Source organism: Candoia aspera, chromosome 2 (assembly GCF_035149785.1).
Source record: "Candoia aspera isolate rCanAsp1 chromosome 2, rCanAsp1.hap2, whole genome shotgun sequence".
Lineage (NCBI taxonomy): Eukaryota > Metazoa > Chordata > Lepidosauria > Squamata > Boidae > Candoia > Candoia aspera.
In genome coordinates, this window is record NC_086154.1 from 7,127,923 (window position 1) to 7,199,567 (window position 71,645).

The following is a 71,645-nucleotide window of genomic DNA, read 5'->3' on the forward strand; positions in this document are numbered from 1 at the left end:
CCCCCATCACTCCTAATGGTAGAGGGGCAGCTTGAGGTGTGCCAATGGTCCAGGAGGATCGGTCAGCTCTCTTGGCCTTTTAGGAGGGAAAGAGGCTGGAAAACCAGCCAGTGAATTGTGGGGAGGACTCAGGGTTGAAAATGGAGTGGGGGAGAATCAGACTGAATAGGCCAGGCAGAAGAAATCCAAGAGGGATCAGGCAGCCAGAACAATTGCTGCATGAGATTCTTGCAGAGTGCATTGTGTTGGGGAGGATTTTTTGATTGAGTGTAATCTGTGCTTTGGAAATGCTCCTTTCCAGCTGGCTTTCTCACAGCTAGCTCTGAGCAGCCCTGCCAGGACACCGGGAGAGTCATCCCCTTGAATTCAGTAGCTCAAGCTCTTCTTGCACGTGTGTGATACCATCTCTATGTCTGCAAGGCTGTGCCGATTTCAGATGGAGGGTGGACCTCCACTGGGACAATCAAGGAACACAAGGAAAGGTTTGACCTGGAAGTTGTGCATCTTCCATATAAAGCAGAAACAGTCCGTGTTTTCTCAGAGCAAGAAGGGGGAGCCTGTGGCCTTCCAGGGGCCGCTGAGCCACAACTCTCATCGTTCCCAGTCAGCCTGGCCAGTGGCAAGAGAACCTGGAAGTTGTAATTCAGCAGCCTCTGAAGGGTCTGGAGGCCTCACGGTACAGCCGTCACCAGACATACAAGACAAAACAAAGGCCCCTTGTCGAAACTTAATCTACCTTTTCTACAGAAGCCCACCCAAGATTTCTGGAAGCCCATAAGGACAAAGGGGCAGATTCCTAATCACAGTGATGCCAAAGTGACAAGACATGCAATGATGCCAACTCCATTCTTTTGTTCTTACCATCACATGAAAATATGGATGAGGAGTTTGTATCACACCAGTAGGGTGTGTCTTTCGTCCCTTGCTCCTTCCTTCTACCCCTGCAGATATATGGGGGAGAGGCAAGGGGGCAAAGTGACAAAATGTTTCTCATGACATCACCATGCAAACACTGGGTCTTACCTCAAGGTGCAAGTAGAATAGGCTGGGGGCTGTATGGTGACACCATGACACCCGTTTCATTTCTCCATCACTGTCCTTTGCAGTGCACACTTACAGAAACAAGGTATTTAAGACCCAGAGTGGAATGTTGCAGCTGAGACCTTCATTCTGGCAGAGGGGTGCAGAGGGACTTCTCCTCCTGTTGGATCAGTTATATAATTATTTGAACTAATTATGGACTGCTAGAGAGACATCTCTTAAGAGCCAGGAAGCATTTTTTGGGGGTAGGGCACAACCCTTGAGGTACAGGTTGTCTGGGCAGCTTCAGTTCTGGTTTTAATTCAGTGAAAGCAGAGGAGATGCAGAGATGTGGAATTAGGCAGAGACACTTAATTCGGGAACATTCCTTTTCCTTGGAGCAGAATGATGACATCATGCACAAATATTTTCAGGGAAGGAGATGTGATGTACTGGAAAGTTCTGTCCTTCCTTTTTGCCATTCAGGAGATCAACAAAGATCCCCACCTCTTACCCAACATCACCCTGGGCTACAACCTCCATGACAACTTTCGAGACAGAAGAATGACTTTGGATGCTCTGCTGGACCTGCTTTCCACTGGAGAGGGCAATGTTCCCAACTACAGCTGTGGAAGGAAGAAAAACCTGCTGGTTCTCCTGGAAGAGGCCAACTCTGACCTATCCATCCTCATTGCAGCCACACTGGGCATCTACAAAGTCCCACAGGTGTGTAGAGGGAGGGTGGCTTGGAGTTTTCCCCAGATGAGACTTTTTCTCAAAAATGTCTCACAAATGCTTTGAATTTGTGGATTAACAGTCTTGAACTCAAGATATTGATACATGGATGGATAGATAGATAGATAGATAGATAGATAGATAGATAGATAGATTGATTGATTGATTGATTGATTATGTGCCATCAAGTTGTTTTTGACTCTTAGCAAATACATAGATAGATTTTCTCCATGACAATCTATCCCTAACCTGATCTTCCAGGTCTTCCAAGGGAGGCCTCTTTGGCACTGCAACTGAGTCCCTCCACCTTGCTGCTGGTTGTCCTCTTCTTCTCTCTCCTTCCATCCAACTCTCCCAGCATTAGAGCAGTCAAGAGGCTGGTGGGAAGAGGTGTAATATTTGAGTTTTTTGTTGTTTATTCATTCAGTCGCTTCCGACTCTTCGTGCCTTCATGGACCAGCCCACGCCAGAGCTTCCTGTTGGTCGTCAACACCCCCAGCTCCCCCAGGGATGAGTCCGTCACCTCTAGAATATCATCCATCCACCTTGCCCTTGGTCGGCCCCTCTTCCTTTTGCCTTCCACTCTCCCCAGCATCAGCATCTTCTCCAGGGTGTCCTGTCTTCTCATTAGGTGGCCAAAGTATTTCAGTTTTGCCTTTAGTATCGTTCCCTCAAGTGAGCAGTCTGGCTTTACTTCCTGGAGGATGGACTGGTTTGATCTTCTGGCAGTCCAAGGCACTCGCAGAATTTTCCTCCAACACCACAGTTCCAAAGCATCGATCTTCCTTCTCTCAGCCTTCCTTCTGGTCCGGCTCTCACAGCCATATGTTACTGCAGGGAACACCATTGCTTAAACTATGCAGACCTTTGTTGTCAGTGTGATGTCTCTGCTCTTAACTATTTTATTGAGATTGGTCATTGCTATTCTCCCAAGGATTAAGCGTCTTCTGATTTCCTGACTGCAGTCAGCATCTGCAGTAATCTTCACACCTAGAAATACAAAGTCTTTCACTGCCTCTATGATCAATCAAGCTGGTTACCATAATCTTGGTTTTTTTCAGGTTTAGCTGCAAGCCAGCTTTTGCACTTTCTTCTTTCACCTTCATCATAAGGCTCCTCAGTTCCTCTTCGCTTTCAGCCATCAAAGTGGTACCATCTGCATATCTGAGACTGTTAATGTTTCTTCCAACGATTTCAACTCCAGCCTTGGATTCCTCAAGCCCAGCATGTCGCATGATGTGTTCTGCATACAAATTGAATAGGTAGGGTGAGAGTATACAGCCCTGCCGTACTCCTTTCCCAATCTTAAACCAGTCCGTTCTTCCGTGGTCTGTTCTTACTGTTGCTACTTGGTTGTTATACAGATTCTTCAGGAGGCATACAAGATGACTTGGTATCCCCATACCGCTAAGAACTTGCCACAATTTGTTATGGTCCACACAGTCAAAGCCTTTAGAATAGTCAATAAAACAGAAAGAGATGTTTTTCTGAAACTCCCTGGCCTTTTCCATTATCCATCGGATATTGGCAATTTGGTCCCTAGTTCCTCTGCCTTTGCTAAACCCAGCTTGTACATCTGGCAATTCTCGCTCCATGAACTGCTGAAGTCTACCTTGCAGGATCTTGAGCATTACCTTACTGGCATGTGAAATGAGTGCCTCTGTTCGATAGTTTGAACATTCTTTAGTGTTTCCCTTTTTTGGTACGGGGATATAAGTTGATTTTTTCCAATCTGATGGCCATTCTTGTGTTTTCCAAATTTGCTGGCATATAGCATGCATTACCTTGACAGCATCATCTTGCAAGATTTTGAACAGTTCAGCTGGGATGCCGTCGTCTCCTGCTGCCTTGTTATTAGCAATGCTTCTTAAGGCCCACTCAACCTCACTCTTCAGGATGTCTGGCTCTAGCTCACTGACCACACCGTCAAAGCTATCCCCGATATTGTTATCCTTCCTATACAGGTCTTCTGTATATTCTTGCCACCTTTTCTTGATCTCTTCTTCTTCTGTTAGGTCCTTGCCATCTTTGTTTTTGATCATACCCATTTTTCCCTGGAATTTACCTCCCATGTTTCTAATTTTCTGGAAGAGGTCTCCTGTCCTTCCTATTCTATTGTCTTCTTCCACTTCCGCGCATTGCTTGTTTAAAAATAATTCCTTATCTCTTCTGGCTAACCTCTGGAATTTTGCATTTAATTGGGCATATCTCCCCCTATCGCTGTTGCCTTTTGCTTTCCTTCTTTCTTGGGCTACTTCTAGTGTCTCAGCAGACAGCCATTTTGCCTTCTGGGTTTTCTCTTTCTTTGGGATGTATTTTGTTGCCGCCTCCTGAACAATGCTGCCAACTTCTGTCCAGAGTTCTTCCGGGACCCTATCTACTAAGTCCAGTGCCTTAAATCGATTCTTCACCTCCACTGCATATTCCTTAGGGATATTAGTGAGCTCATATCTAGCTGATCTGTGGGTCTTCCCTAATCTCTTTAGTCTGATCCTAAATTGTGCAAGAAGAAGTTCGTGATCAGAACTACAGTCAGCTCCAGGTCTTGTTTTTACCGACTGTATAGATGACCGCCACCTTTGGCTGCAAAGATGTAATCAATCTGATTTTGGTGTTGTCCATCTGGTGAAGTCCATGTATAAAGCCATCTCTTAGGTTGTTGGAAGAGAGTGTTCGTTATGCAGAGTGAGTTGTCTTGGCAAAATTCTACCAGCCTATGTCCTGCTTCGTCTTGTTCTCCCAGGCCATGCTTACCTGTAATTCCAGGTGTCATTTGACTGCCCACCTTAGCATTCCAGTCTCCTGTGATGAAAATAACATCTCTTTTAGGCGTGTTGTCCAGTAGGTGCTGCAGATCCTCATAGAACTGCTCTACTTCAGCTTCTTCAGCATCTGTGGTTGGGGCGTATATTTGGATCACTGTGATGTTAGATGGCTTGCCCTGAATTCGAATTGAGATCATTCTATCGTTTTTTGGATTGTATCCAAGCACTGCTTTAGCCACTTGACTATTAATTATGAAGGCTACTCCATTTCTTCTGTGGTCCTCTTGTCCACAGTAGTAGATCTGGTGGTCATTTGATGTGAAGTGGCCCATTCCAGTCCATTTCAGTTCACGGACGCCCAGAATGTCTATCTTTAATCTTGACATCTCACCAATAACCACATCCAGTTTGCCGTGGCTCATAGATCTTACATTCCAGGTTCCAATGGTGTGTTGATCCTTAGAACATCGGATTCGCCGTTCACCACCAGCACCGTCGGCCGCTAACCGTCCTTTTGGCTTTGAGCTAGCTGCGTCATCACGTCTGGGGCTAGTTGAACTCATCCTCTGTTCCTCCCCAGTAGCATTTGACCATCTTCCGACCTGGGGGTCTCATCTTCCGATGGTATACCAACATATCTCTGGTTGTACTGATCCATTTAGTTTTCATGGCAAGAATACTGGGGTGGGTTGCCATTACCTTCCCCAGGGATCGCATTTAGTTTGATCTCTCTGTCATGACCTTCCCATCTTGGGTGGCCCTTCACGGTTTAGCTCATGGCATCATTGAGGTGCTCAAGCTCCAGCACCACGACAAGGTAACGATATTTGTGTAGAGTGAGCCAAGAACCGTGTTTCACTAAGAGAACTTCCTTGAAAACCAAGGTCTCCTCTTTCATTGTAACAACCACCATATTGACACCAATTCTCATGCTGCCATAAAGGCTAAAACAGCTATAACAGTATCTTTATTTTATGATTGAAAACAGGAACCCTAATCAGTGCTTGACAGCCACTGAGTGACCAAATATAGTATAGTAGTGAATTATTTATACTTGGCCAGATCTCAAATTATTCATGCTGATGTACGCTGCCACCTCTCATAAGAGGAGGCTTGGATTTCCTCTTATTTTTAGTCCTCTGAATGTCCATTGATGAGATGCTTGTTTACATTCTCTGCATTTCTGCTGTCCCATTAAGTCCAGCAAGATAGGTTGGAATCATCCCGCCATTATCTGAGCTCTAACACTACTTTTTCAGTACCTTGCGGTTTGGCTTCATTCTCATCAATGTATCCTAAAATCCATCACCTTCTTGTCCTAGCAAGAGAATTTGGGGATCATCCTTACTTCCTTTGCCCTACTCCTAATCTGAACCTCAAGCTTGGTCTTGGGAATCTTCAGTAAATACCGAGAAACTCCCATCGTCAAGGCCAACAACCAGGATGTCTCCTACATCCTCCTGGTCTGCCTCCTGCTTTCTTTTTTCACCTCCTTCCTCTTCATTCGCCGGCCAAAGAGAGCCACCTGCCTTCATCGACAAACAGTCTTCAGCATCATCTTCTCAGTTGCTGTCTCTTCTGTCTTGGCCAAAACGATCACAGTGGTGTTGGCCTTCCTAGCCACCAAGCCAGGGAACGGAGTGCGGAGATGGCTGGGGAAAGGTTTGGCCAACTCCATCATCCTTTCCTGTTCGCACATCCAGGCTATCCTTTGTTCCATCTGGCTAGGAGTCTTTCCCCCATTCCCTGATTCTGACATGCATTCACAGCCTGGAGAGATCATTCTGCAGTGCAATGAAGGCTCCACTCTCATGTTTTACATTGCCCTCACCCACATGGGTTTCCTGGCTGCCATCTGCTTCACGGTGGCTTTCCTGGCTAACAACCTGCCTGGGGCCTTCAATGAAGCCAAGCTGATCACCCTCAGCATGCTGGTCTTCTGCAACGTCTGGGTCTCCTTTGTGCCCACTTACCTGAGCACCAAAGGGAAGTACACGGTGGCCGTGCAGGTCGTCTCCATCTTGGCCTCAAGTGCTGGCCTGCTGTGTGGCATCTTCATCCCCAAGTGCTACATTATTTTATTAAGACCAGACCTGAATACAAAGGAGCAGCATGTTGTGAAGACATAAATCACGATACAATTTCTTCTCAAAGTCATGATGTCATCTTCATTCCATACCTTCCCCATCTCTGAGACTGGAACCGAATACTAAGCACCAACTGATACCTAAAAGTGAAATAGGAAACTGATCCTCATGAAATTTTCTTGGCGGTATAATTCCCACCCAGTGTTTTAGATCAATATTATTTTTAGGGGAATAGACTATTTCTCTCGTTCTTCTCTCAATGGTCTCATTATGCTAAAGCCTAATTTCCCACTCTTTCTGAATCAATGTCTTGTAAAAAACAATGCTGCATTGTGGGTGTTTTACTTTTGTTGTAAGCTGCCATGCATCTGTATGGAGTTGAGTGTATATAAATCAAATAGTAAATATACATACATGCATCCAGCTGGCATGTCCCCCTTTCCCTGGGAAGAGCCAAAGAGAACAGACGCCTCCAGCGAACTTTGCCCTTGCTATATAACCTCAGACAGAGATGCTCAACATTAGACATCAAGATGATCGATCTCGCAGGCTAACTGTGTTTCTCTGGCTGATCCAACAGGTGGAAAAGTACCAATCGAAGCAAGTATTTGCAGCTTAGGGTTGAACTGTGGAGTCCTTGGTGCTCTCTGAGCCTTGTTGTTTTCTTGCAGATGTTTCATTGCAGGCTAGGCAACATCATCACTGCCTAGTCTGGCAATGAAACGTCCACAAGAAAACAACAAGGCTCAGAGAGCACCAAGGATTCCATCGGTGGAGAAGACCATCTGCACCCCTCTGCCAGAAGGAAGATCTGAGCTGGAACATTCCACTCTGGGTCTTGTTTCTGTAAGTGCGCACTGCAAACCACAGTGATGGAGAGATGAAACGGGTCTCACGGTGTCACCATACACCCCCCAGCCTTCTGTACTTGCACATCAAGGAATGTCCTGGGGTTTGCATGGTGATATCACAAGAAACGTTTTGTCATTCTGCCCCTTTGCCTCTGCCCCACATTCCTGCCAGCATGGAAGGAAGGAGCAAGTGATGAAGGACGCATCCTAGTGCTGTGATACAATCTTCTCTCCTTCCGTAGTTTCATCTGATGGTAAGAACGAAGGAATGGAGTTTCCATCATTGCATGTCTTGTCACTTTGGCAACACTGTGATTAGGAATGCTCACCTTGGGTGGGCTGCTCCAGGAATGGTAGATTGACGAGCAATCACCGACTGAATTTGGACAAGAGGCCTTTCTTTTGTCTTGTATGTTCGGTCAGCACTGCAGCTGGGGGGGGGGGGCAAACTGTTGCAGATGCTGGGAAAGCCTTTAGCCCAGGAGAGGTCAAAAAAGTCACACACCAAGCATTTCTATAAAAATAATTTATTTACAGAAAACAAAAACAAAAGCAAAACATTTAAAGGACCTAGCTCCCTTTTTGGAGCAAGCCTTGCTGAGCTACATTTCCAGCAGAGAGAAAAAGAAGAAGTGAGAAGACAAGTTCGGGCAGGATTCCTCCCCTCCCCCCAGGCTATGAAGCACGTGAGAGGAGACAATCACTTGCAACCTTTTTCACTCAGCCAAAATGACTAGGCACAATAATCTATTAGTAGGAAAACCTCAACACTCCCCTTTTTACACTATAGATTAAGTTGCAAACCAATCTTCTCTGACAACTCTTTGTGTCTTGGTACAGGAAGAGGTTTGGTTAAAATATCAGCAATCATGTCTTTTGATTCACAATATTTTAACATTATTTCTCCTTTGCTTATCATATCTTTGATATATTGATATCTAATATCGATATGTTTTGTTCTACTTCTGCAGGCTTCAGATTTTGCCATAGCAATGCAAGCTTGATTATCCTCATACACAGTTATAGGCTGGTTCACTTCCATGCCTATGTCTTTTAACAAATGTTTAAACCATGTAACCTCATTACAGGTTTGTGTTAGAGAATAAAACTCTGCTTCTGCAGTGGAAAGAGCAACAAGTGTTTGTTTTCTAGAATGCCAGCCTAAGCTAGATCCAGCAAATTGAATTAAAATCCCAGAAGTGGATTTTCTGTCACTGACATCTGCTCCCCAATCAGAATCGGCAAAAGCCTGCAATTTCTCAGTTCCAGAGGCATTTAGCATCAGGCAATAATTCTTTGTTCCTTGCAAATACCTCATTAACCTCTTCAATGCTGCTTTTCCAGTAGATGTAGGCTTCTCTACCTGTCTACTTAAAATGGCCACAGAATTTGAGATATCTGGGCGAGAATGATTTGCAATGTACAGTAAACTTCCAATTGCAGATCTATAGTTCTCTGCCTCAGTTAATTGAGTTTCTCCTGTATCTTTCTGAAAATCTATTATCATCGGAGTAGAGACTGGTTTACAGTCTTGCATATTAAAATCTTCTAGGAGCTTTTGAATTTTACTACGTTGGTTTAACAGAAAGCTACCATCCTTGTCTCTGTGTACTTCCAAACCTAGGTAATTGGTCACAACTCCAAGGCTTTTTAATATGAAATGGCTTTTCATGCAGGCTTCAAAATCAAGCCTTTGTTTTTCTGTTGATGTGAATAGCAGCAAATCATCAACATAAATGCACAGATACATACAGCCTTGTTTGTCCTTCTTCATATATACACATGGATCTGCTTGTCCTTTTTCAAAACCAAAATTCTGCAGTTTTTCATCTACTTTTTGGTTCCAGGATCTAGCAGCTTGTTTTAACCCATAGATTGACTTCTGCAGTTCACAGACTAGATTCTCCCCTTTTTCATAGCCAGGGGGTTGCTGCATGTATAATCTGTGGTCTAAATCACCATAGAGAAATGCAGTTTGAATGTCATAGTGGTTAACTGACATTCCCTTGAGTGCAGCAACTTTTAACAGTAATCTAATTGATTCACCTTTAGTAACTGGTGCAAAAGTCTTGTCAAAGTCTAAATCTTTCCTTTGAGTGAACCCTTTTGCAACCAACCTTGCTTTATATTTTTGGATTTTGCCATCAGCATCCCTTTTCAGTTTGAAAACCCACCTACAACCCAGACAGCGTTCATTGGGAGGTAGATTTACCAGTTTCCATGTTTTATTTTCTTTCAAGGATGCTAATTCCTGTTGCATGGCAGAATGCCAATTTTGTGCAATCTCAGGTGGTAAAGCATTCACTTGTTCTAAAGACTCAGGTTCTGTGAATATGTGAAAAGCCTTTACTGTTTCAGCCTGAAAACGTGATGGAGGAACGCCTTTATTACTCCTCTGAGATCTGCGAGGTAATACAGGGCTTAATTTTTGACTCCTATCACTTTCCTGAGAAGCATCTATCTCATCAGACAGATCTTCAGTTTGCTTTTCTGGTTTAATGTCCACATCAGGCAAAAGATCACCATCAGCAAGTCCTTGCTGTTCTCTTGTGGTGGTCAGTTCAACTGGAGAGCTAGAATTTAATCTCCCCCAGTTTTGTTCAGCAAAAGAAGCGCTTTTGCTAATTATTAATTTCTCTCCCATTATGAACCTGTAGCTCCTCTGGCTTTGTTCATAGCCAACAAAGATGGCTTTCTTTGTTGTGGGGCCTCCTTTCCTTCTCTGCTGTTTTGGAATGTGAACCCATGCAGTGCTACCAAACACTCTAAGATGGCTTACCTTTGGTTTCACACCATAAAACAAATGGAATGGAGTGTCCTGAATCATAGAGTTATACAACCTGTTCTGAACATAACAAGCAGTCAATAAAGCTTCTCCCCAGAACTTAAAACATAATCGTGAATCTTTTAACATGCATTCCATCGCATTTTGCAAGGTTCTGCCCTTTCTTTCAGCAACACCATTTTGCTGAGGGGTGTACGGGTTAGAAAGAATTTGTTCTATCCCTTTTTCCACTAGGAACCTTCTGAATTTGTGAGAAAGGTATTCTCCTCCTCTATCACATTGGAGTGCAGATACAGGCCTAGGGAATTTTCCATTTGCCCATGTCACAAAACTTTTAAATTTCTCAAATGCCTCATCTTTATGTTTTAAGATGTAGATAAATGTGTATCTTGAGAAATCATCAATGATGGTCATTGCATACCTTGCTTGTCCAAGACTTGGAGCAAAAGGACCAATAATATCAGAGTGTACAATTTCCAAAGGTCTAGTTGTAACTCTGTCACTGTGCTTACTCACAGGAGCTTTCAGTGTTTTGCATTCTTTGCAAACTACACAATCTAAGTATTTATCACAGGGTTTTATCTTTAGGTCAGCACACAGCTGTGGCATTTGTGCTATATACTTGTAATTAGCATGACCAAGTCTCCTGTGCATCAGGTGTACACATTGGTCATGATATGGTGTGTTGCCAACTGCAGCCTTGCAGCTTGGCTTCCTTGCATTTTGCACAATGTACAAGGAGTCTTTTAACATACCAGTAGCACACAATTTCCCATTTTTACGTATCTCACAACCATTTTTCTTAAATGTTATGATATACCCTGTTGCAGCCAATTGTGCCACAGATAAAAGGTTTGATTGTAAATTTGGCACATACAACACACCTTTTACAGTTTCTCCTAAGCAGGATAAATACAAGTCACCTTGTCCCATAATTTTGGTGACAGACCCATCAGCCAAAGATACACTTTGTCTTTCAGTTTTAGACAGTGACACAAAAGAGCTTTTACAATTACATAAATGACAACTGGCCCCAGAATCTAACACCCATACATCAGAATTACCCTTCTCAGCAACCTGTGCAATTTGGGTTGTCTGAAGAGCCTTCTTCTGTGTTGCCCTTGTGTTCTTCTGCTCTGTCTTTCTACTCTTGGGTCTCATGGCACAGTCTCTTTGCAAATGTCCAGCTGAACCACAAGTGAAGCATCGCTGGCTTGCTAGCGCTGTGGCCTCAGGTTCCTTTCCCTTCTTTTCCCTCATTTTCTGGTCTTGCAGCTTTCCAGAAGAGATGGGGGGGGATCTTTCCTCTCTCTTCTCCCATTCAGCGAGTAAGCGCTGTGTAACATACGATGGGGTGAGGTCTGCTTCAGGCATAGCCTCCAGGGTACAAATCAGCGTGTCCCACGTTTCATTTAGTGAGGACAGGAGGATATAGGATTTTGTGAGAGGTGTAAATTCCATTCCTCTCTCCTGCAACTCAACAAACAGCTGCTGAATATAATGCAGGTGCTCAGGAAGGCTATCTCCTTCTGCAAGGTAGGCTCTGTACAGCTTTTTCGTCAGAGTAACTTTACTCCCTGCTGTTGCCTTTACATATAAGTCTCTCAAAGCGTCCCAAAGTTGCTTTGCAGACTGCATGCCTCGCACGTGGACTAGCTGATTGTCCTCAACTCCCAAGATAATGGTGGCTCTAGCCCGCTCATCCTGTCTCAGCCATTCAGCATTGGGATTTTGGGGGGTTTGCTCACCAATTGGCAGCCAAAGATCCTCTCTGCGAAGATACATTTCCATCTTCAGGGCCCAATTCAAATAGTTGGTCTCTGATAGGCGCTCCAGAGGCATCACTGAGGGCTGGGAGGTAGCCATGGCTTCTTCCTTCTTCTGCAAGTCACCTCAGCTAGCTTCTTTGTCCTGCAGACCGGCAGTTGCTGGAAAATCTCCAGGTGGCTCCAAAGAAAATCTTCACAGGTCTTTGCTACCTGCCTTTAAATTGTGCATGAGGTGTGGAGTTGATCTCTCTTTTCTCTCTGGGTTTTACTGCGTTTTTTACTGGGCACATAACCTGTTGCAGATGCTGGGAAAGCCTTTAGCCCAGGAGAGGTCAAAAAAGTCACACACCAAGCATTTCTATAAAAATAATTTATTTACAGAAAACAAAAACAAAAGCAAAACATTTAAAGGACCTAGCTCCCTTTTTGGAGCAAGCCTTGCTGAGCTACATTTCCAGCAGAGAGAAAAAGAAGAAGTGAGAACAAGTCCGGGCAGGTCCTCCCCCAGGCTATTTTGCATGAAGCACGTGCGAGGAGACAATCACTTGCAACCTTTTTCACTCAGCCAAAATGACTAGGCACAATAATCTATTAGTAGGAAAACCTCAACACAAACAGCACTGGGGGGGGGTGCCAAAATGGGCACAGATTCCATGTTTGTCCCGGGTAACACAGATCCTAGTTGTGGGCCTCTGTTTGGTGATGGCTGTTCCTTGAGTTCTTCAGGCCCTTCAGAGGCTGCTGAAAATCTTGAGCTATGGAACTCAATGGGATGACTCTCCCTGTGTCCTGGCAGGGCAGCTCAGAGCTAGCTGTTCATCCTCTCCAGAAAAAGGAGCATTTCCAAAGCACGGATTATACTTAATCAAAAAATCTTCCCGAACACAATGCTCTCTGCAAGAAGCTCATGCAGCAATTGTTCTGGCTGTTTGACCCCTCATGGATCTCCTCTGTCTGGCCTATTCAGCCTGATTCTCCTTGCTCTGCTTTTAGTCCTGAATCCTTCCTGCAATTCACCCGCTTTCACTGGTGAAGCTGCCAGCCTCTTTCCCTCCTGAATGGCCAAGAGAGCTGACTGATCCTCCTGGACTGTTGGCACACCTCAAGCTGCCCCTCTACCAGTGGGACTTAAGGGGGAGGAATCCCAGTGGGCCACAGTGGAGTAGGGAGAAAAGCCTGGTGGTTTCTCCCTTGACCTCTTCATTACTCAGGAGTAGATCTTCTATCTAAACCTCTTGTTCCCTTCATCTCCTTAGGCTGCCCTGTCTAGTTCTCCTTCAACTTCCTCTTTCTCCTAGCCATTGCTCCAGGGTGAATCCCTCCTCCTCCACTCCATCCCATCCCAGGCATGGCTGTGTTTGCGGGTCTCTGGTCCATCTCAGACTCACAGCTTTTCATACTTTTATTAACTCTTCTAAGTTTCTTTTCCTGTCTCTCTCCTCTTGCAGTCAGACCCCCTGTCTTCTACAGGTCCCCAATTCTGTATCTAACTGTGGAACAGCAGCCACCATCAATTTCCACAATCTCTCCTTCGGTTAACCTTTCTCTGAGGATCCTATCTCTCTTACTTCTGACTTCTTCTAGTTACAGACTTAGAAACCAGATCCTTAGCTCACAAATTAACTTCCTTACATCTCATGTCTCTTCGCTGGACACTTTGCAGCAGACTTTAATCCTTGTATTGATTTTTCCACTCTACAACCAACTAAGCTACAGATAGAAGAGACTGAGATGGGACTCCATCTTAAGTTTTTGCTTCTTGTATCTGGGTCAACTGCTTTAATGACTTTTTCTTAAGAAAGGAGACATTCAACATATGCTTATGAGTTTGATTTGTATACTCCTTTCTACCCAGAGAGCACTCAGTATCTACATATCTAAGATATGCCTGTATATCTTTCACATTGGTCTAGCAGATGCACTTGGGGATGTCCAGAAACAAGACCAGGTAATGTAGTTGTCTCAATTCCATTCAATATTGGAGGACAAGATGGTTTATAGGATGAAGAACCTGCATGCTTGGAGAATATTTAGGAAGAAATGCTTTGAACCACAGATGAGCACAACACCTCTCTGCTGTTCATTCTAGCCGCCCAACTTTTTCCAGGCTTCCCCATGAGCTCTCTCACTCAAGAGTCAAGCTAATAAGTGGATTCCTGAAAGCAGTGGGTTTTCTATGTCGATGAATCCTGAAGAAGAAGAAGAAGAAGAAGAAGAAGGAGAAGAAGAAGAAGAAGAAGAAGAAGAAGAGAAGGAGGAGGAGAAGGAGGAGAAGGAGGAGGAGAAGGAGGAGAAGGAGGAGGAGAAGAAGGAGGAGAAGGAGGAGAAGGAGGCAGCTAAACCTAAAATGAACATCAACAACAAAGGCAGAAAAATGCCAGGCACAAAAGCCAAAATGGCTGCAAGCCCTTCCTGCCCCTGGTGGGGAATCCCAGCTGGGCCTTGGGAAAAAGCTCCAAAGTCCTTCTGAAGATCCAGCCATGGACTCGGTTGGGGTGGACCTTCCATCAGTGGCTTTCCAAGCTGAGATCCCTGACTGGCCTCCAGGAAGGAGCGAAGAGGTTCCCCCCTGAAAGTGCAGCTGGAAACTGGCAAAGGCACAGTAAATGGCAAGATGCCACCAGGGTGCACCCAATCGGACGCAAAGGGGTGGCCCCAGGGCTAGTACCTTTTCTTCATGCATGAATCCTAAAGCCGGGATTCTGGATAACTGGGGAGTATCCCTAGTTGAGCCCTTATCTGCAAAGGGTGATAGAAACAATCTGGACAGCTATAGTCCTTTTAACCGTCTAATATTTAGCAAGTTAGGTGCATGGTACCTCTGTATATCTTCAGCAAAGGATCGTTACCTTGTCGTGGTGCTGGAGCTTGAGCACCTCAATGATGCCATGAGCTAAACCGTGAAGGGCCACCCAAGACGGGAAGGTCATGACAGAGAGGTCAGACTAAATGCGATCCCTGGGGAAGGTAATGGCAACCCACCCCAGTATTCTTGCCGTGAAAACTAAATGGATCAGTACAACCAGAGATATGTCGGTATACCATCGGAAGATGAGACCCCCAGGTCGGAAGATGGTCAAAATGCTACTGGGGAGGAACAGAGGACGAGCTCAACTAGCCCCAGACGTGATGACGCAGCTAGCTCAAAGCCGAAAGGACGGCTAGCGGCCGACGGTGCTGGTGGTGAACGGCGAATCCGATGTTCTAAGGATCAACACACCATCGGAACCTGGAATGTAAGATCTATGAGCCAGGGCAAATTGGATGTGGTTATTGGTGAGATGTCAAGATTAAAGATAGACATTCTGGGCGTCAGTGAACTGAAATGGACTGGAATGGGCCACTTCACATCAAATGACCACCAGATCTACTACTGCGGACAAGAGGACCACAGAAGAAATGGAGTAGCCTTCATAATTAATAGTAAAATGGCTAAAGCAGTGCTTGGATACAACCCAAAAAATGACAGAATGATCTCAATTCGAATTCAGGGCAAGCCATCTAACATCACAGTGATCCAAATATACGCCCCAACCACAAATGCTGAAGAAGCTGAAGTAGAGCAGTTCTATGAGGATCTGCAGCACCTACTGGACAACACGCCTAAAAGAGATGTTATTTTCATCACAGGAGACTGGAATGCTAAGGTGGGCAGTCAAATGACACCTCGAATTACAGGTAAGTATGGCCTGGGAGAACAAAACGAAGCAGGACACAGGCTGATAGAATTTTGCCAAGACAATTCACTCTGCATAACAAACACTCTCTTCCAACAACCTAAGAGACGGCTTTATACATGGACTTCACCAGATGGACAACACCGAAATCAGATTGATTACATCCTTTGCAGCCAAAGGTGGCGGACATCTGTACAGTCGGTAAAAACAAGGCCTGGAGCTGACTGTAGTTCAGATCATGAACTTCTTCTTGCACAATTTAGGATCAGACTAAAGAGATTAGGGAAGACCCACAGATCAGCTAGATATGAGCTCACTAATATTCCTAAGGAATATGCAGTGGAGGTGAAGAATCGATTTAAGGGACTGGACTTAGTAGATAGGGTCCCGGAAGAACTCTGGACAGAAGTTGGCAGCATTGTTCAGGAGGCGGCAACAAAATACATCCCAAAGAAAGAGAAAACCAAGAAGGCAAAATGGCTGTCTGCTGAGACACTAGAAGTAGCCCAAGAAAGAAGGAAAGCAAAAGGCAACAGTGATAGGGGGAGATATGCCCAATTAAATGCAAAATTCCAGAGGTTAGCCAGAAGAGATAAGGAATTATTTTTAAACAAGCAATGCGTGGAAGTGGAAGAAGACAATAGAATAGGAAGGACAAGAGACCTCTTCCAGAAAATTAGAAACATTGGAGGTAAATTCCAGGCAAAAATGGGTATGATCAAAAACAAAGATGGCAAGGACCTAACAGAAGAAGAAGAGATCAAGAAAAGGTGGCAAGAATATACAGAAAACCTGTATAGGAAGGATAACAATATCGGGGATAGCTTTGACAGTGTGGTCGGTGAGCTAGAGCCAGACATCCTGAAGAGTGAGGTTGAGTGGGCCTTAAGAAGCATTGCTAATAACAAGGCAACAGGAGACGACGGCATCCCAGCTGAACTGTTCAAAATCTTGCAAGATGATGCTGTCAAGGTAATGCATGCTATATGCCAGCAAATTTGGAAAACACAAGAATGGCCATCAGACTGGAAAAAATCAACTTATATCCCCATACCAAAAAAGGGAAACACTAAAGAATGTTCAAACTATCGAACAGTGGCACTCATTTCACATGCCAGTAAGGTAATGCTCAAGATCCTGCAAGGTAGACTTCAGCAGTTCATGGAGCGAGAATTGCCAGATGTACAAGCTGGGTTTAGAAAAGGCAGAGGAACTAGAGACCAAATTGCCAATATCCACTGGATAATGGAAAAAGCCAGGGAGTTTCAGAAAAAGATCTATTTCTGTTTTATTGACTATTCTAAAGCCTTTGACTGTGTGGACCATAACAAATTGTGGCAAGTTCTTAGTGGTATGGGGATACCAAGTCATCTTGTATGCCTCCTGAAGAATCTGTATAACGACCAAGTAGCAACAGTAAGAACAGACCACGGAACAACAGACTGGTTTAAGATTGGGAAAGGAGTACGGCAGGGCTGTATACTCTCACCCTACCTATTCAACTTGTATGCAGAACACATCATGCGACAAGCTGGCCTTGAGGAATCCAAGGCTGGAGTTAAAATCTCTGGAAGAAACATTAACAATCTCAGATATGCAGATGATACCACTTTGATGGCTGAAAGTGAAGAGGAACTGAGGAGCCTTATGATGAAGGTGAAAGAAGAAAGTGCAAAAGGTGGTTTGCAGCTAAACCTCAAAAAAACCAAGATTATGGCAACCAGCTTGATTGATAACTGGCAAATAGAGGGAGAAAATGTAGAAGCAGTGAAAGACTTTGTATTCCTAGGTGCAAAGATTACTGCAGATGCTGACTGCAGTCAGGAAATCAGAAGACGCTTAATCCTTGGAAGAAGAGCAATGACAAATCTCGATAAAATAGTTAAGAGCAGAGACATCACACTGACAACAAAGGCCCGCATAGTTAAAGCAATGGTGTTCCCTGTAGTAACCTATGGCTGCGAGAGCTGGACCATAAGGAAGGCTGAGCGAAGGAAGATCGATGCTTTTGAACTGTGGTGTTGGAGGAAAATTCTGAGAGTGCCTTGGACTGCAAGAAGATCCAACCAGTCCATCCTCCAGGAAATCAAGCCAGACTGCTCACTTGAGGGAATGATATTAAAGGCCAAACTGAAATACTTTGGCCACATAATGAGAAGACAGGACAGCCTGGAGAAGATGCTGATGCTAGGGAGAGTGGAAGGCAAAAGGAAGAGGGGCCGACCAAGGGCAAGATGGATGGATGATATTCTAGAGGTGACGGACCCGTCCCTGGGGGAGCTGGGGGTGTTGACGACCGACAGGAAGCTCTGGCGTGGGCTGGTCCATGAAGTCACGAAGAGTCGGAAGCGACTAAACGAATAAACAACAAAACCTCTGTATATATTAACTTGAACATATGGGCTATTGAGGAGAGCATTATAGATGCCAAACAAGAAGACTTCCAGGGGGTAGAGCAACAATTGATCCCTGCCTGATGTTCCCATTCAGTACTGAAAAATACACAAAGCAATCACATCCTAAGTGTTATGCTACAGTTGTTGATTTCTCAAAGCATTTGGATTGATCTCAAGGAGCAGGCTATGGGCAAGTTTAGGTCAATCATTAATATAGGTATTGTCCAAAGGTTGCTTCGTTAAAAACTGGGAATAGCCCAGTCACATGATCTGAAGCCAAATTGCTGATGAAGCTAATATCACACAGAAGTTATTTTTCTTAGGACTTTTGCTTTAGTTTGGCAAGTAACACAAAATAGACAAGTAAACAGGAACTGTTTCTTTGGTCCCCATCTTTGGCTGTGTTCAAAAGAGAAGCAACTCCCATCTCAGCAGATGCTGGGCTAACTTGAATAAAATATCCGAAGTCCATCACAGATCAAGACCCACCAAATCCATACTGATGTGCGACTGTCCACACTCCGGTAAAAGCCTGTCTTGAGACTGGATTGCCTACACCCTTTTCCTTAGAGAGGTTTAGGGCCAAGTTCTCCGGTCTCACTCACAGGCTCGGCTGCAAAGTTGGGTTCCCATCGGTGACTTCTCCCCTCGTGCACCTCTCGGTTGATCTATTCAGAGTTCAGAGAGGGGATGTCTCTCCTCTCAACAGTTAGGCAAATCACGGTGATTTACTGTATTTATGCAAAATCACTAGAGCCTTCATGTAAATTTTCAGATTTGACACAAACATGTCAATAACATGTTTTTATCACAATAACACACTAAGTCCCTCGTGGCTGATGTCATGGCATTGGAGAGTATCGGGCACATAAATGGATCTGGAGGAAGAGAGAGCCTGGGGAGGCTTTGAGGACACGTAGGGGCTGTGCTGACTTCTCTCCCCTTCAAAAATGAAGCCTTGGATGGACTTTGCCTGGATTAAGAAATCCACCAAAGCTTCTGTCTTGGAAGAGGGATTTTTCTTTTTTCCCCACCTCTCCTTCCTGATTGTTGTTCAAAAGAGACATTTTGTCAGGAACAAATTCATGTTGCTGCTTCTGCTGCTCTTCTTGCCCCAGGGAGTCTGCGGGAGGCTCAAAGCCAAATGCCTCCTGACTCTGAAGAGGGATGAGATGGACCCACAGAATTATTACAGACCAGGAGAGCTTTCCATTGCTGGCATCGTCTCTGCAACCAGGTCTGTTTTTGAACCATTAAGCTTCAACACAACTCCTGCAACCCAAGTAAACGAGTAAGTCCATCTTCCTGAACTGCATTACAAGCACTCCGTTTCTGACTGACTTCGTAATTTCCAGCCCTACTGTCTTACAAGGCATTGTCCAATTGAACTGCTAGTTTTTCTCTCTTTCTGTCCCACCTCAACCTTGGAGATCCATTTTCTACCTGGCAGCTGATGAGTCTCCTTTCAGGTTCATACTCACTTGTGGATTGGGGCTGTCTGTTTTGTCCCCTGCCACGTGCAGGTGGAGCCTTGTGAGGAGCACTTAAGTTAACCGCCTCCGCCTATGAGATTGATAATGCCTTTCTGCCTGAGGGATTGCGCTCAGCAGCCCTGAAGGAGGATGTGCAGCTCCCTGGCCACTTCTCCCACCACACTGTGGCTTCCTCTGACCGGAGCTGCACACCTGAGTCAGCTGTGCTGCTAATGACTCTGCCATGATGGAGAATCCCAGACTGATAGCTAATAGGACCACCGGATCCAGAGATGGCCTCTTCAGAAGGGGGCACAACACAGCCTGCACTGAGCAAGCAGCTCTGCAGCATCACTGGTACAGCCCAGGGTAGAGATGTCCAACTGCATGCCAGACGCATACTGATGATCTCACACCCTGTGCAGATGCATGACTTTCCCTGGTGGCTTCATATCTAGGTTAGAAAGGCATGGAGAGAGAATCAAACTATCACACACTCCATCCAAGGACTGGAAGGTCATGGCCTTCATGGCAACCATAAGCTGGTCTCAGGTAATGGAGGTGGCCCTATGTTAAACCTCAACTTTGCCTCAGAGTAGATGAGGCCTGATCTGAAGATGGAGAGGATTTCAGCCACTCCATTGCTATGGTCAGATCACACCCTGATCCACTTGCACCTGAGCACTGCTCACAATCTCCAAGGGGCAGCGGGAAGGATTCAGAAGGTCTGTCTCAGGCGTCTAATGGAGCCACACTCTCTGGCAGGTGGTTCGGCTCAGTGCCCGGTAAATGGGAGGAAAGCAGTGCACTGGATTCCATTGCTCACAAGTGGATCCTTTCCGGTTGGCTGCCTGGAACATTGATGGGGAAGGGCAAGAAGTGAATCCCACCTGGCATGGGGACATGCTGATGTTCAGGCTTACACCAGGGTGATAAGGGAGTGAATCGGGCTCACTTTTCCTTCCTTATTGCATTGGTGGGCTGTTGTCCAACGGCCTTGTTTCAGATGACAAATGCCCTTTTAGTCATTGCCTGGCTGCTGTGATCAATTTGCACCGTGCTTGGCCAAGAAAGTCACTCAGATTCACCCAGGTCCTGATTACTCATAGACTTTTTGATGGCAATTAAGGCACCATCTCACCATATTATGTGGGACTCCATTTGGCCTGTGACCTCTGAGGCAGTGGATTGGGGCTGTCTGTTTTGTCCCCTGCCACATGCAGGTGGAGCCTTGTGAGGAGCACTTAAGTTAACCACCTTCGCCTATGAGATTGATAATGCCTTTCTGCCTGAGGGATTGCGCTCAGCAGCCCTGAAGGAGGCTGTGTTGTGCCCCCTTCTGAAGAGGCCCTCTCTGGATCCGGTGGTCCTATTAGCTATCAGTCTCCAACTTCCCCTTTTGAAGGAAGGTGGTTGAGACAGAGGCAGTGGGTCCACCATGCAGCATTTATTTATTGATTTATCACATTTCTTCACCGCCCATCTTGGCAAGCAATGCTGGGCTCTAGAATCTGAATCCTTTTCCACTTAGATCCAGATCTGGATTTGGGACTAAGAGAGCTTTGTTCACCCTCCAGGATGACCTTTGCAGGGACCTGGATGGGGGTTGAGTGTTTCTCTTGGTCCTTTCAAACCTCTCTGCAGCTTTTGATACCATCGACCACAGTATCTGACTGGACCTTCTATGCAGGTAGGGAATAGGAGCGGGTTGTCCATTCAGACTATGAAACCAGGCAGAGGAATACAAAAATACTCTTTATTAAATAACTATTTACAATAATTCAGTCCTTTGAAATACGAAGAACTGGATTCAGTCATACCCAAATGGGCCACAATGGAAGAGTGGGGCAGGACCTGTCAATTGGAAACCGGGATACTGGGTGAACTGGAACGCAAGGTACTGGAGACACAGGTCTCAAACCGGAACAATACTTGAATTACTCTGGCGCTGGTACACCGGATGGGGCTGAAGACCCACATTGGACTGGAGGCCGGTAACTGGGACCTCAAGCAAGACTCGCATGGCTGGAAACATGGCTGGACTCGACTCGATTCGCAGGACTGGAGACTAGAAGCAAGGCTGGAACTCGGACCAAGGCTGGGAACTCGGAACAAGACTGGACTCAGCTGAGAGCCCCAGACTGGGCTGGAATCCAGATCCAGAACAAAATAGGTGTGAAATACCTGAGCATGGCTGAACACACGATGCATGGCCAGAAACAAAGGCACACGTATTGGTATATTGTTTTTTCTGCTACAGATTATGGTTACTGTTGAGGTTTTCCTACTAACGATTAAGACTGCTATTATACCTCATCATTTTGGCCGGGTGAAGAGGTTGTATTTGATTGTCTCCTTTCACGTGCTTCATGCAAATCGCCTGGGGGGAGGATCCTGCCCGGACTTGTTTCTTACTTCCTCTTTTTTTCTCTCTGCCGATATGTAGCAAGCCAGGCTTGCTCTCAATGAGAGCTAAGTCCTTTAAATATGTTTTGCTTTTGTTTTGCTTTTTGTAAATAAATTATTTTTATAGAAATGCCTGGTGTGTGACTTTTCTGATCTCTCCTGGGCTAAAGGCTTTCCCAGCATTCTGCCAACAGTTACTATGGTAACAAATGATTTTGGCCAGTTGAATTTAATTGTCTTCTTTTCAGGTGTAATCGTTGTTACTAGCCTGAAGCAAGGGCAGTTAGTTTAGTTTCAGTATCCCTTCTCTTTAGGCATGTAGAGAGTAAGCAGCTCTCAGAGAGCCCGTGAGAATGCAGAAGCCTGTAAATATGTCTTTGTGCTTTCTGTAAATAAATTTATTTTTATAGAAATGCCTGGTGTGTGACTTTTCTGATCTCTCCTGGGCCAAATGCTTTCTAGCACTCTGCCAACTGGTGATGGGCCCAGGAAGCAGCCCAGTAAACCCAGAAAGCCCAGTAACACCCCAGAGAGAATAGAGAGATCTGCTCCACACCTCATACACAATTTAAAGGCAGGTAGCAAAGACCTGTGAAGATTTTCTTTGGAGCCACCTGGAGATTTTCCAGCAACTGCCGGTCTACAGGACAAAGAAGCCAGCTGAGGTGACTTGCAAAAGAAGGAAGAAGCCATGGCTACCTCCCAGCCCTCAGCGATGCCTCTGGAGCACCTATCAGAGACCAAGTATTTGAATTGGGCCCTGAAGATGGAGATGTATCTTCGCAGAGAGAATCTTTGGCTGCCAATTGGTGAGCAAAACCCCCAAAATCCCAGTGCTGAATGGCTGAGGCAGGATGAGCGGGCTAGAGCCACCATTATCCTGGGAGTTGAGGACAATCAGCTAGTCCAGGTGTGAGGCATGCAGTCTGCAAAGCAACTTTGGGACGCTTTGAGAGACTTATATGTAAAGGCAACAGCAGGGAGTAAAGTTACTCTGACAAAAAAGCTGTACAGAGCCTACCTTGCAGAAGGAGATAGCCTTCCTGAGCACCTGCATTATATTCAGCAGCTGTTTGTTGAGTTGCAGGAGAGAGGAATGGAATTTACACCTCTCACAAAATCCTATATCCTCCTGTCCTCACTGAATGAAACGTGGGACACACTGATTTGTACCCTGGAGGCTATGCCTGAAGCAGACCTCACCCCATCGTATGTTACACAGTCTCAAACCGGAAGAATACTTGAATTACTCTGGCGCTGGTACACCGGATGGGGCTGAAGACCCACATTGGACTGGAGGCCGGTAACTGGGACCTCAAGCAAGACTCGCATGGCTGGAAACATGGCTGGACTCGACTCGATTTCCAGGACTGGAGAAGAGAAGCAAGACTCAGAGCAAGGCTGGACTTGGCTGGAAGCCCCAGACTGGGCTGGCTTCTCTGGACTGGAGACTCGGAACAAGGCTGGGAACTCGGAACAAGACTGGACTCAGCTGCGAGCCCTGGACTGGGCTGGAATCCAGATCCAGAACAAGATAGGTGTGAAATACCTGGACATGGCTGAACACACGACGCATGGCTGGATGGAACCGGAGGCATATGGTGGCACTGGCGTTTCCAGGTGCCAGGAAGCCACTTGGAAGGTCGTGGAGTTTCAAGACTGGAAGCAGAACTGAGACTGCTGGGCTCAGTGAGCAAAGGATCCTCAACGGCAGCAGAATATTCAAGTCCTCTTCAGAGTGGAGCAAAGGCGCTGATTCCTCTTCGGCAACAGACGCGGTCTCCGATGCAGGCCGGGACTCTCCCATGGAAGCTGGAGTCCTGGAGGATCAGTTGTCTCCGGCAGCTCGCTCTTCACGTGTCTGCCTTTTATCCCAGTCCTTGGCATGCGTGGACCCTTCCACAGCCAATCGGGCTCCCTTCTCTTTCGCATGCTCTTCTGCTCCTTGTTGGTGCATACTGATTGGTGGATTCAAATCCTCCCCCGAATCCTGGCCAATCTGCACCTTGGACTCTGCTCATCCATGAGTTTTGTTTTCCCAGTTTCGAGCAGGGATATTTTTAAAGTGAAGAGATGAAAATATTTTATTTGAATAGCAAGTTGAAAGCTGTTCAGCTCTTAGCACTGAAAAATTTATGCCCAACGGCTGGAGAGATACCTGCCAGGCCTTCAAGTGTGGGGTTCCAGTGTTCTTGCCACCTTTGTTCCTTGTCCTCTTGGATCTGGATGAAGAGGCTGCATGTAAGGCTCGTGACACAGCCCAGACGGTGCTGGAAATGAAATAGTTGTCGATCGACAGGATCTGATCCGTCTCCTCCTGGGGAAGAGCCTCCCGTTCTTCCCTCTCTCTGCACCGTCTCCAGCCTTTCACAGAAAAAGCGTCCTTGGTGTAGGAGCAGATAAAAGATTACTGTGCAAAACTTTGCATGGCAGAATAAAAATACTGAGTTTCAGCCCAGTAAGTTTCTGTTTCCTCTTCTGACTCAGAAAGGGTTTCATGTTCCGAGTCGGAGGCAGGCTTGACTCTGACAGGTGTCCTCAAACTGGAAGGGACCATTCATTTCTTCATTTGAAGTTTTTGAAACCTGCCCCAACCCTGTGACTCTGGGAGATGAACAGGAAAGAAAACAGAGAATACAACTACATGGAACTAACAAACCCTCCCCAAATGAAGACCCAACACCTATAAACAAGAAACCAGGGCTTAAGCAGGAGGGATCCAGCTGTGTCATGTTCCCCGTTTCAATGTTCTGTTAACATCGTAACGTTTCACATGTCAAACCGTTCATCCGTGTATACTGAGCTTGCACGTTTGCTGGTATTTTCCATTCATGCTCTGTTCTTTGTTTTGTTACTTTGGAATGTATGTTTGGGTTTGCAATCCTGTTCAAGGTTACTTTCCCAGGCGCGTGTAACGGTTGCTAGCACCTGGGAGGGGGTGGTGGCTGACGGGCGCTCGGGGCGGGACTGGGTTGGAAGCAAGGCTTTTAAGTTTGTATTTGGCACGCTTTTGCTCATTCTCAGCTTTCTCTGTATTTGCATGCTATTCCTTTAATAAATCAGTTATCTTTAAGCCCGAGCTTGTGAGACTGAGTATTTGGGATTAGGCAACCATTACAAACTGGTATGAACTGCTTTATGAAATGCGAAGAGGAAGGACACCAGAGGGACCTCTGAGGACATGAATTCCAAAGCAGAGGGGCCACTGCACAAGCTGCCATTAAGCCCTAAGCCCATCCCACACACACTTGTTGCAGGAAGAGACTCTAAAGGTGTTTGTACTGAACAAGCAGATTCAGTCCTGGCAAGGCAGTTCGTCACGTAGCCAGCACTACAATGTCTAAGATCCTGCAGACAATAGCGAATATTTTGCATTGAGCCCAGAAACCAAACTATTGGTAACCACAGCAGGGACTTCAAGAGAGGTGCCATTCTGCACTGGTGCGGTTGTCCTATCATGAGGGCAGATGAATTCAATCAGGGATGGACTTCTTTCTTTGTAGCACAGGGACTGAACTTGGACTCGGGGCACTGTTGGAATTAACACCCAGATTAGACTATAGAGCTGCACTGATGGCTTTTCAGAGACATTTATTTTTCTCACTGTGCTCAGTGGGATTCAGAGTCTGACAGAGATGATGCTTGCTTTGCTTATAATTCCCAACTGCATAGTTCTTTTGTGATGGTGGTGATGATGGTTGTCTGTTTCTTCTGCTGGTTCACTCTCCAGGGAGTTGTCCAACCATTGACTTTCACGGAGAGTCAAGAGCAACAGGAGGCAATATCTTGCATCAGAACATCTGGCTAGATAAGACACCAGAGAGAATCTGGGCAGGCAACAGATGGGCCACTGATGTGACACCTTCAGTTATGAAGCTAATAAAAGCCACTGAAGCATCAGTTTTCTGAGCACTTTGGGAGGTGTTTAGGGATTCTTCTAGGGTTCAGGAAATCAAGCCCAACATATGAATCAGGTATGCACAGAAATGCATGTCTTCTTATGCTGTTACTATGGCTTCTGATTCCCCACGCAGTCACTGGGATGCTCAAAGCCAAATGCTCTCTAACTTTGGGGAAGGATGAATTAGACCCACGGAATCATTACAGGCCAGGAAGTCATCTGTTAAGTGGTGTCATTTCTGCAACAGAAAGTGAGCATCCACTATTCAGCTTCCACAACTTTCCCTCTGCTAAAATTTCCAAGTAAGTCACCGGGTGCTTGACGGTATTAAGATCTCTCCACTCCTTGCCAATTTCCAAAACAGCAGTTCTCTTTAACTACTACGGCCTGTCCCCTTTCAGGGCATTTGAATGAATGATTGTCTTGTATTATCTCTGGGGGATGTCATTGGGGAATTTTTTTGTAGATTGTAGCTGATGAAGCTTATACTGAAGTGAGATGGTGGAAGGCACAAGATCTTCCTGCCATCATTTTAATTGGCAAAAGAAAATCCTACCTCCATCACATCAGTAGTCAGAGATTGTGGCTGAAGGGTCAAGGCATGGCTTTTCCATTCTCCACCTGCCACCCCTGCACCGTATCTAGCACCTAAGATGGTTCAGTAAGATTAGCTTAGAAAACAGGAGCAATAAAGTATGGTTGAAAGGAGAAGGAGGGTGGAGGAGCTGAAGGAAAAGTATGATGCCTGCTGGGACATTTGAGGTGGAGCAGATGTCTTCTCTGTTGTCCCAAAGCATGGCTGAACCCAATGGATGTACATTTCACAGGAGCCATTAGGAACATCAGGAGGAATTTCCAAATGGAAGAGTCACTGGTGTTCATAGGGGAGCAAATCACTAGAGGGAGAGGGAGAGACAACAAATGAAGTCCCAAGAATGTTCTCACAACACATTTGTGCAATTCTTTCCTTCTCACTTAGCACAAGTAAGACCCATTGCCTCACCTCCTTGAAAAAAGGAATAAACCAAGTTCCAAGAATGTTCTCTGATTTACAGCAAACTTTGAGCATTTCTTGCTTTCCTTCCCATTTAGCACTAATGCATTTCTTCACCTCCTTGGAAAAAAAACAATGAAGAAAAAAATGTTCCGGTTCCAATGTGACCATGGAGACAAAATTTTGATGGCTCCTTTTATTTTGTATAACCCCTGGAAGGGCTGCATGTGTCCAAGTCCAACATAATTTTGAGAGTTTTATAGTTAGGGCCATTTAATTTATTTATATTATGGCATGCATATATTGGAATTCTAGGTTATATATGCTTGTAAGACAATTGAAGTGAAACAGCAATGTCTTTCAATTGTCTTCTCCTTCTCCTTCTCCTTCTCCTTCTCCTTCTCCTTCTCCTTCTCCTTCTCCTTCTCCTTCTCTGTGACAAGGTTTTCAGAATCTGCTCATTTCCCCAGATCACTTGAATCATTAGGCAAATCATCAAGAGTTGAAAACATTCACGAAAATCAACAATAGATGGCAATTGTGCATTCGCTTTAACAAATACATTTTGTGGAACATTCTACCTCCCGAGGTGAGGCAGGCCCCTTCACTCCCAACCTTCCAGAAGGGTTTGAAGACCTGGATCTGCCGCCTCACTTGGGATGGGAAGGGCAACAGATCTTCCTGGGGGTGGCTGGTGATGTAGAGTTCTCCCTGCCGAATGGAAATTTCCCACTTGGATTCCGTATTTATATTTATCTATTATGTTGGTATTGTAGGTGTTGACTTGGTGATTTTATGATGTTGTGGTGTTAAGGTGAATTTTATTGTAAACCACCCAGAGTCCCCCTTTTGGGGGGAGATGGGCAGTGATAGAAATGTGAATAATAAATAAATAAATAAAATTTTAGCTAAGCACTGAAGGGCAAGGGGCATTTTAAAATATAATAATGTTCTTGATGGTGATATAATATGCATCTATTGACAGGAAAGGATACAAACAATACTGGAAAATTCTGTCCTTCCTTTTTGCCATTCAGGAGATCAACCAGGATCCCCGCCTCTTACCCAACCTCACCCTGGGCTACACTATCAATGACAATTTTTTCAAGGAAAAAGTAACCTCAGATGCCTTGCTAGACCTGCTCTCAACTGGGGAGGCCAATGTTCCAAACTATAACTGTGGGAAGCAGAAAAATATACTGGCTGTCCTTGAAGGGGGTGAAGTTGACATTTCCATCCAGATTTCAGCCATACTGAGCCACTACAAAATCCCTCAGGTGTGTCTCCATGTGCATCTGTGTGTGTTTGTGCATGGCAGCTTCTCAGCTCTATTCCACTCATGGTTTTCTCTAAAAAATTCAAGGGTGGTTTCCATCTAAAAATGGCAGGCAAAGGGGAAGGATGGAAATGGTGAAAGCGGCCACTTTCCTCTTCATCAAGACCCCAGTTGAGGTTAGGAGCCAATGCTGGGAATGTTTGAGGGAAAAATCCTACAGTCAAAGTCCATCAAGAAGATGTGCTGGGTATGAGCAGATCCTGCAGGAAGACAAGTTGTGTGAGAGGGTAGTTCCTTTGGTTTGACCCAAAGTTTGTTCTTTTCTTTTCAGATCAGTTATGCTTTTGCTTCACAAGTTCTGAGTGATAAAAAACGTTTCCCTTTTTTCTACGGAGTGCTCCCCAGGCAAGGTTCCCAATATCCAGGGATTGTCAAACTTCTCTTGCATTTTAGGTGGACATTGATAGGACTCATTGCTCCGACCACTGAGAATGGAGAGAGATTCACAAGAACATTGACTCCTATGCTGACAAAGAAGGGCATTTGTGTTGCTTTTTCATTAGGAACTGCCTTTTCTTTCAAGGACTTTGAGAAGATTCTTGGCCAGTTGAACAAATGGAGAAAAGTCAATGCTTTGGTTTGTTACATGGAGGCAAGTTCCTTCCTAGGACAAATATTCTTCCTTCAAGTAATGATGCAAATGTTTATAGAGCCCAAAGTTGACAAAGTCTGGATCACCACCGCTTTGTGGGATTTTACTCTGGAGTTAAAGTCTCTACAGTATATCCCCTCCCTCTATGGTTTTTTATCCTTTCTTATCCACAGGCATAAGTGGGCAATAGATGACAACTTTCCTCTCCTTTACTCTTCCATTCTGAGCTTTGTAGATGAAGGGTTTCATTGTTTATACTCAAAGCCAGCTGGGTCTGTGAAAGGATGGACAAGGTGCCGTGAAAAAGAAGATTTGAGGATCCCTTCTCCAAAAGAGCATGAACAAATCCTGTCTCTTGATGGTTATCACATTTACAGCAGCCTCTGGGCTGTGGCGCATGCCATAAACACGGCATATTCCTCCAGGCCCACCACAAGAGTGAGGAACAGGAGCTACCAAGTGGAAGCTCAAATGCTTCAGCCTTGGCAGGTATTCTCTACTTTACATCTCCTCTACATGAGAATCAGATCTGTAGCTCCATATCATGGACAATTGGAATTAGTTTATTTTGATCATGCTAAAAACGCAACAGGGCGATGAAATGTGATGAGGTGAAGAACTCCTTGGAATGGTTCTACTGTCTGCAAGCTTAGTAGAACTAACGGACCCCAGTGGTGGGATCCAAACGTAGTGATGGAATCAGTGTCTCCCTGATCCTTTTAATGATGTTCCAAATGCATCACACACAGTAGCCGGTCTTGAGATTAAGTCCATTTTTCTCAGAGCACAGTTTTGCACATGTGTAAAGGCTTTAATTAATTAATTAATTAATTTTATCACATTTTATCACCGCCCATCTCCCCCCAAAGGGGGGACTCTGGTTGGTTTACAACGATTTCCACACCTCTAAGAAAGTCGAGAAGTCAAGTCCCTTTGAATTGAGTTTGACTCCTGGTGACTTCAAGGAGTAAAGCTTTTACTTTAGCCAGGCTGGACGCATTGCCCTCAGCAGTCCTTTTCGGACGTTTTATGGGTACTCCCATGCACCTTCGGCTATGTCCGTGTGGAGACGGTTCAATAGAAGCCCTAAGCCATATGCTATTCTATTGCTCCCTCTATAAGGACTCTAGACAGAGCTTTATATATCCATTACTGAAGAAATTTCCAGGTAGGGAGAGTGACTTCTACCTAATGCTACTTCTTTCAGATAAGGACCTGAAAATATCCTCCCAGGTTGCCCAGTTTTGTGCTACCCTCTGCAAAATATGCCACACCATCACTTAGATTTGAAATTTTTAACATAGTATTTTATTTTAATTCATTTTGGATTTTTATTTTAAATGAATTTTGGATCATAGTATATTGATTGCTTTTGCTTTTACGTACATATATGTATTAATGTAAGATTGTTATTGTTATGCTATGTATAGTTTTATTGTGGCTGGCCTTAGGGCTGTAATCAACGTGATTGATTGACTTCAAGGGGATGTTCCTGCAGGTTTCTTGTTGGCTGTCAGGAAAGGTTTCTCTGGGAATATCATTTCCGATCATCTTATTTTCAATTCCTAATCAGGCCCAATTCTGCTTAACTTCTAAGCTTAAACCAAGTCAACCCAAACTTCTAAACCCAAAAGAAAGAGCATAAAAACAGTCAGTAATGGAAGAAGGCCAGTAGAAATGCTAAAAAGACACAGCTACTCATGTTAGAATGAATTCTGCACCATAAGGGCACAGTGGATGAAAGGGGCAACTTGTCAAATTGTTCCTCTGCATCCTGCAGTTTTCTCTTCTCTTCCCTTCTAGCTCCATCCATTCCTGCAAAGCCCTCAGTTTCACAATGTTTCCATGGATGGGGTATATTTGGATGAAAGCAGAGAGCCAGCAGCTGACTTTGACGTCATGAGTTGGATTATGTTCCCCAACAAGTCCATCATCAGAGTGAAACTGGGGGATCTAGAAAGGCAGGGAGCCCCAGACCTCAAGTTCACTCTTGATCAGGGTGGTTTTGCAAAACTCAAATGGCTCAAGAAGGTAGGGAAAATGTTTTTTTTCCACTTCACGGACTCCAAAGCTTTCAAATTCTGTAATGAACTCTCTGTGCCTTTGAGTGCCTGGTGATTTCACTGAACTGTTGAGCTTCAAGAGAGAGGACATTTTCCCCAGCTCTTCTAGTAACTGTGCGGAAGAAATACGCTATTTAAAAGCAGATTACCTTTGGCCCTTAAAGTGTTGTTTCATCAGCAAAGCACCAGCAGGTTCCCAAATGGACTTAGCTCCTAAAGAACTTGAACTCTAAAATTGGCACTGAGGAACACCAAAGGCAAGAAAGTGAATGAAGGGAGAGAGACAGAGAAGCAGTATTCATGTCACTGATGAGGGTTTAAGGTCCATTAGAGGTTTCAAATTTGAATCAGAAAATCCAAGAGTTGAGAGGGGTTATTGAGGCTCTCAAGCTGCTACTCAGTCCTGGAATCGAAACGAGTACGTCCCACCCTCTCAATTTGTAAGTGGCTCCAAAGTAATCCAGGTTCAACCCAAAGCAGGAGATTGACTCTTTCCATTTTTTTGAGGGGAGGCAGCTGCTTTCAAGCCAATGTTAGTTCCTGGCAACTAGCTGACAAGTCCCTGCAGTTTTCTTGGCAAGGTTTCAGAAGTGGTTCTTCCTAGAGCTGTGAGAAAGCGACTGGCCCAGGATCTCCCAGCTGGCTTTGTGCCTAAGGCAGGACTAGAACTCACGGTCTCCCAGTTGCTAGCCTGGTGCCTTAACCACTGCACCAAAGTGGCTCTCTTTCTCTCTCCATAGATCAATCTAAACAGGTTTCTTTCTTGCTGTTCCTTCTTTCTTTGAATAGCCTCTCCCTCCTTCCAGGTGTGTGGAAAGTTGTCAACCTGGATTGGCCAAGGGGGCTCAGGAAGGAGAACCCATCTGCTGCTACCTCTGCCTTCCCTGTGCAGAAGGAACCATCTCCACTCAGGAAGGTGGGTGAAAACACCTCCTGGGAAGACAAGTTGCCCAGATGATTTCCATGGAAGGGCTTCTGGAAAGGCATTTTGTAACCTGGCTTTTTCAGAATAAGTACAGTAAATACGTTGTTTGCCTCCATATCCATTGTGTGGGTCATGATCTTATGCTACAAATGATGCAAGAGATGACAGCTTTTGGGTCAGTATCAGATGACACAAGACAATTTAGGCAAATTATCTATTTTGGGATCATATTTTTTTTAGTTCCATCCTGGAGGAGCTTCTTTTACCAATATTTAACCAACATTGTTTTCACCCAGTTTGGACAATTTGGGTCCAATTGACTTGCCATCTAGTAAACACCGAAACTAGACTTCATTTTTTTCTGAATCACCCTTATAGCTGGCAAAGATTTTGTCTGCTTGTTTATTTGTTTGTTTGTTTGTTTGTTTTGTGACTTTAGAACCACCCATTTCTGCTACTTCAACTGTGCAAAGAAAATCCTGGAATGTCCCCTAATGCAAGCAGGAGCTCTGCTCAGGGATATCACCCACCTTTCATTCAACTGTTATTGTCCCATAAGGAGAATTATTCACTCTTGCCTAAACCATTTCTATATTTTTTGCTTTTTCTACTATTTTGAGGGTATCAGCTCTAAGCCAAACAAGGGTAAGCAGTAAAGGATATATTCTGTTTTTTTCAGATGCAGAAAAATGCACCAAGTGTCCAGAAGATCAGTATCCAAATCAGGAACAAACCCAATGTATCCTCAAGGTCATCACTTTCCTGTCCTATGAAGAAAAGTTGGGGATCATTCTGGTTTTCTTTATCCTATTCTTGTCCTTCACTACCTGTGTGGTATTAGCCATCTTCATTAAACATCTAGAAACTCCAATAGTCAAGGCCAATAACCGTGACCTATCCTATATTCTCCTCCTCTCCCTCCTTCTTTCCTTCTTAACCTCCTTCCTCTTCATTGGTCCTCCAAGGAAAGCAACTTGCCTTCTCCGACAATCAGCCTTCAGCATCATCTTCTCTGTCGCTGTCTCTTGTGTCTTGGCCAAAACAATCATGGTGGTGCTGGCCTTCTTGGCTACAAAGCCAGGAAACAGAATGAGGCGATGGCTGGGGAAGAGCTTGGCCAACTCCATCATTCTTTCTTGTTCCAGTGTCCAAGCTGTCATATGTACTTTCTGGCTATGGAATTCTCCACCCTTCCCTGACTCTGATATGCACACCCAGCCTGGAGAGATCATCCTACAATGTAATGAAGGCTCTGATGCCATGTTTTATGTTGCTCTTGGCTACATGGGCTTCCTGGCTGTTGCCTGCTTTACGGTGGCTTTCCTGGCCAGGAATCTGCCTGGGACCTTCAATGAAGCCAAGCTGATCACCTTCAGCATGCTGGTCTTCTGCAGCATCTGGGTCTCCTTTGTGCCCACCTACCTGAGCACCAAGGGGAAATACATGGTGGCCCTGCAGGTCTTCTCCATCTTGGCCTCCAGTGCTGGCCTGCTGGGCTGCATCTTCCTCCCCAAGTGCTACATCATTTTACTAAGACCAGATCTGAATACAAAGGAGCAGCTAATCATAAAAGTAAAATAGATAAAAATGATTCTTATTCATCCTTTTTTCAAGGAGAGACATCTGACACCTCTTTGTATCTCCCAAATGATACCTTTGGGCACCTCTCTTCTGTTCAAGGACCAACCATCCATGGCTGCATCTGTAGCATGGACAGCACTTTAACTTCCCTTGTGCTGATCAAGTAGCTCATTTCAACTCTTATCCATCCAGTTAAGATACAATTTTATTTTATTAAGTTTACCCCCAACAGGATACATCTCTGGAAATTTGCACAGTGGGGTTGATAAAGGACATTGGAACATCCAGAGAGGAGACTACGTGAAAGATAATCCAAGCCTATTTTATTATTACAAGCTAGTTTATTATTACCTCTCCAAAGGCTCAGAATTCTTCCCACCCCAAACCTGTCAGAACCTCCTCTTTTCCCCTATTGGCTGTCAGGGCTCAGGTGACTCCCTTTGGGCACCTAAGACAGGCTTCTTCCTTAAAGGGCCAGCTCTCCCCACTGCCCCTTCTTTTACCTCTTTGGCAAAGGGACTGTTGCCATCCACTTCCTGGCAGATAACCTGTCCTTTCAAACTGGTCTTTCTCTTCATTTTCCTCCTAGCTCCCTCCGCAAGCCTCTTTTCAATTGTTCTGCCCAAACTGTCAGATGCAAACCGGATTGGCCGTCTTCCTTTTGAAGCTGCAAATTCCCCAAATGCCCCTTTGCAAGAAACTAAACTCTCAGCTTAGCCATAAAACATTTAGAAGGACAAGGAATGATGAAAGGCTGGGAGAGGTTCTAAGAGGCAAACACAGACTCTGGGAAACAGGGACAGGGTGATAAGCCTTGTAACAGGAACTCTTCTGAAGGAAACAAAGTCCATGACATTCTGCCTCTTTGTTCTTTTAAAACTTCCATTGTCTTTGTAGGCCTGCCCCATGACCTCATAGCCATCTCCTGGTGTGCTCCCTGGCCTCACTAGATGCCTGATGCCCTACCGCAAATCAAACACTTCACTGCTGTACCAAATCATCCAAATACTCTAGTTTGCATATGTCAATAGAGAGGGACTGTAACCCTACCCCTCTTTTGGCCTGTCTCCAGAGCTGCTAATAAACCAATTTGAGCTTCAGTGTAATTGTGTCTTGGTTTCCGGTTCAAATTAATCTTGGCAAACTTCTCCTACGCTCACCTGAAGCCACTCTACTTTGCTATGACTGATCCCAAGCTCGTGCTTCCCCATCCAGACTCTAAGAGCCTCCAGGCACTGGGAGACCAATTTATTCAGAACAGGGTTGAAATGTAAACCGCCCAGAGTCACTTCCATAGTGAGATGGGCAGTGCATCAATTTGATAAACAAACAAACCAACAAACAAAACTGGGGATCATCAGCAGACACATGATACAGTAGACATAGAGAAATGTAGGGAATGGCCTTGATGGACAGGAGGCAGGGCCACTACCAAGGGTTTGAGCCCAGGCCCAGAAATTACTTTGAGCCCTTGTCAACAGATAGCTTTTCACAGTGGCTTCATGTAAAGAGGATTGAACTGAGCTCTGAGCCTCACAGCAACTCATAACTGAGGGGCTTTGGATTGGCCTTTTCCTCCGCACAACCAACAGCTGGATCTGCCCACTCAAGAAGTAGGAGAACCACTATAGTACACACCCGGTCTTCAAAGGCAGTACAGAAGGAGGCCATGACTGATGGTATCAAAAGCCTCTGAAAGACTGAGAAACACCAAGAGGGTTGCACTCCCCCATCCTGATCCTTGCAAGACCAATCACAGGGGAAGCCAAGGCAGTCTCAGTGCTAAAACCAGGCCCAAAGCCCAACCAGAAAGGGCCCAAATAATCCATTACATCCAGGGCTTTGTGCAGCTGACCTGGAGAGAATTCTGAAGTTTTTCTATTCCAAAGTAGGACAGCTGTTAGCCCTGCACTGCAAAGGGTTCAGTCCAAATTCCCAAGGGCTGTATTTCAGGTACCCCCTGCGTTCCAAATGGAGTATTAAGGAAGGAGGCAGGGCTGTCTAGAGTCAAAGCAGGTGCATGGACTTGTATTACAGCACATTGGTTGAAATTACTGGTCTTTCCCACAGGTTTGAGTTCCTTCCTTATTGAGAACTATTACAAATCAGTATGGTCCAGGACAATTTCCCCCAAACTGCAACATCTTGGGCTTCTCCAGGGACATATTCCTAATAATGGGCTATTAATTATTAGTGCATTTAAACAACATATCAAAGATCTGGAAGTCCAACAGGACCTGTCTGCTCTACCTAAGAATGTTCTCCTGAGCAATCAAATCCGTTTTTATAAACTGGTGAGATATTTACATGATACAACTGTCTCCAAATTCCAAAGGGCAGTAACTCTAGCATGTTGCAATGCTCTTCCCACAGCAGTTGTGGAGGGCCGATACAAAAAAGTTCCATATGAGCTGAGATTGTGGCCCTGTGGGCAAGGGGCTCTTGAAACTACAGCCCATGTCCTGCTATACTGTGCTTTCTATAAGGACTCACGGACCCATCTTATAATTCCCTATTTGATGAAATACCTGGGAAATTCTGATCTTTTTTATGTACACTTGTTGCTATCTGATCAGTATGATCCAGTTTCTTTGAACGTAGCTACATTTTGTTATACTGTCTGTAAAATTAGGCAGACTTTGATTGCCCATGATGATCCCACCATTAATATTACCATCTTTCGTTTTATTGTTTTTAATGCATTTTTATCTGTATTTGTATACATTTGTATTTTATTTGTAATTCTGGTCTGTGACCATAATAAAATATTGATTGATTGAGAAAGACTTTGACATCCTTTTGCTCGCAGATTGAAGGGAGATTTTATAAATGTCCTGTTGAACATCATCTCTGTCCTTGTGCTGTTGGTCAAGTAGAGGATATTATCGACCACTTCCTCCACTTCCCCATTTGTGATGGGATCGGGGCCAGAGTATTGAAGGTAGGTGAATTCATGCAGCCTTCCCAGGTGGACCAGACAGGAAACACAACCAGATGAGCTAATTCTACTTTATTGTAAGGCTACATTAACAGAATCTTGCCAGTCTGAAAATACAAATCTCCCACCGTCTCCTTTACAGCCTGAGAAGTCCCTCCTGAGCCTCTTTCTCCACCCATTGGGCAGCTGTGGGCTATACCTCTCTTACCTGACTGTTCCCTAGGCAGCATCTCTTTACCCCGTCTCTCAAGGTCTTTCTCACATACCATTACAATTCAAAGGCTTGGACTGGTGGAGATATAAAGCTGGGTGTCCTAACAGCCAGGGACCACGCTGAGACAAGGAATAGGTCTCTAGTGTTTTATTACTGCTACATGACAGAAAATCCTAACAAACTGAAGAAGTGTCATGAGGAAGGATGGCGAGCAGGGGGCTCCCATCCAGGCTGTAAAGCGCATGCGTAGCACTGAGGAATTAGGTGGCCATTCAAAGAGACTCAGATCGGGCCCGCCTTAACCTTTGGGGTTTATATGTCTGGGTTTTTCCCACGCTTCTCCAGTTTGTTAGGATTTTCTGTTATGTAGCAGTAATAAAACACTAGAGACCTATTCCTTGTCTCAGCATGGTTCCTGGCTGTTAGGAAAGAAGCGTGGGAAAAACCTGTGTCCCTTTGAATGGCTACCTAATTCCTCAGTACTATGCATGCGCTTTACAGCCTGGATGGGAGCCCCCTGCTCGCCATCCTTACTCATGACAATATCCTGCTACATTAAAATTCAACTTTCTTTTCCACAGAGTGTCACAGGGTAAACCATTGCCTCCACCATTTTCATCCTCTGAATCTCTTTTCCAAGGCCTTCACAGATGCTCTATCAAGTCCTCCTCTGCTGATTTTTCCAGCCAGGCCTAAAGAGACTCCAGACAACTTTTCTGCTGGGTAATCTGTAAAGAAGCTGAAATTTCACAGCTGCTCTATTGAGTCCTCATCTGCAGCATATCTCGACTGCTGGTTCCTTCACTGTTGATGGTTGACCCTGAAAGGCAGACACTGTCCACCACTTTGATATCTTCATTGCCAGTTCTAAGGCTGGTTGCTCCACCTGTTGTCATTTGTTTGGCCTCCTTTCTATTTAATTTTAGAATCACTTTTTCACTGGCCTCTTGACTTTTATTACTAGACTTGCAGATCATTTGAATTTTTGACTCTCAGAGTTGTGTCATCTGCTGTAGTGCAGGTTATTGATGTTCCTTCCTCCAACTTTAAAACCATGCTCATCTTCATCCAATCCAGCTTCCCTTAATATATATTCAGTTCGTAGGTTGAATGAATAAGGGGAGGGTATGTAGCCTTGTCTCACTCCTTTGCCAACCTGGAGCATGTCTATTTCACCACGTTCTGCCTGTGCTGTAGCTTCCTGACCTGCATAGGCTGTTTGTTTCTCACCAGGACAATGAGATGTTCAGGGATTTCCATTTTTCTGAGCACAATCCACAGCTTCGTGTGATTGACACAATCGAGGGCCTTTTTATGATTGATGAAGCACAGACTGACTTCCTTTGGGTATTCTTTGGCTTCCTCCATTATCTAGCATGCATCAGCCATAATTGAAGTTAGAATAATATATATATATATATATATTAATTCAGTACCAGCAATGGGCAAGGTGTTTTCTAGAAACTATGAAGAAAGTTTTCTGTTCCAGAGACACAGGGAGAAATGACATGGGAGTAGAGGGAGATAAGGGCAGCATGTGTCATGAGTAAGGATGGCGAGCAGGGGGCTCCCATCCAGACTGTCAAGCGCATGCGTAGCACTGATGAATTGTTCAGCCATTCAAAGAGACACAGATCGGGACCGCTTTAACCCTTGGGGGTTATATGTCTGGGTTTTTCCCACGCTTCTTCAGTTTGTTAGGATTCCTGTTAAGTACTAGCAATAAATATTAGAGACCAGTTCATTGTCTCAGTGTGTTTCCTGGTTGTTAGGACATCATGTTCATTTGGACGTGTATAGATTCAACAAGCTGAAGCTGTGGCCAGATATCTGGTAGAACAGGTGCTGGAGAATTCCAGAATGTCCATTTCTCCTCAGGATCAGAATGATGTGGCTGTTCCAGGGTTGCTCTGGCAATTTTCCGGAAGTCAGTCCTCCAAATGGGAAGCAGCTGGTGCTGTTCCAAGCACAGGCCACCTCCCAAATAGGTCTTCTTTGTCCAGGATACCATGTCTGGACTATCACACTTTTCAGGTTCAAGAATTACTTTTGAGAAAACTATTGGACCAACCCTGGAACGGCCAGCACAAAGTGGTCCAGAGGAGAAATGAACATCTATTTATTTATTTATCTAATCTATCCCCGCCCATCTCCTCCCATCGGAGACCTCTGGGCTGTGACGAACCTGACTCCATTACTGCACAGCTAGATTGCATGTCTCTCACGTAGCCTCAGAATGCTGTATATTCCCTTATAAGGGCATGACTTGTATTTCCCTATTCTCTTTGTACTCACTCCCCCGCCCTGATAGAACTGCTGAATAAAAGGAGGTGGGGGCGTGGCACCAGGAGGCAGTACCAGCAACCTCCTGAGATGTGGCGTCTCTCACCACAAAAGAATCCCGTACCTACCGTTGTTTTTTCGACCTCACCCTTGCGAGGGAATCGTTGGCTCATTCCCCCCCAGGGAATCCCATAGACCGAAGGGCGAAGGACTGGTCGCGCGACGCGACAACTGGGGGCTCGTCCGGGATCCCTTCGGTCTCACGGTGTGATCTCTGTCTAGAGGTGCACTGCCTTCACTCTCGTTACTACGCACCTGGCAAAGGCTCTGCAATCGTAAGTAATGGGCTCCCCACTCTCCAAAGTTTCGTCAGTTCATAGGGACGAACTTTATGATTTAGTGAAGAAGGCTAACTCTTGTCAAAAGGCTAACGGTACGACCATCTTTCCCATTTCAAAAAATTCGGTGACTCAACTCCTACTGTACATGGAGAGACACTGCCCTGTCTATCCTTCAGAGGGGTCGCTCAAAGCATCCACTTGGGAAAGGATAGGAAAATATTTTCATGATACCCCACGAGCACCCGTGCCTATTCTGACTGCCTGGAAGGCTGTTATGGCGGCCATCAACACTCTTTACCCTCCCCCGTCTTCCCCGGAAACTTGCCCTTCTCCTCCCGGCCCAAAAACCCCACCCCCTCTTGCTGCCCATCTCGATGCTGCCTCACCACCACCCCCTCCATACCCAGCCGTTCCTCCTCCCCCTTCAGCTCCAACCCCCGACTCCCCTCAACACCACCCCCTAGGAGGCGCCATCACTGAACTCCTCTCCTCCCCCCTCTCATTGGAAATGGAGAGTCCCTCTGCCTTTCCCATGACCATCGGCCTAGGGGCGGCGGGAGGAAATTTGTATAACAATATTGAACTTAAGGTTTTGAAACAAATCAAAGATGCTGTAACCACCTACGGCTTGCACTCTCCTTTTACTAGGGGAGTTTTAGACTCTTTAGTTACTGCTAACACTGTTATGTTATTGTATGATTGGAAAATGCTTTTTTCTATGCTTATGACCCCGGCGCAATACGTTGTGTGGCAATCTGAATACGACAAAGGGGTGGAAGTAGAAATTAGAAGAGGTCTTCCCGCAGGGGTGACCGCAAATCAATTATTAGGAAAGGGACAATTCGCAACCTTAGTCCAGCAACAGAACTCCCCCCGTCGTTGTTTTGCTATTATTCACATGTGCGCCATGAATGCTCTCAAAAGAGTGGATGATTCCGACTCTCAATCCACCCAAACGTTTTTGAAAATAATGCAAGAACCAAATGAACCATATGCTTCCTTCATAAGTCGCCTTCAGATTGCTTTAGACCGACAAATTGATAATGCCACGGCTAAACAAGAGCTGCTAATGAAACTTGCTTTCTCTAACGCTAATCATGACTGCCAGACCATTCTGCAACCCGCAGTCAATCAACCGGGTGTAAAGCTTGCAGACTTCCTGCAACTCTGCAGAATCATTGGTACCACCTCTCATAAAGTGAGCGCTCTCGCTGCCGCCATTACCACCTCGCTACCTTCTACTAACCCCTCCCCTCAGCTCCATTCCCCGGAAGCCCTCGCAATCACTCGTCATGGAAATTGCTTTAATTGTGGGAAGCCGGGCCACTTTAAGAATCAATGCCGTGCACCCGGGGGAGGTGGGGCGCCCCCTTCCACTCAAAGGGGGCCGCCCCCCCCCTCCAAACCTAAAACTCCTTGTCCCAGGTGCCGCAAAGGCTATCATTGGGCCTCGCAATGTCGCAACAACTCCTCCCCTCACCAGCCTTCGGAAAACTAGATCGGGGGTTGTCAGCTAACCCCGCCCCAAAGGCTGAATTACCCATCACCAGCTTCCCTGTGGAGTTGGCAGAGGATCTTTTGTATGACGATCCGGGGGCTGTCCTTTCCCTTCCTCTCGTTGTCACGCTGAATAAACCCCTCCCTCCTCTTACCCCTGCTTTGCTTATTCCCAACTCCTCGCTCACGCTTGAGGGAATGGTTGCTGCTCCCTATTTGTATGACTCGTCAGATTTGACACAAATTGCTTTGGCAGGAGTGGGAGATAGGTGCTTTTCCTTAGATAAAGGAACAATTGTCGCCACGCTCATACTTCTCCCTTCTCCTGATATGCCATCATTGTTTGCCTTGCAGCAACCAGTCCAAACCTCTAAACCCACCCTCCTTGTCACACTAAATGGTCGCTCTTTCGAAGGCTTGATTGACACCGGCGCCGACGTCTCTGTCATTCGTTCCGCTGAATGGCCCTCCTCCTGGCCTATCGCCGAAGCCTCCTCGGTGCAAGGAGTAGGCGGAGCACAGGCCGCTAAGGTCAGCTCTCATTGGCTTTCTGCTGTGACTGCTCATTCTCATATTACAGCTTATCTAAAGCCTTATATCTTGCCTTTGCACTGTAACCTATGGGGCCGTGACTTGCTTTCACAGTTCCACGCTTTTATTCAACTTCCCTAATGGCTTTACAGGACCCTTTAGGGTCTCTCTCTCTCTCTCTCAAAACCTCTGTGCCGGTATGGGTTGATCAATGGCCACTCACCAAAGAGAAACTGGACGCCTTACATATCTTGGTCCAACAGCAGTTAATTGAAGGCCATATCGAAACCTCCACCAGCCCATACAATACTCCGGTATTTGTCATCAAAAAGAAGTCTGGCAAATGGCGCCTCCTACAGGATCTTAGGGCTATCAACACCATCCTTCAGCCCATGGGACCTTTGCAGTGTGGACTTCCCAACCCCAACTTGATTCCGGAAGGACACGACCTTATTGTAATAGACCTCAAGGATTGTTTTTTTTCCATACCTTTGGCACAAAAGGACAGAATTATTTTCGCATTTACGGTACCGGAACTTAACAATTCAAAGCCTACTGCTCGGTACCAGTGGAAGGTCCTCCCACAAGGCATGTTGAACTCACCCACAATGTGCCAATTTTTTGTCGATAAAGCATTGCAACCCTATAGATCCCAATTTCCGCATTTTCTTGTGTATCATTATATGGATGACATTTTAGTCGCTGCTGAGGGCCCGAAAGGGACAGTTCAAAAAACTTTTCCTATTCTTTTAGCCACCCTAGCAACGGCAGGGTTGCACGTTGCACCAGAAAAGGTCCAGTCTCGTTATCCAATGCAATATCTAGGCCACAAAGTTTTAGCCTCCACGGCTGCCCCACTTCTACCTATGCTCACGCTTCCCCAGCCGACCACCTTGGTCCAATTACAACAATGTCTGGGGGTCATTAACTGGGCCCGCGCATACCTCGCTTTAACTACACCCATGTTATCACCTTTATTCCAAGCGTTAGTGGGTTTGACAAACCCAGCTGACAAGGTGTACCTTACAGAACAACAATTACATGCCCTACAACAGGTCAATGCCGTCCTTACGACCCAATGGGTGGACCGTGCGCTCACTGACAAACCACCCTCTCTTGCCATTCTTTCAACACATCAATTATTAACTGCCATCATTGTCCAAACGTCTGATAACAAACATCTACATATTTTAGAATGGCTACACTTGCCACACACACCTAAGACATCCATCATCACCAGAGCAGCACAAATGGCCTCTCTTGTTGAGAAAGGCCGGAAGAGGATTAGAGCCCTAATGGGACTGGATGTTTCCACCCTGTACATTCCCCTTAAGGTTACTCAATGGGAACCCCTCCTACAAAACTCCACTGCATTGCAGGATGCCTTGGAGGACTGGTGTGGCCAGGTGTCATGCCATCTTCCCCCTGATCCTCGATTGCAACTGTTGCGAACAGTACCCTTCACACTAACCTCGCCGTTCGTTCAGCAGCCACTCAAGGAAGCCCTCACTGTTTTTACAGACGGCTCCAAAACCATAGGGGCTTGTACATGGCAAAATAATTGCAAATGGCATAAACGCCTAACAGGCCCACAAGCATCTGCCCAACAGGCTGAGTTAGCCGCTTTTCTGTTAGCCTTGTCCCTTTTCCCAGAACAGCCTTTGAATGTTATATTGGATAGTATGTATGTCACTCAAATGGCTGTGGCCATGTTTGATGCATATATTTCCCCTGTTACCCCCCCCTCTCTCATGACGCTTTTTTTGCAGCTTCAAACTCTCCTGAAGGACAGAACATCCCCTTTGTTTGTAGCGCATATTAGAAGCCACCAACAGCTACCCGGTTTCCTGTCCGAAGGCAACCACATGGCAGATGAGGCTTGCAAAATTATGGCCTCTTCCCCTCTTCCTCCGCAGCTTTTAGCAGGGGACAGCCATGCTTATTTCCACCAAAATAAAAAAGCATTGGTGCGCCAATTTGGCATTACATATCAAGAAGCTACCGCCATTCTTCAACAATGTCCAACCTGCAGTTTGCAGGCAAAGTGCATCCCTGAGGGAGTTAATCCCAGGGGTATCCAAGCTTGTGACACATGGCAGATGGATGTCACTCATTATCCCTCTTTTGCACCTTGGAAGTATATCCATGTATCTGTGGATACTTATTCGGGATTCATCCTGGCAACTTTGCAAAGAGGAGAAGCCACGAAAAACGTAATCAATCATTGTATTCGCACTTTCGTCACATCGGGATGTCCCAAAACTTTGAAAACTGACAATGGCCCTGCTTACGTCAGCACTCCCTTTGCTGAGTTTTGCCGTCAGTGGTCCATTACTCACAGATTCGGTATACCATTCAACAGCCAAGGTCAGGCTATTGTGGAAAGGGCTAACCAGACCCTAAAGAATGCCCTTGATCGGCAAACGGGGAAAAAGGCCTTAGGCCCCCCAAGCCTCCCGATGTTACAAAATATCCTTAATCTCACCTTGTTTACCTTAAATTTCCTTAATCTTACCGGTACCCCCCCTGCTACGGCTGCATCTCGACACTTTTCTAAGCCAGTAGTTCCCTCTTCCCGTCCCCTTGTTTATTTTAGGCAACTGCCCAGCCCTGAGTGGAAAGGCCCTGCGCAACTCGTCACCTGGGGAAAAGGCTACGCTGCTGTGCAACTTCCTGATCGAGTGCTCTGGGTTCCTGCTCGCTGTATCCGGCCGTATCATGGGCAGCCTCCTGACAAGCACCTCCTTGACCCTCCTTCTCTGTTATCTCTCTTCCATCTTTGCTCCCCTCACAACGAACCCTAAAACAACCTCTCTCATTCGAACCCATCGTTTACGCTACCCTGCCACCATCGGCCGCAGCTCAGCATCCAACGCCATGGAATGTCTTCAACGCTCTCCCATCAAAAGAAAAGGCACCTTCTGGCGCTGGTTTCGCAACAACACTCTTCTCCAAGATGGCGATTCCTACTCCATCACTTATCACTTTCGCCAAACTACCCTTGCTATCACCAACGTACAGTTGACCGATCTAGGACAATATCACTGTGAAATAACAAAATTAATTAAGGGGTTCGCCACCTCATCTCGCCTTACGCTCACCTTGTTTCAACTCTCCCTTCCTGAGCCCGCCCGTTGGCAGGGACGACGCCTGCTGGCATCTGACGCCCAGGGATCGCATCGCCCTTACAGTATCACCTGGACAATCTGCGATGCCTTGGGTCAGATCCTGAATACCTCCTTTTGTTATAGCCCAATTGTATCTTGTTTCCCTAACCTGTATTTTGACTTTTCAGAAATGCTTTTAGGAGTGACAGCCTACAGGAGGCTGGACGGCACCCCGCCCAGCCACTCCATCGTTAAAAGGTATCCCCTGTATGTGTGCCCAGGACATGACACCCGCCCTGACCACGTGCACAACTGCGGAGGCTTAGCAGATTACTTTTGCAAGTCTTGGTCCTGCGTTTCCACCGGCCACATCTACTGGACCCCTCCGTATAAGACTGGTTACATCACTCTCACTCGGTTGAGAGAGGACATTGAGTGCACCGCAACCAATCAGGGTTGGAATAAATGTAATCCGGTTATTGTACAATTCACTGCTGCAGGAAAAGCTCAGGGGAATGCCTGGGACTCAGGTGTAAAATGGGGAGGTCGTATATATGCCGGATGGCCCGGGTTTCATTATGGCAACATATTCTACATTCAACGACAGGTCACTCTCCCTCAGTCCCCACCTGTTGGGCCCAATGCCGACGACATTCACTCCACCTTTCTTAAACCCCTCACCAAACAAAAAAACCCCCTTGTCTCTCTTCTTAACTCCTCCTTTTCCCTTGTTCACACCGCTTCTAACACATCTCGATGTTGGCTTTGTTTGTCTTCTTCTCCACCATTCTATGAAGCAGTCGGTTCTCCTGACCCTATCCGAAACTCTACCTCAGCCTCCTCCTGCCGCTGGCAAAACACCACGTTGACTATCACCTCTATAATAGGGCAGGGCTGCTGCCTTGGCCGTGTTCCTGCTAACTATACTCAATATTGCCTTAATTCTTCTCATGATCACTGTGCCCTCTATCTTCCACATAATCGCTTGAACATCAACGGTTACACCGGCCATGGTGGCTACGGTGTACTCTACACTACCTCTGGTAATATCTCTGCCCGCTTGACAGGGCAATACTTTATCCCTGGGAACAACTCTGTTTGGGCATGTTCTTCTGGCCTCACCGCATGTGTATATGGTGATACTTTGTTACGAACTAACGCCTTTTGTATTCAGGTGCTCCTACTCCCCAAAATCTCTATCTATTCCCCTGACGAACTTATCTCCATTTTAGAACCCCCTCATTACCCCCTCAAGGCTAAGCGCGACGTAGTGACTGCTGTAACTTTATCAGTCCTACTGGGCTTAGGTGCGGCCGGAGCCGCCACCGGTGTGTCAGCCCTTGTTGTCAATGATCAGAACCTGCGTCACCTTAGTGCTATCATTGACACTGACCTTCGCGCCATCGAACAATCTATTGTGGCGCTACAAGATTCCCTTACCTCTCTATCCGAAGTGGTTTTGCAAAATCGTAGGGGTCTCGACCTTCTGTTCCTCAAACAAGGGGGACTGTGTGTTGCTCTAAAGGAAGACTGCTGTTTTTATGCCGACAACTCAGGAGTAGTATTGGACTCTATGAAAGAGCTCAATTCCCGTTTAAAAACAAGGGAATTGGAGCGCCAACAATCCATGTCATGGTATCAAAATATGTTTAGCATTTCTCCATGGCTAACCACACTGTTGTCCACTCTGTTGGGGCCCCTCCTGTTATTGATTCTCGTATGCACCATAGGCCCCTGTGTGCTGGGTCGCGTTCTCCGCTTCTTAAAGCAGAGACTTCATACATTGGACTCAGAGGTATCCGAGACAAAGCTTGCTGTTCAACACCTGGTCACTGCTGTAGGTATGGAGAAAACACCACTCTTGGGATGGTCCTCTGATAGTGAATCGGAAATGGACAAGGACCCCCAGTCACACTACCCCCCGAGAGAGGACGCTGGGATGGGTCTCCTTGGACTGAAGAGTCCCTGGCTCCCCGACTCAGACCCTCTGGGGGGAGGACAAAATTAAATAAAAAAGGTGGAAATGTGACGAACCTGACTCCATTACTGCACAGCTAGATTGCATGTCTCTCACGTAGCCTCAGAATGCTGTATATTCCCTTATAAGGGCATGACTTGTATTTCCCTATTCTCTTTGTACTCACTCCCCCGCCCTGATAGAACTGCTGAATAAAAGGAGGTGGGGGCGTGGCACCAGGAGGCAGTACCAGCAACCTCCTGAGATGTGGCGTCTCTCACCACAAAAGAATCCCGTACCTACCGTTGTTTTTTCGACCTCACCCTTGCGAGGGAATCGTTGGCTCATTCCCCCCCAGGGAATCCCATAGACCGAAGGGCGAAGGACTGGTCGCGCGACGCGACACTGGGCGGTTTACAACAAGTGACAAAATACATCAGAATAATACAAAAAAATAAAATACCATAAAAATACTATCAATAGAAATAAAAATAAAGAATAAAAAATCCAAGTGATGAAACATCTAAAACAGTCCAAGTGTGGGAGGAGTGGTCTATAACAACCATCCCCATGTAACTCTATTCCCCTCTCCACCCCAAGCGAGGCAGCAGAACCAGGTCTTCAGGCTCCACCGAAAGGCCAGGAGCGATGGAGCCAATCTCACCTCTGGGTGCACCATGTTCCACAGGGCGGGAGCTACTGCAGAGAATGCCCTCTTCCTGGACCCCATTTCTGGACATTCCATTTCTGGAATGGTCGGTTTTGCACATAGCTATTTTGTTGACCCCCTTCCAACTCTGTGTCTCCTTTGGTAGCTGATCAGCTGTGCAGATGGTTCTGAAAGCTGATTCTCTTCACTTTCAGCCCTTGCCTTCCTCCCAGTGTGTGGAGCCTTGTCAGCCCAGATACTTCAAGGTGGTCCAGGAGGGAAAACCAAGTTGCTGCTATGACTGCCTTCCCTGTGCAGAAGGGAGCATTTCCACTCAAGAAGGTGGGTGACTGGGAGTCAAGGCAGCCCTTGGGAAATGAGCAGAGGTTCTTGCACAAATTTTCAGTGAAGAATTTTGTTGTAATTCGGATATTTTTTCTCTTTTTTCTCCCTTTTCCTATATTTAACAACCAGAATTAAGTTTACAAAGGGATAGCCAAAATATTACCAGGCGGAATCAATAGGAATTGGTTTTCCAATGCAGGGGATCAAGGTCAACGGAAAAAAGTTTTAGTGTTCTTTTTTACATTTTAATGTATATTAACCCAGTTAACCTATATTTTCAAACCAATATATAAACCATCGTTCACTTATGTCAAGCAATTCATACTTCTTCATGTTTTGCAGTGCACTGCTCAAATATTACTAAAAAGTACACATTAGACAAAAAAGCATGCATTATTCAAGGTACTGAAAAAAAACTCAGTAGCAGACAATTTCAGAATCCCTGATGCATATTCCAGCTAATTTCAGGGAACACAGGTGAAGATGCTAGAAAGCCTTTGCCAAAACCATCCATCTGCATTTTCTGAGTTCAAAATATAATTCCCATCCTATAAATTGTATCTCCCAGTCTATATGTTTATGGAAGATGCTATACTTGTCCTGTGCAGATGCACACCACTGCACCGGATGCCCAGAAGATCAGCATCAGAACAAGAACTGAGATCAACGTAGCCCCAAATCCATCACCTTCTTGTCCTATCAAGAGAATTTGGGGATCATCCTTACTTCCTTTGACCTATTCCAAATCTTAATCTCAAGCTTTGTCTTGGGAATTTTCAGTAAATACCAAGAAACTCCCATCGCCAAGGTAAAACAACCAGGATGTCTCCTACATCCTCCTGGTCTCCCTCCTGCTTTCTTTTTTCACCTCCTTCCTCTTCATTGGCCAGCCAAAGAGAGCCACCTGCCTTCTTCGACAAACAGTCTTCAGCATCATCTTCTCAGTCGCTGTCTCTTCTGTCTTGGCCAAAATGATCACAGTGGTGCTGGCCTTCCTAGCCACCAAGCCAGGGAACAGAGTGAGGAGATGGCTGGGGAAAGGTTTGGCCAACTCCATCATCCTTTCCTGTTCGCACATCCAGGCTATCCTTTGTTCCATCTGGCTAGGAGTCTTTCCCCCATTCCTGATTCTGACATGCATTCACAGCCTGGAGAGATCATTCTGCAGTGCAATGAAGGCTCCACTCTCATGTTTTACATTGCCCTCACCTACATGGGTTTCCTGGCTGCCATCTGCTTCACGGTAGCTTTCCTGGCTAACAACCTGCCTGGGGCCTTCAATGAAGCCAAGCTGATCACCCTCAGCATGCTGGTCTTCTGCAACGTCTGGGTCTCCTTTGTGCCCACTTACCTGAGCACCAAAGGGAAGTACATGGTGGCCGTGCAGGTCGTCTCCATCTTGGCCTCAAGTGCTGGCCTGCTGTGTGGCATCTTCATCCCCAAGTGCTACATTATTTTATTAACACCAGACCTGAATACAAAGGAGCAGCATGTTGTGAAGACATAAATCACGATACAATTTCTTCTCAAAGTCATGATGTCATCTTCATTCCGTACCTTCCCCATCTCTGAGACTGGAACCGAATACTAAGCACCAACTGATACCTAAAAGTGAAATAGGAAACTGATCCTCATGAAATTTTCTTGGCGGTATAATTCCCACCCAGTGTTTTAGATCAATATTATTTTTAGGGGAATAGACTATTTCTCTCGTTCTTCTCTCAATGGTCTCATTATGCTAAAGCCTAATTTCCCACTCTTTCTGAATCAATGTCTTGTAAAAAACAATGCTGCATTGTGAATGTTTTACTTTTGTTGTAAGCTGCCATGCATCTGTATGGAGTTGAGTGTATATAAATCAAATAGTAAATATACATACATGCATCCAGCTGCCATGTCCCCCTTTCCCTGGGAAGAGCCAAAGAGAACAGACGCCTCCAGCGAACTTTGCCCTTGCTATATAACCTCAGACAGAGATGCTCAACATTAGACATCAAGATGATCGATCTCGCAGGCTAACTGTGTTTCTGTGGCTGATCCAACAGGTGGAAAAGTACCAATCGAAGCAAATATTTGCAGCTTAGGGTTGAACTGTGGAGTCCTTGGTGCTCTCTGAGCCTTGTTGTTTTCTTGCAGATGTTTCATTGCAGGCTAGGCAACATCATCACTGCCTAGTCTGGCAATGAAACGTCCACAAGAAAACAACAAGGCTCAGAGAGCACCAAGGATTCCATCGGTGGAGAAGACCATCTGCACCCCTCTGCCAGAAGGAAGATCTGAGCTGGAACATTCCACTCTGGGTCTTGTTTCTGTATTTGTGCACTGCAAACCACAGTGATGGAGAAATGAAACGGGTCTCATGGTGTCACCATACAACCCCCAGCCTTTCTACTTGCACATCAAGGAATGTCCTGGGGTTTGCATGGTGATATCACAAGAAACATTTTGTCACTCTGCCCTTTGCCTCTGCCCCACATTCCTGCCAGCATGGAAGGAAGGAGCAAGTGATGAAGGACGCATCCTAGTGCTGTGATACAATCTTCTCTCCTTCCGTAGTTTCATGTGATGGTAAGAACGAAAGAATGGAGTTTCCATCATTGCATGTCTTGTCACTTTGGCAACACTGTGATTAGGAATGCTCACCTTGGGTGGGCTGCTCCAGGAATGGTAGATTGACGAGCAATCACCGACTGAATTTGGACAAGAGGCCTTTGTTTGCTCTTGTATGTTTGGTCAGCACTGCAGCTGGGGGGGGGGGGCAAGCAGCACTGGGGGGGGGGGTGCCAAAATGGGCACAGATTCCATGTTTGTCCCGGGTAACACAGATCCTAGTTGTGGGCCTCTGTTTGGTGATGGCTGTTCCTTGAGTTCTTCAGGCCCTTCAGAGGCTGCTGAAAATCTTGAGCTATGGAACTCAATGGGATGACTCTCCCTGTGTCCTGGCAGGGCAGCTCAGAGCTAGCTGTTCATCCTCTCCAGAAAAAGGAGCATTTCCAAAGCACGGATTATACTTAATCAAAAAATCTTCCCGAACACAATGCTCTCTGCAAGAAGCTCATGCAGCAATTGTTCTGGCTGTTTGACCCCTCATGGATCTCCTCTGTCTGGCCTATTCAGCCTGATTCTCCTTGCTCTGCTTTTAGTCCTGAATCCTTCCTGCAATTCACCCGCTTTCACTGGTGAAGCTGCCAGCCTCTTTCCCTCCTGAATGGCCAAGAGAGCTGACTGATCCTCCTGGACTGTTGGCACACCTCAAGCTGCCCCTCTACCAGTGGGACTTAAGGGGGAGGAATCCCAGTGGGCCACAGTGGAGTAGGGAGAAAAGCCTGGTGGTTTCTCCCTTGACCTCTTCATTACTCAGGAGTAGATCTTCTATCTAAACCTCTTGTTCCCTTCATCTCCTTAGGCTGCCCTGTCTAGTTCTCCTTCGACTTCCTATTTCTCCTAGCCATTGCTCCAGGGTGAATCCCTCCTCCTCCACTCCATCCCATCCCAGGCATGGCTGTGTTTGCGGGTCTCTGGTCCATCTCAGACTCACAGCTTTTCATACTTTTATTAACTCTTCTAAGTTTCTTTTCCTGTCTCTCTCCTCTTGCAATCAGACCCCCTGTCTTCTACAGGTCCCCAATTCTGTATCTAACTGTGGAACAGCAGCCACCATCAATTTCCACAATCTCTCCTTCGGTTAACCTTTCTCTGAGGATCCTATCTCTCTTACTTCTGACTTCTTCTAGTTACAGACTTAGAAACCAGATCCTTAGCTCACAAATTAACTTCCTTACATCTCATGTCTCTTCGCTGGACACTTTGCAGCAGACTTTAATCCTTGTATTGATTTTTCCACTCTACAACCAACTAAGCTACAGATAGAAGAGACTGAGATGGGACTCCATCTTAAGTTTTTGCTTCTTGTATCTGGGTCAACTGCTTTAATGACTTTTTCTTAAGAAAGGAGACATTCAACATATGCTTATGAGTTTGATTTGTATACTCCTTTCTACCCAGAGAGCACTCAGTATCTACATATCTAAGATATGCCTGTATATCTTTCACATTGGTCTAGCAGATGCACTTGGGGATGTCCAGAAACAAGACCAGGTAATGTAGTTGTCTCAATTCCATTCAATATTGGAGGACAAGATGGTTTATAGGATGAAGAACCTGCATGCTTGGAGAATATTTAGGAAGAAATGCTTTGAACCACAGATGAGCACAACACCTCTCTGCTGTTCATTCTAGCCGCCCAACTTTTTCCAGGCTTCCCCATGAGCTCTCTCACTCAAGAGTCAAGCTAATAAGTGGATTCCTGAAAGCAGTGGGTTTTCTATGTCGATGAATCCTGAAGAAGAAGAAGAAGAAGAAGAAGAGAAGGAGGAGAAGGAGGAGGAGAAGGAGGAGAAGGAGGAGGAGAAGGAGGAGAAGGAGGAGGAGAAGGAGGAGGAGAAGGAGGAGAAGGAGGCAGCTAAACCTAAAATGAACATCAACAACAAAGGCAGAAAAATGCCAGGCACAAAAGCCAAAATGGCTGCAAGCCCTTCCTGCCCCTGGTGGGGAATCCCAGCTGGGCCTTGGGAAAAAGCTCCAAAGTCCTTCTGAAGATCCAGCCATGGACTCGGTTGGGGTGGACCTTCCATCAGTGGCTTTCCAAGCTGAGATCCCTGACTGGCCTCCAGGAAGGAGCGAAGAGGTTCCCCCCTGAAAGTGCAGCTGGAAACTGGCAAAGGCACAGTAAATGGCAAGATGCCACCAGGGTGCACCCAATCGGACGCAAAGGGGTGGCCCCAGGGCTAGTACCTTTTCTTCATGCATGAATCCTAAAGCCGGGATTCTGGATAACTGGGGAGTATCCCTAGTTGAGCCCTTATCTGCAAAGGGCGATAGAAACAATCTGGACAGCTATAGTCCTTTTAACCGTCTAATATTTAGCAAGTTAGGTGCATGGTACCTCTGTATATATTAACTTGAACATATGGGCTATTGAGGAGAGCATTATAGATGCCAAACAAGAAGACTTCCAGGGGGTAGAGCAACAATTGATCCCTGCCTGATGTTCCCATTCAGTACTGAAAAATACACAAAGCAATCACATCCTAAGTGTTATGCTACAGTTGTTGATTTCTCAAAGCATTTGGATTGATCTCAAGGAGCAGGCTATGGGCAAGTTTAGGTCAATCATTAATATAGGTATTGTCCAAAGGTTGCTTCGTTAAAAACTGGGAATAGCCCAGTCACATGATCTGAAGCCAAATTGCTGATGAAGCTAATATCACACAGAAGTTATTTTTCTTAAGACTTTTGCTTTAGTTTGGCAAGTAACACAAAATAGACAAGTAAACAGGAACTGTTTCTTTGGTCCCCATCTTTGGCTGTGTTCAAAAGAGAAGCAACTCCCATCTCAGCAGATGCTGGGCTAACTTGAATAAAATATCCGAAGTCCATCACAGATCAAGACCCACCAAATCCATACTGATGTGCGACTGTCCACACTCCGGTAAAAGCCTGTCTTGAGACTGGATTGCCTACACCCTTTTCCTTAGAGAGGTTTAGGGCCAAGTTCTCCGGTCTCACTCACAGGCTCGGCTTCAAAGTTGGGTTCCCATCGGTGACTTCTCCCCTCGTGCACCTCTCGGTTGATCTATTCAGAGTTCAGAGAGGGGATGTCTCTCCTCTCAACAGTTAGGCAAATCACGGTGATTTACTGTATTTATGCAAAATCACTAGAGCCTTCATGTAAATTTTCAGATTTGACACAAACATGTCAATAACATGTTTTTATCACAATAACACACTAAGTCCCTCGTGGCTGATGTCATGGCATTGGAGAGTATCGGGCACATAAATGGATCTGGAGGAAGAGAGAGCCTGGGGAGGCTTTGAGGACACGTAGGGGCTGTGCTGACTTCTCTCCCCTTCAAAAATGAAGCCTTGGATGGACTTTGCCTGGATTAAGAAATCCACCAAAGCTTCTGTCTTGGAAGAGGGATTTTTCTTTTTTCCCCACCTCTCCTTCCTGATTGTTGTTCAAAAGAGACATTTTGTCAGGAACAAATTCATGTTGCTGCTTCTGCTGCTCTTCTTGCCCCAGGGAGTCTGCGGGAGGCTCAAAGCCAAATGCCTCCTGACTCTGAAGAGGGATGAGATGGACCCACAGAATTATTACAGACCAGGAGAGCTTTCCATTGCTGGCATCGTCTCTGCAACCAGGTCTGTTTTTGAACCATTAAGCTTCAACACAACTCCTGCAACCCAAGTAAACGAGTAAGTCCATCTTCCTGAACTGCATTACAAGCACTCCGTTTCTGACTGACTTCGTAATTTCCAGCCCTACTGTCTTACAAGGCATTGTCCAATTGAACTGCTAGTTTTTCTCTCTTTCTGTCCCACCTCAACCTTGGAGATCCATTTTCTACCTGGCAGCTGATGAGTCTCCTTTCAGGTTCATACTCACTTGTGGATTGGGGCTGTCTGTTTTGTCCCCTGCCACGTGCAGGTGGAGCCTTGTGAGGAGCACTTAAGTTAACCACCTCCGCCTATGAGATTGATAATGCCTTTCTGCCTGAGGGATTGCGCTCAGCAGCCCTGAAGGAGGCTGTGTTGTGCCCCCTTCAGAAGAGGCCATCTCTGGATCCGGTGGTCCTATTAGCTATCAGTCTCCAACTTCCCCTTTTGAAGGAAGGTGGTTGAGACAGAGGCAGTGGGTCCACCATGCAGCATTTATTTATTGATTTATCACATTTCTTCACCGCCCATCTTGGCAAGCAATGCTGGGCTCTAGAATCTGAATCCTTTTCCACTTAGATCCAGATCTGGATTTGGGACTAAGAGAGCTTTGTTCACCCTCCTGGATGACCTTTGCAGGGACCTGGATGGGGGTTGAGTGTTTCTCCTGGTCCTTTCAAACCTCTCTGCAGCTTTTGATACTGTCGACCACAGTATCTGACTGGACCTTCTATGCAGGTAGGGAATAGGAGGGGGTTGTCCATTCAGACTATGAAACCAGGCAGAGGAATACAAAAATACTCTTTATTAAATAACTATTTACAATAATTCAGTCCTTTGAAATACGAAGAACTGGATTCAGTCATACCCAAATGGGCCACAATGGAAGAGTGGGGCAGGACCTGTCAATTGGAAACCGGGATACTGGGTGAACTGGAACGCAAGGTACTGGAGACACAGGTCTCAAACCGGAACAATACTTGAATTACTCTGGCGCTGGTACACCGGATGGGGCTGAAGACCCACATTGGACTGGAGGCCGGTAACTGGGACCTCAAGCAAGACTCGCATGGCTGGAAACATGGCTGGACTCGACTCGATTCGCAGGACTGGAGACTAGAAGCAAGGCTGGAACTCGGACCAAGGCTGGGAACTCGGAACAAGACTGGACTCAGCTGAGAGCCCCAGACTGGGCTGGAATCCAGATCCAGAACAAAATAGGTGTGAAATACCTGAGCATGGCTGAACACACGATGCATGGCCAGAAACAAAGGCACACGTATTGGTATATTGTTTTTTCTGCTACAGATTATGGTTACTGTTGAGGTTTTCCTACTAACGATTAAGACTGCTATTATACCTCATCATTTTGGCCAGGTGAAGAGGTTGTATTTGATTGTCTCCTTTCACGTGCTTCATGCAAATCGCCTGGGGGGAGGATCCTGCCCGGACTTGTTTCTTACTTCCTCTTTTTTTCTCTCTGCCGATATGTAGCAAGCCAGGCTTGCTCTCAATGAGAGCTAAGTCCTTTAAATATGTTTTGCTTTTGTTTTGCTTTTTGTAAATAAATTATTTTTATAGAAATGCCTGGTGTGTGACTTTTCTGATCTCTCCTGGGCTAAAGGCTTTCCCAGCATTCTGCCAACAGTTACTATGGTAACAAATGATTTTGGCCAGTTGAATTTAATTGTCTTCTTTTCAGGTGTAATCGTTGTTACTAGCCTGAAGCAAGGGCAGTTAGTTTAGTTTCAGTATCCCTTCTCTTTAGGCATGTAGAGAGTAAGCAGCTCTCAGAGAGCCCGTGAGAATGCAGAAGCCTGTAAATATGTCTTTGTGCTTTCTGTAAATAAATTTATTTTTATAGAAATGCCTGGTGTGTGACTTTTCTGATCTCTCCTGGGCCAAATGCTTTCTAGCACTCTGCCAACTGGTGATGGGCCCAGGAAGCAGCCCAGTAAACCCAGAAAGCCCAGTAACACCCCAGAGAGAATAGAGAGATCTGCTCCACACCTCATACACAATTTAAAGGCAGGTAGCAAAGACCTGTGAAGATTTTCTTTGGAGCCACCTGGAGATTTTCCAGCAACTGCCGGTCTACAGGACAAAGAAGCCAGCTGAGGTGACTTGCAAAAGAAGGAAGAAGCCATGGCTACCTCCCAGCCCTCAGCGATGCCTCTGGAGCACCTATCAGAGACCAAGTATTTGAATTGGGCCCTGAAGATGGAGATGTATCTTCGCAGAGAGAATCTTTGGCTGCCAATTGGTGAGCAAAACCCCCAAAATCCCAGTGCTGAATGGCTGAGGCAGGATGAGCGGGCTAGAGCCACCATTATCCTGGGAGTTGAGGACAATCAGCTAGTCCAGGTGTGAGGCATGCAGTCTGCAAAGCAACTTTGGGACGCTTTGAGAGACTTATATGTAAAGGCAACAGCAGGGAGTAAAGTTACTCTGACAAAAAAGCTGTACAGAGCCTACCTTGCAGAAGGAGATAGCCTTCCTGAGCACCTGCATTATATTCAGCAGCTGTTTGTTGAGTTGCAGGAGAGAGGAATGGAATTTACACCTCTCACAAAATCCTATATCCTCCTGTCCTCACTGAATGAAACGTGGGACACACTGATTTGTACCCTGGAGGCTATGCCTGAAGCAGACCTCACCCCATCGTATGTTACACAGTCTCAAACCGGAAGAATACTTGAATTACTCTGGCGCTGGTACACCGGATGGGGCTGAAGACCCACACTGGACTGGAAGCCGGCAACTGGGACCTCAAGCAAGACTCGCATGGCTGGAAACATGGCTGGACTCGACTCGATTTCCAGGACTGGAGAAGAGAAGCAAGACTCAGAGTAAGGCTGGACTTGGCTGGAAGCCCCAGACTGGGCTGGCTTCTCTGGACTGGAGACTCGGAACAAGGCTGGGAACTCGGAACAAGACTAGACTCAACTGCAAGCCCCGGACTGGGCTGGAATCCAGATCCAGAACAAGATAGGTGTGAAATACCTGGACATGGCTGAACACACGACGCATGGCTGGATGGAACCGGAGGCATATGGTGGCACTGGCGTTTCCAGGTGCCAGGAAGCCTCTTGGAAGGTCGTGGAGTTTCAAGACTGGAAGCAGAACTGAGACTGCTGGGCTCAGTGAGCAAAGGATCCTCAATGGCAGCAGAATATTCAAGTCCTCTTCAGAGTGGAGCAAAGGCGCTGATTCCTCTTCGGCAACAGACGCTGTCTCTGATGCAGGCCGGGACTCTCCCATGGAAGCTGGAGTCCTGGAGGATCAGTTGTCTCCGGCAGCTCGCTCTTCACGTGTCTGCCTTTTATCCCAGTCCTTGGCATGCGTGGACCCTTCCACAGCCAATCGGGCTCCCTTCTCTTTCGCATGCTCTTCTGCTCATTGTTGGTGCATACTGATTGGTGGATTCAAATCCTCCCCCGAATCCTGGCCAATCTGCACCTTGGACTCTGCTGATCCATGAGTTTTGTTTTCCCAGTTTCGAGCAGGGATATTTTTAAAGTGAAGAGATGAAAATATTTTATTTGAATAGCAAGTTGAAAGCTGTTCAGCTCTTAGCACTGAAAAATTTATGCCCAACGGCTGGAGAGATACCTGCCAGGCCGTCAAGTGTGGGGTTCCAGTGTTCTTGCCACCTTTGTTCCTCTTGGGTCTGGCTAAAGAGGCTGCATGTAAGGCTCGTGACACAGCCCAGACGGTGCTGGAAATGAAATAGTTGTCGATCGACAGGATCTGATCCGTCTCCTCCTGGGGAAGAGCCTCCCGTTCTTCCCTCTCTCTGCACCGTCTCCAGCCTTTCACAGAAAAAGCGTCCTTGGTGTAGGAGCAGATAAAAGATTACTGTGCAAAACTTTGCATGGCAGAATAAAAATACTGAGTTTCAGCCCAGTAAGTTTCTGTTTCCTCTTCTGACTCAGAAAGGGTTTCACGTTCCGAGTCGGAGGCAGGCTTGACTCTGACAGGTGTCCTCAAACTGGAAGGGACCATTCATTTCTTCATTTGAAGTTTTTGAAACCTGCCCCAACCCTGTGACTCTGGGAGATGAACAGGAAAGAAAACAGAGAATACAACTACATGGAACTAACAAACCCTCCCCAAATGAAGACCCAACACCTATAAACAAGAAACCAGGGCTTAAGCAGGAGGGATCCAGCTGTGTCATGTTCCCCGTTTCAATGTTCTGTTAACATCGTAACGTTTCACATGTCAAACCGTTCATCCGTGTATACTGAGCTTGCACATTTGCTGATATTTTCCATTCATGCTCTGTTCTTTGTTTTGTTACTTTGGAATGTATGTTTGGGTTTGCAATCCTGTTCAAGGTTACTTTCCCAGGCGCGTGTAACGGTTGCTAGCACCTGGGAGGGGGTGGTGGCTGACGGGCGCTCGGGGCGGGACTGGGTTGGAAGCAAGGCTTTTAAGTTTGTATTTGGCACGCTTTTGCTCATTCTCAGCTTTCTCTGTATTTGCATGCTATTCCTTTAATAAATCAGTTATCTTTAAGCCCGAGCTTGTGAGACTGAGTATTTGGGATTAGGCAACCATTACAAACTGGTATGAACTGCTTTATGAAATGCGAAGAGGAAGGACACCAGAGGGACCTCTGAGGACATGAATTCCAAAGCAGAGGGGCCACTGCACAAGCTGCCATTAAGCCCTAAGCCCATCCCACACACACTTGTTGCAGGAAGAGACTCTAAAGGTGTTTGTACTGAACAAGCAGATTCAGTCCTGGCAAGGCAGTTCGTCACGTAGCCAGCACTACAATGTCTAAGATCCTGCAGACAATAGCGAATATTTTGCATTGAGCCCAGAAACCAAACTATGGGTAACCACAGCAGGGACTTCAAGAGAGGTGCCATTCTGCACTGGTGCGGTTGTCCTATCATGAGGGCAGATGAATTCAATCAGGGATGGACTTCTTTCTTTGCAGCACAGGGGCTGAACTTGGACTCGGGGCACCGTTGGAATTAACACCCAGATTAGACTATAGAGCTGCACTGATGGCTTTTCAGAGACATTTATTTTTCTCACTGTGCTCAGTGGGATTCAGAGTCTGACAGAGATGATGCTTGCTTTGCTTATAATTCCCAACTGCATAGTTCTTTTGTGATGGTGGTGATGATGGTTGTCTGTTTCTTTTGCTGGTTCACTCTCCAGGGAGTTGTCCAACCATTGACTTTCACGGAGAGTCAAGAGCAACAGGAGGCAATATCTTGCATCAGAACATCTGGCTAGATAAGACACCAGAGAGAATCTGGGCAGGCAACAGATGGGCCACTGATGTGACACCTTCAGTTATGAAGCTAATAAAAGCCACTGAAGCATCAGTGTTCTGAGCACTTTGGGAGGTGTTTAGGGATTCTTCTAGGGTTCAGGAAATCAAGCCCAACATATGAATCAGGTATGCACAGAAATGCATGTCTTCTTATGCTGTTACTATGGCTTCTGATTCCCCACGCAGTCACTGGGATGCTCAAAGCCAAATGCTCTCTGACTTTGGGGAAGGATGAATTAGACCCACGGAATCATTACAGGCCAGGAAGTCATCTGTTAAGTGGTGTCATTTCTGCAACAGAAAGTGAGCATCCACTATTCAGCTTCCACAACTTTCCCTCTGCTAAAATTTCCAAGTAAGTCACCGGGTGCTTGATGGTATTAAGATCTCTCCACTCCTTGCCAATTTCCAAAACAGCAGTTCTCTTTAACTACTAGGGACTGTTCCCTTTCGGGGCATTTGAATGAATGATTGTCTTGTATTAGCTGGGGGACATCATTGGGAAATGTTTTTGTAGATTGTAGCTGATGAAGCTTATACTGAAGTGAGATGGTGGAAGGCACAAGATCTTCCAGCCATCATTTTAATTGGCAAAAGAAAATCCTACCTCCATCACATCAGTAGTCAGAGATTGTGGCTGAAGGGTCAAGGCATGGCTTTTCCATTCTCCACCTGCCACCCCTGCACCGTATCTAGCACCTAAGATGGTTCAGTAAGATTAGCTTAGAAAACAGGAGCAATAAAGTATGGTTGAAAGGAGAAGGAGGGTGGAGGAGCTGAAGGAAAAGTATGATGCCTGCTGGGACATTTGAGGTGGAGCAGATGTCTTCTCTGTTGTCCCAAAGCATGGCTGAACCCAATGGATGTACATTTCACAGGAGCCATTAGGAACATCAGGAGGAATTTCCAAATGGAAGAGTCACTGATGTTCATAGGGGAGCAAATCACTAGAGGGAGAGGGAGAGACAACAAATGAAGTCCCAAGAATGTTCTCACAACACATTTGTGCAATTCTTTCCTTCTCACTTAGCACAAGTAAGACCCATTGCCTCACCTCCTTGAAAAAAGGAATAAACCAAGTTACAAGAATGTTCTCTGATTTACAGCAAACTTTGAGCATTTCTTGCTTTCCTTCCCATTTAGCACTAATGCATTTCTTCACCTCCTTGGAAAAAAAACAATGAAGAAAAAAATGTTCCGGTTCCAATGTGACCATGGAGACAAAATTTTGATGGCTCCTTTTATTTTGTATAACCCCTGGAAGGGCTGCATGTGTCCAAGTCCAACATAATTTTGAGAGTTTTATAGTTAGGGCCATTTAATTTATTTATATTATGGCATGCATATATTGGAATTCTAGGTTATATATGCTTGTAAGACAATTGAAGTGAAACAGCAATGTCTTTCAATTGTCTTCTCCTTCTCCTTCTCCTTCTCCTTCTCCTTCTCCTTCTCCTTCTCCTTCTCCTTCTCCTTCTCCTTCTCCTTCTCCTTCTCCTTCTCCTTCTCCTTCTCTGCGACAAGATTTTCAGAATCTGCTCATTTCCCCAGATCACTTGAATCATTAGGCAAATCATCAAGAGTTGAAAACATTCACGAAAATCAACAATAGATGGCAATTGTGCATTCGCTTTAACAAATACATTTTGTGGAACATTCTACCTCCCGAGGTGAGGCAGGCCCCTTCACTCCCAACCTTCCAGAAGGGTTTGAAGACCTGGATCTGCTGCCTCACTTGGGATGGGAAGGGCAACAGATCTTCCTGGGGGTGGCTGGTGATGTAGAGTTCTCCCTGCCGAATGGAAATTTCCCACTTGGATTCCGTATTTATATTTATCTATTATGTTGGTATTGTAGGTGTTGACTTGGTGATTTTATGATGTTGTGGTGTTAAGGTGAATTTTATTGTAAACCACCCAGAGTCCCCCTTTTGGGGGGAGATGGGCAGTGATAGAAATGTGAATAATAAATAAATAAATAAATTTTTAGCTAAGCACTGAAGGGCAAGGGGCATTTTAAAATATAATAATGTTCTTGATGGTGATATAATATGCATCTATTGACAGGAAAGGATACAAACAATACTGGAAAATTCTGTCCTTCCTTTTTGCCATTCAGGAGATCAACCAGGATCCCCGCCTCTTACCCAACCTCACCCTGGGCTACACTATCAATGACAATTTTTTCAAGGAAAAAGTAACATCAGATGCCTTGCTAGACCTGCTCTCAACTGGGGAGGCCAATGTTCCAAACTATAACTGTGGGAAGCAGAAAAATATACTGGCTGTCCTTGAAGGGGGTGAAGTTGACATTTCCATCCAGATTTCAGCCATACTGAGCCACTACAAAATCCCTCAGGTGTGTCTCCATGTGCATCTGTGTGTGTTTGTGCATGGCAGCTTCTCAGCTCTATTCCACTCATGGTTTTCTCTAAAAAATTCAAGGGTGGTTTCCATCTAAAAATGGCAGGCAAAGGGGAAGGATGGAAATGGTGAAAGCGGCCACTTTCCTCTTCATCAAGACCCCAGTTGAGGTTAGGAGCCAATGCTGGGAATGTTTGAGGGAAAAATCCTACAGTCAAAGTCCATCAAGAAGATGTGCTGGGTATGAGCAGATCCTGCAGGAAGACAAGTTGTGTGAGAGGGTAGTTCCTTTGGTTTGACCCAAAGTTTGTTCTTTTCTTTTCAGATCAGTTATGCTTTTGCTTCACAAGTTCTGAGTGATAAAAAACGTTTCCCTTTTTTCTACGGAGTGCTCCCCAGGCAAGGTTCCCAATATCCAGGGATTGTCAAACTTCTCTTGCATTTTAGGTGGACATTGATAGGACTCATTGCTCCGACCACTGAGAATGGAGAGAGATTCACAAGAACATTGACTCCTATGCTGACAAAGAAGGGCATTTGTGTTGCTTTTTCATTAGGAACTGCCTTTTCTTTCAAGGACTTTGAGAAGATTCTTGGCCAGTTGAACAAATGGAGAAAAGTCAATGCTTTGGTTTGTTACATGGAGGCAAGTTCCTTCCTAGGACAAATATTCTTCCTTCAAGTAATGATGCAAATGTTTATAGAGCCCAAAGTTGACAAAGTCTGGATCACCACCGCTTTGTGGGATTTTACTCTGGAGTTAAAGTCTCTACAGTATATCCCCTCCCTCTATGGTTTTTTATCCTTTCTTATCCACAGGCATAAGTGGGCAATAGATGACAACTTTCCTCTCCTTTACTCTTCCATTCTGAGCTTTGTAGATGAAGGGTTTCATTGTTTATACTCAAAGCCAGCTGGGTCTGTGAAAGGATGGACAAGGTGCCGTGAAAAAGAAGATTTGAGGATCCCTTCTCCAAAAGAGCATGAACAAATCCTGTCTCTTGATGGTTATCACATTTACAGCAGCCTCTGGGCTGTGGCGCATGCCATAAACACGGCATATTCCTCCAGGCCCACCACAAGAGTGAGGAACAGGAGCTACCAAGTGGAAGCTCAAATGCTTCAGCCTTGGCAGGTATTCTCTACTTTACATCTCCTCTACATGAGAATCAGATCTGTAGCTCCATATCATGGACAATTGGAATTAGTTTATTTTGATCATGCTAAAAACGCAACAGGGAGATGAAATGTGATGAGGTGAAGAACTCCTTGGAATGGTTCTACTGTCTGCAAGCTTAGTAGAACTAACGGACCCCAGTGGTGGGATCCAAACGTAGTGATGGAATCAGTGTCTCCCTGATCCTTTTAATGATGTTCCAAATGCATCACACACAGTAGCCGGTCTTGAGATTAAGTCCATTTTTCTCAGAGCACAGGTTTGCACATGTGTAAAGGCTTTAATTAATTAATTAATTAATTTTATCACATTTTATCACCGCCCATCTCCCCCCAAAGGGGGGACTCTGGTTGGTTTACAACGATTTCCACACCTCTAAGAAAGTCGAGAAGTCAAGTCCCTTTGAATTGAGTTTGACTCCTGGTGACTTCAAGGAGTAAAGCTTTTACTTTAGCCAGGCTGGACGCATTGCCCTCAGCAGTCCTTTTCGGACGTTTTATGGGTACTCCCATGCACCTTCGGCTATGTCCGTGTGGAGACGGTTCAATAGAAGCCCTAAGCCATATGCTATTCTATTGCTCCCTCTATAAGGACTCTAGACAGAGCTTTATATATCCATTACTGAAGAAATTTCCAGGTAGGGAGAGTGACTTCTACCTAATGCTACTTCTTTCAGATAAGGACCTGAAAATATCCTCCCAGGTTGCCCAGTTTTGTGCTACCCTCTGCAAAATATGCCACACCATCACTTAGATTTGAAATTTTTAACATAGTATTTTATTTTAATTCATTTTGGATTTTTATTTTAAATGAATTTTGGATCATAGTATATTGATTGCTTTTGCTTTTACGTACATATATGTATTAATGTAAGATTGTTAGTATGTATAGTTTTATTGTGGCTGGCCTTAGGGCTGTAATCAACGTGATTGATTGACTTCAAGGGGATGTTCCTGCAGGTTTCTTGTTGGCTGTCAGGAAAGGTTTCTCTGGGAATATCATTTCCGATCATCTTATTTTCAATTCCTAATCAGGCCCAATTCTGCTTAACTTCTAAGCTTAAACCAAGTCAACCCAAACTTCTAAACCCAAAAGAAAGAGCATAAAAACAGTCAGTAATGGAAGAAGGCCAGTAGAAATGCTAAAAAGACACTCACAGCTACTCATGTTAGAATGAATTCTGCACCATAAGGGCACAGTGGATGAAAGGGGCAACTTGTCAGATTGTTCCTCTGCATCCTGCAGTTTTCTCTTCTCTTCCCTTCTAGCTCCATCCATTCCTGCAAAGCCCTCAGTTTCACAACGTTTCCATGGATGGGGTATATTTGGATGAAAGCAGAGAGCCAGCAGCTGACTTTGACGTCATGAGTTGGATTATGTTCCCCAACAAGTCCATCGTCAGAGTGAAACTGGGGGATCTAGAAAGGCAGGGAGCCCCAGACCTCAAGTTCACTCTTGATCAGGGTGGTTTTGCAAAACTCAAATGGCTCAAGAAGGTAGGGAAAATGTTTTTTTTCCACTTCACGGACTCCAAAGCTTTCAAATTCTGTAATGAACTCTCTGTGCCTTTGAGTGCCTGGTGATTTCACTGAACTGTTGAGCTTCAAGAGAGAGGACATTTTCCCCAGCTCTTCTAGTAACTGTGCGGAAGAAATACGCTATTTAAAAGCAGATTACCTTTGGCCCTTAAAGTGTTGTTTCATCAGCAAAGCACCAGCAGGTTCCCAAATGGACTTAGCTCCTAAAGAACTTGAACTCTAAAATTGGCACTGAGGAACACCAAAGGCAAGAAAGTGAATGAAGGGAGAGAGACAGAGAAGCAGTATTCATGTCACTGATGAGGGTTTAAGGTCCATTAGAGGTTTCAAATTTGAATCAGAAAATCCAAGAGTTGAGAGGGGTTATTGAGGCTCTCAAGCTGCTACTCAGTCCTGGAATCAAAACGAGTACGTCCCACCCTCTCAATTTGTAAGTGGCTCCAAAGTAATCCAGGTTCAACCCAAAGCAGGAGATTGACTCTTTCCATTTTTTTGAGGGGAGGCAGCTGCTTTCAAGCCAATGTTAGTTCCTGGCAACTAGCTGACAAGTCCCTGCAGTTTTCTTGGCAAGGTTTCAGAAGTGGTTCTTCCTAGAGCTGTGAGAAAGCGACTGGCCCAGGATCTCCCAGCTGGCTTTGTGCCTAAGGCAGGACTAGAACTCACGGTCTCCCAGTTGCTAGCCTGGTGCCTTAACCACTGCACCAAAGTGGCTCTCTTTCTCTCTCCATAGATCAATCTAAACAGGTTTCTTTCTTGCTGTTCCTTCTTTCTTTGAATAGCCTCTCCCTCCTTCCAGGTGTGTGGAAAGTTGTCAACCTGGATTGGCCAAGGGGGCTCAGGAAGGAGAACCCATCTGCTGCTACCTCTGCCTTCCCTGTGCAGAAGGAACCATCTCCACTCAGGAAGGTGGGTGAAAACACCTCCTGGGAAGACAAGTTGCCCAGATGATTTCCATGGAAGGGCTTCTGGAAAGGCATTTTGTAACCTGGCTTTTTCAGAATAAGTACAGTAAATACGTTGTTTGCCTCCATATCCATTGTGTGGGTCATGATCTTATGCTACAAATGATGCAAGAGATGACAGCTTTTGGGTCAGTATCAGATGACACAAGACAATTTAGGCAAATTATCTATTTTGGGATCATATTTTTTTTAGTTCCATCCTGGAGGAGCTTCTTTTACCAATATTTAACCAACATTGTTTTCACCCAGTTTGGACAATTTGGGTCCAATTGACTTGCCATCTAGTAAACACCGAAACTAGACTTCATTTTTTTCTGAATCACCCTTATAGCTGGCAAAGATTTTGTCTGCTTGTTTATTTGTTTGTTTGTTTGTTTGTTTGTTTTGTGACTTTAGAACCACCCATTTCTGCTACTTCAACTGTGCAAAGAAAATCCTGGAATGTCCCCTAATGCAAGCAGGAGCTCTGCTCAGGGATATCACCCACCTTTCATTCAACTGTTATTGTCCCATAAGGAGAATTATTCACTCTTGCCTAAACCATTTCTATATTTTTTGCTTTTTCTACTATTTTGAGGGTATCAGCTCTAAGCCAAACAAGGGTAAGCAGTAAAGGATATATTCTGTTTTTTTCAGATGCAGAAAAATGCACCAAGTGTCCAGAAGATCAGTATCCAAATCAGGAACAAACCCAATGTATCCTCAAGGTCATCACTTTCCTGTCCTATGAAGAAAAGTTGGGGATCATTCTGGTTTTCTTTATCCTATTCTTGTCCTTCACTACCTGTGTGGTATTAGCCATCTTCATTAAACATCTAGAAACTCCAATAGTCAAGGCCAATAACCGTGACCTATCCTATATTCTCCTCCTCTCCCTCCTTCTTTCCTTCTTAACCTCCTTCCTCTTCATTGGTCCTCCAAGGAAAGCAACTTGCCTTCTCCGACAATCAGCCTTCAGCATCATCTTCTCTGTCGCTGTCTCTTGTGTCTTGGCCAAAACAATCATGGTGGTGCTGGCCTTCTTGGCTACAAAGCCAGGAAACAGAATGAGGCGATGGCTGGGGAAGAGCTTGGCCAACTCCATCATTCTTTCTTGTTCCAGTGTCCAAGCTGTCATATGTACTTTCTGGCTATGGAATTCTCCACCCTTCCCTGACTCTGATATGCACACCCAGCCTGGAGAGATCATCCTACAATGTAATGAAGGCTCTGATGCCATGTTTTATGTTGCTCTTGGCTACATGGGCTTCCTGGCTGTTGCCTGCTTTACGGTGGCTTTCCTGGCCAGGAATCTGCCTGGGACCTTCAATGAAGCCAAGCTGATCACCTTCAGCATGCTGGTCTTCTGCAGCATCTGGGTCTCCTTTGTGCCCACCTACCTGAGCACCAAGGGGAAATACATGGTGGCCCTGCAGGTCTTCTCCATCTTGGCCTCCAGTGCTGGCCTGCTGGGCTGCATCTTCCTCCCCAAGTGCTACATCATTTTACTAAGACCAGATCTGAATACAAAGGAGCAGCTAATCATAAAAGTAAAATAGATAAAAATGATTCTTATTCATCCTTTTTTCAAGGAGAGACATCTGACACCTCTTTGTATCTCCCAAATGATACCTTTGGGCACCTCTCTTCTGTTCAAGGACCAACCATCCATGGCTGCATCTGTAGCATGGACAGCACTTTAACTTCCCTTGTGCTGATCAAGTAGCTCATTTCAACTCTTATCCATCCAGTTAAGATACAATTTTATTTTATTAAGTTTACCCCCAACAGGATACATCTCTGGAAATTTGCACAGTGGGGTTGATAAAGGACATTGGAACATCCAGAGAGGAGACTACATGAAAGATAATCCAAGCCTATTTTATTATTACAAGCTAGTTTATTATTACCTCTCCAAAGGCTCAGAATTCTTCCCACCCCAAACCTGTCAGAACCTCCTCTTTTCCCCTATTGGCTGTCAGGGCTCAGGTGACTCCCTTTGGGCACCTAAGACAGGCTTGTTCCTTAAAGGGCCAGCTCTCCCCACTGCCCCTTCTTTTACCTCTTTGGCAAAGGGACTGTTGCCATCCACTTCCTGGCAGATAACCTGTCCTTTCAAACTGGTCTTTCTCTTCATTTTCCTCCTAGCTCCCTCCGCAAGCCTCTTTTCAATTGTTCTGCCCAAACTGTCAGATGCAAACCAGATTGGCTGTCTTCCTTTTGAAGCTGCAAATTCCCCAAATGCCCCTTTGCAAGAAACTAAACTCTCAGCTTAGCCATAAAACATTTAGAAGGACAAGGAATGATGAAAGGCTGGGAGAGGTTCTAAGAGGCAAACACAGACTCTGGGAAACAGGGACAGGGTGATAAGCCTTGTAACAGGAACTCTTCTGAAGGAAACAAAGTCCATGACATTCTGCCTCTTTGTTCTTTTAAAACTTCCATTGTCTTTGTAGGCCTGCCCCATGACCTCATAGCCATCTCCTGGTGTGCTCCCTGGCCTCACTAGATGCCTGATGCCCTACCGCAAATCAAACACTTCACTGCTGTACCAAATCATCCAAATACTCTAGTTTGCATATGTCAATAGAGAGGGACTGTAACCCTACCCCTCTTTTGGCCTGTCTCCAGAGCTGCTAATAAACCAATTTGAGCTTCAGTGTAATTGTGTCTTGGTTTCCGGTTCAAATTAATCTTGGCAAACTTCTCCTACGCTCACCTGAAGCCACTCTACTTTGCTATGACTGATCCCAAGCTCGTGCTTCCCCATCCAGACTCTAAGAGCCTCCAGGCACTGGGAGACCAATTTGCTCAGAACAGGGTTGAAATGTAAACCGCCCAGAGTCACTTCCATAGTGAGATGGGCAGTGCATCAATATGATAAACAAACAAACCAACAAACAAAACTGGGGATCATCAGCAGACACATGATACAGTAGATGTAGAGAAATGTAGGGAATGGCCTTGATGGACAGGAGGCAGGGCCACTACCAAGGGTTTGAGCCCAGGCCCAGAAATTACTTTGAGCCCTTGTCAACAGATAGCTTTTCACAGTGGCTTCATGTAAAGAGGATTGAACTGAGCTCTGAGCCTCACAGCAACTCATAACTGAGGGGCTTTGGATTGGCCTTTTCCTCCGCACAACCAACAGCTGGATCTGCCCACTCAAGAAGTAGGAGAACCACTATAGTACACACCCGGTCTTCAAAGGCAGTACAGAAGGAGGCCATGACTGATGGTATCAAAAGCCTCTGAAAGACTGAGAAACACCAAGAGGGTTGCACTCCCCCATCCTGATCCTTGCAAGACCAATCACAGGGGAAGCCAAGGCAGTCTCAGTGCTAAAACCAGGCCCAAAGCCCAACCAGAAAGGGCCCAAATAATCCATTACATCCAGGGCTTTGTGCAGCTGACCTGGAGAGAATTCTGAAGTTTTTCTATTCCAAAGTAGGACAGCTGTTAGCCCTGCACTGCAAAGGGTTCAGTCCAAATTCCCAAGGGCTGTATTTCAGGTACCCCCTGCGTTCCAAATGGAGTATTAAGGAAGGAGGCAGGGCTGTCTAGAGTCAAAGCAGGTGCATGGACTTGTATTACAGCACATTGGTTGAAATTACTGGTCTTTCCCACAGGTTTGAGTTCCTTCCTTATTGAGAACTATTACAAATCAGTACGGTCCAGGACAATTTCCCCCAAACTGCAACATCTTGGGCTTCTCCAGGGACATATTCCTAATAATGGGCTATTAATTATTAGTGCATTTAAACAACATATCAAAGATCTGGAAGTCCAACAGGACCTGTCTGCTCTACCTAAGAATGTTCTCCTGAGCAATCAAACCCGTTTTTATAAACCAGTGAGATATTTACATGATATAACTGTCTCCAAATTCCAAAGGGCAGTAACTCTAGCATGTTGCAATGCTCTTCCCACAGCAGTTGTGGAGGGCCGATACAAAAAAGTTCCATATGAGCTGAGATTGTGGCCCTGTGGGCAAGGGGCTCTTGAAACTACAGCCCATGTCCTGCTATACTGTGCTTTCTATAAGGACTCACGGACCCATCTTATAATTCCCTATTTGATGAAATACCTGGGAAATTCTGATCTTTTTTATGTACACTTGTTGCTATCTGATCAGTATGATCCAGTTTCTTTGAACGTAGCTACATTTTGTTATACTGTCTGTAAAATTAGGCAGACTTTGATTGCCCATGATGATCCCACCATTAATATTACCATCTTTCGTTTTATTGTTTTTAATGCATTTTTATCTGTATTTGTATACAATTGTATTTTATTTGTAATTCTGGTCTGTGACCATAATAAAATATTGATTGATTGAGAAAGACTTTGACATCCTTTTGCTCGCAGATTGAAGGGAGATTTTATAAATGTCCTGTTGAACATCATCTCTGTCCTTGTGCTGTTGGTCAAGTAGAGGATATTATCGACCACTTCCTCCACTTCCCCATTTGTGATGGATCGGGGCCAGAGTATTGAAGGTAGGTGAATTCATGCAGCCTTCCCAGGTGGACCAGACAGGAAACACAACCAGATGAGCTAATTCTACTTTATTGTAAGGCTACATTAACAGAATCTTGCCAGTCTGAAAATACAAATCTCCCACCGTCTCCTTTACAGCCTGAGAAGTCCCTCCTGAGCCTCTTTCTCCACCCATTGGGCAGCTGTGGGCTATACCTCTCTTACCTGACTGTTCCCTAGGCAGCATCTCTTTACCCCGTCTCTCAAGGTCTTTCTCACATACCATTACAATTCAAAGGCTTGGACTGGTGGAGATATAAAGCTGGGTGTCCTAACAGCCAGGGACCACGCTGAGACAAGGAATAGGTCTCTAGTGTTTTATTACTGCTACATGACAGAAAATCCTAACAAACTGAAGAAGTGTCATGAGGAAGGATGGCGAGCAGGGGGCTCCCATCCAGGCTGTAAAGCGCATGCGTAGCACTGAGGAATTAGGTAGCCATTCAAAGAGACACAGATCTGGCCCGCCTTAGCCTTTGGGGTTTATATGTCTGGGTTTTTCCCACGCTTCTCCAGTTTGTTAGGATTTTCTGTTATGTAGCAGTAATAAAACACTAGAGACCTATTCCTTGTCTCAGCATGGTTCCTGGCTGTTAGGAAAGAAGTGTGGGAAAAACCCAGACATATAAACCCCAAAGGCTAAGGCGGGCCCGATCTGTGTCCCTTTGAATGGCTACCTAATTCCTCAGTACTACGCATGCGCTTTACAGCCTGGATGGGAGCCCCCTGCTCGCCATCCTTACTCATGACAATATCCTGCTACATTAAAATTCAACTTTCTTTTCCACAGAGTGTCACAGGGTAAACCATTGCCTCCACCATTTTCATCCTCTGAATCTCTTTTCCAAGGCCTTCACAGATGCTCTATCAAGTCCTCCTCTGCTGATTTTTCCAGCCAGGCCTAAAGAGACTCCAGACAACTTTTCTGCTGGGTAATCTGTAAAGAAGCTGAAATTTCACAGCTGCTCTATTGAGTCCTCATCTGCAGCATATCTCGACTGCTGGTTCCTTCACTGTTGATGGTTGACCCTGAAAGGCAGACACTGTCCACCACTTTGATATCTTCATTGCCAGTTCTAAGGCTGGTTGCTCCACCTGTTGTCATTTGTTTGGCCTCCTTTCTATTTAATTTTAGAATCACTTTTTCACTGGCCTCTTGACTTTTATTACTAGACTTGCAGATCATTTGAATTTTTGACTCTCAGAGTTGTGTCATCTGCTGTAGTGCAGGTTATTGATGTTCCTTCCTCCAACTTTAAAACCATGCTCATCTTCATCCAATCCAGCTTCCCTTAATATATATTCAGTTCGTAGGTTGAATGAATAAGGGGAGGGTATGTAGCCTTGTCTCACTCCTTTGCCAACCTGGAGCATGTCTATTTCACCACGTTCTGCCTGTGCTGTAGCTTCCTGACCTGCATAGACTGTAAGTTTCTCACCAAGACAATGAGATGTTCAGGGATTTCCATTTTTCTGAGCACAATCCACAGCTTCGTGTGATTGACACAATCGAGGGCCTTTTTATGATTGATGAAGCACAGACTGACTTCCTTTGGGTATTCTTTGGCTTCCTCCATTATCTAGCATGCATCAGCCATAATTGAAGTTAGAATAATATATATATATATATTAATTCAGTACCAGCAATGGGCAAGGTGTTTTCTAGAAACTATGAAGAAAGTTTTCTGTTCCAGAGACACAGGGAGAAATGACATGGGAGTAGAGGGAGATAAGGGCAGCATGTGTCATGAGTAAGGATGGCGAGCAGGGGGCTCCCATCCAGACTGTCAAGCGCATGCGTAGCACTGATGAATTGTTCTGCCATTCAAAGAGACACAGATCGGGACCGCTTTAACCCTTGGGGGTTATATGGCTGGGTTTTTCCCACGCTTCTTCAGTTTGTTAGGATTCCTGTTAAGTACTAGCAATAAATATTAGAGACCAGTTCATTGTCTCAGTGTGTTTCCTGGTTGTTAGGACATCATGTTCATTTGGACGTGTATAGATTCAACAAGCTGAAGCTGTGGCCAGATATCTGGTAGAACAGGTGCTGGAGAATTCCAGAATGTCCATTTCTCCTCAGGATCAGAATGATGTGGCTGTTCCAGGGTTGCTCTGGCAATTTTCCGGAAGTCAGTCCTCCAAATGGGAAGCAGCTGGTGCTGTTCCAAGCACAGGCCACCTCCCAAATAGGTCTTCTTTGTCCAGGATACCATGTCTGGACTATCACACTTTTCAGGTTCAAGAATTACTTTTGAGAAAACTATTGGACCAACCCTGGAACGGCCAGCACAAAGTGGTCCAGAGGAGAAATGAACATCTATTTATTTATTTATCTAATCAATCCCCGCCCAT

At 45.4% G+C, this 71,645-nt stretch overlaps 2 protein-coding genes across 2 annotated transcripts; both read left to right on the forward strand.

The window, feature by feature from the left end:
• The first annotated feature begins 1,467 nt into the window (after window positions 1-1,467).
• LOC134489780 (vomeronasal type-2 receptor 26-like) lies at window positions 1,468-33,430 on the forward strand. Its single transcript, XM_063292644.1, has 5 exons — window positions 1,468-1,746; window positions 27,896-28,135; window positions 30,590-30,747; window positions 31,656-31,765; window positions 32,454-33,430. Exons 1-5 carry the CDS (start codon window positions 1,468-1,470, stop codon window positions 33,353-33,355), a joined length of 1,689 nt encoding a protein of 562 aa, XP_063148714.1. The 3' UTR covers window positions 33,356-33,430.
• Window positions 33,431-56,159: 22,729 nt separating this feature from the next.
• On the forward strand, window positions 56,160-66,385 carry LOC134489783 (vomeronasal type-2 receptor 26-like). Its single transcript, XM_063292649.1, has 5 exons — window positions 56,160-56,285; window positions 60,851-61,090; window positions 63,541-63,698; window positions 64,607-64,716; window positions 65,409-66,385. The coding sequence occupies exons 1-5, from the start codon at window positions 56,160-56,162 to the stop codon at window positions 66,308-66,310; spliced, it is 1,536 nt and encodes a 511-aa protein (XP_063148719.1). The 3' UTR covers window positions 66,311-66,385.
• The last annotated feature ends 5,260 nt before the right edge of the window (window positions 66,386-71,645 follow it).

Excerpts from the sequence above, each read along its gene's own strand:
- LOC134489780 (XM_063292644.1), top strand. The coding sequence starts at position 1,468 with ATGTACTGGAAAGTTCTGTCCTTCCTTTTTGCCATTCAGGAGATCAAC. Across the intron at positions 1,747-27,895 it reads GCATCTACAAAGTCCCACAG|GAGATCAACCAGGATCCCCG; the intron begins GTGTGTAGAGGG and ends TTTGCCATTCAG. Across the intron at positions 28,136-30,589 it reads GCCACTACAAAATCCCTCAG|CTCCATCCATTCCTGCAAAG; the intron begins GTGTGTCTCCAT and ends CTTCCCTTCTAG.
- LOC134489783 (XM_063292649.1), top strand. The coding sequence starts at position 56,160 with ATGGGGCTGAAGACCCACACTGGACTGGAAGCCGGCAACTGGGACCTC. Across the intron at positions 61,091-63,540 it reads GCCACTACAAAATCCCTCAG|CTCCATCCATTCCTGCAAAG; the intron begins GTGTGTCTCCAT and ends CTTCCCTTCTAG. Across the intron at positions 63,699-64,606 it reads AAACTGGGGGATCTAGAAAG|GTGTGTGGAAAGTTGTCAAC; the intron begins GCAGGGAGCCCC and ends CCCTCCTTCCAG.